The 72,089-nt window shown below is 37.1% G+C and overlaps 1 annotated feature.

The window, feature by feature from the left end:
* Nucleotides 1-200: part of an enhancer, noted in NCBI's record as "H3K27ac hESC enhancer chr8:122068285-122068786 (GRCh37/hg19 assembly coordinates)", that runs on past the window's edge. NCBI's record gives its function as "activates a minimal SCP1, AML or CMV promoter by ChIP-STARR-seq in primed H9 embryonic stem cells {active_cell/tissue: H9 hESC(primed)}" and the evidence as "EXISTENCE:reporter gene assay evidence [ECO:0000049][PMID:30033119]".

Below are 72,089 nucleotides of genomic sequence, written 5' to 3'. Positions count from 1 at the left end.
TCTGTAGACTTAAATGTCCCTGTCTGACAGCTTTGAAGAGAGCAGTGGTTCTCCCAGCACACAGCTGGAGATCTGAGAACTGGCAGACTGCCTCCTCAAGTGGGTCCCTGACCCCTGACCCCCAAGCAGCCTAACTGGGAGGCACCCCCCAGCGGGAGCAGACTGACACCTCACAGGGCTGGGTACTCCTCTGAGACAAAACTTCCAGAGGAACGATCAGACAGCAGCATTCACGGTTCATGAAAATCCACTGTTCTGCAGCCACCGCTGCAGGCAAACAGGGTCTGGAGTGGACCGCTAGGAAACTCCAACAGACGTGCAGCTGAGGGTCCTCTCTGTTAGAAGGAAAACTAACAAACAGAAAGGACATCCACACCAAAAACCCATCTGGACATCACTATCATCAAAGACCGAAAGTAGATAAAACCACAAAGATGGGGAAAAAACAGAACAGAAAAACTGGAAACTCTAAAAAGCAGAGCGCCTCTCCTCCTCCAAAGGAACGCAGCTCCTCACCAGCAATGGAACAAAGCTGGACGGAGAATGACTTTGATGAGTTGAGAGAAGAAGGCTTCAGATGATCAAACTACTCCGAGCTACAGGAGGAAATTCAAACCAAAGGCAAAGAAGTTGAAAACTTTGAAAAAAATTTAGACGAATATATAACAGGAATAACCAATACAGAGAAGTGCTTAAAGGAGCTGACGGAGCTGAAAGACAAGGCTTGAGAACTACGTGAAGAATGCAGAAGCCTCAGGAGCCGATGCGATCAACTGGAAGAAAGGATATCAGCGATGGAAGATGAAATGAATGAAATGAAGCAAGAAGGGAAGTTTAGAGAAAAAAGAATAAAAAGAAATGAACAAAGCCTCCAAGAAATATCGGACTATGTGAAAAGACCAAATCTACGTCTGATTGGTGTACCTGAAAGTGATGGGGAGAATGGAACCAAGTTGGAAAACACTCTGCAGGATATTATCCAGGAGAACTTCCCCAATCTAGCAAGGCAGGCCAACATTCAGATTCAGAAAATACAGAGAATGCCACAAAGATACTCCTCGAGAAGAGCAACTCCAAGACACGTAATTGTCAGATTCACCAAAGTTGAAATGAAGGAAAAAATGTTAAGGGCAGCCAGAGAGAAAGGTCGGGTTACCCACAAAGGGAAGCCCAACAGACTAACAGCGGATCTCTCGGCAGAAACCCTACAAGCCAGAAGAAAGTGGGGGCCAATATTCAACTTCTTAAAGAAAAGAATTTTCAACCCAGAATTTCATATCCAGCCAAACTAAGCTTCATAAGTGAAGGAGAAATAAAACACTTTACAGACAAGCAAACGCTGAGAGATTTTGTCACCACCAGGCCTGCCCTACAAGAGCTCCTGAAGGAAACATTAAACATGGAAAGGAACAACCAGTATCAGCCACTGCAAAATCATGCCAAATTGTAAAGACCATTGAGCCTAGGAAGAAACTGCATCAACTAATGAGCAAAATAACCAGCTAACATCATAATGACAGGATCAAATTCACACATAACAATAGTAACTTTAAATGTAAATGGACTAAATGCTCCAATTAAAAGACACAGACTGGAAACTGGATAAAGAGTCAAGACCCATCAGTGTGCTGTATTCAGGAAACCCATCTCACATGCAGAGACACACATAGGCTCAAAATAAAAGGATGGAGGAAGATCTACCAAGCAAATGGAAAACAAAAAAAGGCAGGGGTTGCAATCCTAGTCTCTGATAAAACAGACTTTAAACCAGCAAAGATCAAAAGAGACAAAGAAGGCCATTACATAATGGTAAAGGGATCAATTCAACAAGAAGAGCTAACTACCCTAAATATATATGCACCCAACATAGGAGCACCCAGATTCATAAAGCAAGTCCTGAATGACCTACAAAGAGACTTAGACTCCCACACAATAATAATGGGAGACTTTAACACCCCACTGTCAACAATAGACAGATCAACAAGACAGAAAGTTCACAAGGAAACCCAGGAATTGAACTCAGCTCTACACCAAGTGGACCTAATAGACATCTACAGAACTCTCTACCCCAAATCAACAGAATATACATTTTTTTCAGCACCACACCATACCTATTCCAAAACTGACCACATAGTTGGAAGTGAAGCTCTCCTCAGCAAATGTAAAAGACCAGAAATTATAACAGTCTCTCAGACCACAGTGCAATCAAACTAGAATTCAGGATTAAGAATGTCACTCAAAACCGCTCAACCACATGGAAACTGAACAACCTGCTCCTGAAAGACTACTGGGTACAGAACGAAATGAAGGCAGAAATAAAGATGTTCTTTGAAACCAACGAGAACAAAGACACAAAATACCAGAATCTCTGGGACACATTCAAAGCAGTGTGTAGAGGGAAATTTATAGCACTAAATGCCCACAAGAGAAAGCAGGAAAGATCCAAAATTGACACCCTAACATCACAATTAAAAGAACTAGAAAAGCAAGAGCAAACACATTCAAAAGCTAGCAGAAGGTAAGAAATAACTAAAATCAGAGCAGAACTGAAGGAAATAGAGACACAAAAAAACCCTTCAAAAAATTAATGAATCCAGGAGCTGGTTTTTGGAAAGGATCAACAAAATTGATAGACCACTAACAAGGCTAATAAAGAAGAAAAGAGAGAAGAATCAAATAGACGCAATAAAAAAATGATAAAGGGGATATCACCACTGATCGCACAGAAATACAAACTACCGTCAAAGAATACTACATACACCTCTATGCAAATAAACTAGAAAATCTAGAAGAAATGGATAAATTCCTCGACACATACACCCTCCCAAGACTAAACCAGGAAGAAGTTGAATCTCTGAATAGACCAATAACAGGATCTGAAATTGTGGCAATAATCAATAGCTTACCAACAAGAAAGAGTCCAGAACCAGATGGATTCACAGCCGAATTCTACCAGAGTACAAGGAGGAACTGGTATCATTCCTTCTGAAACTATTCCAATCAATAGAAAAAGAGGGAATCCTCCCTAACTCATTTTATGGGGCCAGCATCATCCTGATACCAAAGCCTGGCAGAGACACAAGAAAAAAAAGAGAACTTTAGACCAATATCCTTGATGAACATTGACGCAAAAAACCTCAATTAAATACTGGCAAACCGAATCCAGCAGCACATCAAAAAGCTTATCCACCATGATCAAGTGGGCTTCATCCCTGGGGTGCAAGGCTGGTTCAATATACGCAAATCAATAAATATAATCCAGCATATAAACAGAACCAAAGACAAAAACCACATGATTATCTCAATAGATGCAGAAAAGGCCTTTGACAAAATTCAACAACCTTCATGCTAAAAACTCTCAATAAATTAGGTATTGATGGGACGTATCTCAAAATAATAAGAGCTATCTATGACAAACCCACAGCCAATATCATACTGAATGGGCAAAAACTGGCAGCATTCCCTTTGAAAACAGGCATAAGACAGGGATGCCCTGTCTCACCACTCCTATTCAACATAGTGTTGGAAGTTCTGGCCAGGGCAATTAAGCAGGAGAAGGAAATAAGGGTATTCAATTAGGAAAAGAGGAAGTCAAATTGTCCCTGTTTGCAGATGACATGATTGCATATCTAGAAAACCCCATCATCTCAGCCCAAAATCTCCTTAAGCTGATAAGCAACTTCAGCAAAGTCTGAGGATACAAAATCAATGTACAAAAATCACAAGCATTCCTATACACCAACAACAGACAAACAGAGAGCCAAATCATGAGTGAACTCCCATTCACAATTGCTTCAAAGAGAATAAAATACCTAGGAATCCAACTTACAAGGGACGTGAAGGACCTCTTCAAGGAGAACTACAAACGACTGCTGAATGAAATGAAAGACGATACAAAGAAATGGAAGAACATTCCATGCTCATGGGTAGGAAGAATCAATATCATGAAAATGGCCATACTGCCCAAGGTAATTTATAGATACAATGCCATCCCCATCAAGCTACCAATGACTTTCTTCACAGAATTGGGAAAAACTACTTTAAAGTTCATATGGAACCAAAAAAGAGCCTGCATTGCCAAGTCAATCCTAAGCCAAAAGAACAAAGCCGGAGGCATCACACTACCTGACTTCAAACTATACTACAAGGCTATAGTAACCAAAACAGCATGGTACTGGTACCAAAACAGAGATATAGATCAATGGAACAGAACAGAGCCCTCAGAAATAATGCCGCATATCTACAACTATCTGATCTTTGACAAACCTGAGAAAAACAAGCAATGGGGAAAGGATTCCCTATTTAATAAATGGTGCTGGGAAAACTGGCTAGCCATATGTAGAAAGCTGAAACTGGATCCCTTCCTTACACCTTATACAAAAATTAATTCAAGATGGATTAAAGACTTCAATGTCAGACCTAAAACCATAAAAACCCTAGAAGAAAACCTAGGCATTACCATTCATGACATAGGCATGGGCAAGGACTTCATGTCTAAAACACCAAAAGCAATGGCAACAAAAGCCAAAATTGACAAATGGGATCTAATTAAACTAAAGAGCTTCTGCACAGCAAAAGAAACTACTGTCAGAGTGAACAGGTAACCTACAAAATGGGAGAAAATTTTCGCAACTTACTCATCTGAGAAAGGGCTAAGATCCAGAATCTACAATGAACTCAAACAAATTTCCAAGAAAAAAACAAACAACCCCATCAAAAAGTGGGTGAAGGACATGAACAGACACTTCTCAAAAGAAGACATTTATGCAGCCAAAAAACACATGAAAAAATGCTCATCATCACTGGCCATCAGAGAAATGCAAATCAAAACCACAATGAGATACCATCTCACACCAGTTAGAATGGAGATCATTAAAAAGTCAGGAAACAACAGGTGCTGGAGAGGATGTGGAGAAATAGGAACACTTTTACACTGTTGGTGGGACTGTAAACTAGTTCAACCATTGTGGAAGTCAGTGTGGCGATTCCTCAGGGATCTAGAACTAGTAATACCATTTGACCCAGCCATCCCATTACTGGGTATATACCCAAAGGATTATAAATCATGCTGCTATAAAGACACATGCACACGTATGTTTATTGTGGCACTATTCACAATAGCAAAGACTTGGAACCAACCCAAATGTCCAACAATGATAGACTGGATTAAGAAAATGTGGCACATATACACCATGGAATACTATGAAGCCATAAAAAACGATGAGTTCATGTACTTTGTAGGGACATGGATGAAATTGGAAATCATCATTCTCAGTAAACTATCGCAAGAACAAAAAACCAAACACCGCATATTCTCACTCATAGGTGGGAATTGAACAATGAGAACACATGCACACAGGAAGGGGAACATCACACTCTGGGGTCTGTTGTGGGGTGGGGGGCGGGGGGAGGGATAGCTTTAGGAGATATACCTAATGCTAAATGATAAGTTAATGGATGCGGCACACCAGCATGGCACATGTATACATATGTAAGTAACCTGCACATTGTCCACATGTACCCTAAAACTTAAAGTATAATAATAATAAAAGAAAAAAAAAAGAGAGATTAACTCTCAGAATTCAAATGCCTTGTTCAGGGTCATACAAGAAGGCAACATTTGGAATGTCTACTATATTAATAGGCACTCCACATATGTTTATTTGATAAATTAATGAATCAATAAATAAGTTAAATATTAAGAAAACAGAGATTTCTGCTCTTAAAATGAGTCTTCTATGCCACCATTTTATTTTTCTATTTTCATTGAGTCACAATTCCATAAAGTAATTAAAAGGAGCAAACATGGTAGCTTATATAATAAGATTATTTGCTGATGGCTTATGTTCCTGCCATATTAAATGCATAGTTTCCAAATTATTTTATAATTTTTGCTGTCTGCCTCAGAATGACCACTTAGACCACTACAAGTTGTCCTCCAATAGAACTCCGCCTGCTTCAACTGCCAATATTCATATCACATTTAACCCACAGGCACCTCATAGGATCCAAAACAGGATGTTCAAAGTAAGCAAAATGTATGATGTGAAAGCTTTTATATGAATTACTTAAAAAGCATTCATGACTATAAATGTTTCTACTCTTTGATCTGTGACTTTTTATTCATAGATCTCCACTTTAAAGATATCTAAGATTTCTTCCAATGAGGAGGCATAAGTCTATGGTCATGAATAATGTGGGGAGCTGTTTTTGATTCAGAGTCCTCCCTGCCACAGAGCTTTCAGATCATGTACACAGAACCCAGCAGCCAACAAGATTTACTTCTTTAAGAAAAGAGGTAATGTGTGGATATAGTTCAGCACCAGTTCCATGTTCTCTATCTCAGCTCACCTTGTTATGCAGTTCCAGAGATGGTTGCTATGTCCACTTGGCAGGATTGAAATCATAAGAATGACATGGAGGATTACATAAGAATAGCAGTGAATTCCTTTGAAATTTGAATGACTTTTGGTGCTCTTTACATTTTATTTCTGGATCTTATTATGTGTGTGAACCTTATTAGATTTCTACTGTGCACCACTCAGTTGATTCTCAAAGTAATCATAAGTTTCAATTCAAATGTTCCTATTACTTGCTCTATCATGCCTAGAGTTTGGTCTCTCTTCACTTCTAGGTAGCATGAGGGTATACATGGAGTTCAACAATCCCCTTGAAGTATCTGAATTTGGAGCTGATTGAATGCTCAAATTGATTTTCATATTAGGCAGTCATACGGACCCACTCCACTACCACCTTTCCAATAAATATTCATTTGACAAAGAATTCAACCTTCTTTCTGAATGTCAAGTAACTAGAGAAACTCAATTTTGATAGAAAAATCTATCATTAAAATAATGTCAAAAACATAGCACCAAGAGAAGAGGTAAAATTAAGTCACATGACAATAAAGCTGCTGTCTCATTTACTGTTTCCTATAGCAGAAATCCTGTTCAATCCATTACAATCAAAAAAAGCAGCTGTTAGTGTGATGGATTTTTGTTTTGTTTTGTTCTTGAGATGAAGTCTTGCTCTCTCGCCCAGGCTGGAGTGCAGTGGCACAATCTTGGCTCATAGCAACCTCCACATCCTGGGTTCAAGAGATTCTCCTGTCTCAGCCTCCTGAGTAGCTGGGATTATAGGTACACACCACCACTCCCAGCTAATTTTTATATTTTTAGTAGAGGCGGGATTTCACCATATTGGTCAGGCTGGTCTTGAACTCCTGACCTCAGGTGATTCACCTGCCTCAGCCTCCCAAAGTGCTGGGATTACAGACGTGAGCCACTGCACCTGACCATGTGATGGATCTTTGGAACAGAATTGGGCAAATGGGCAATGGCACAGTATGTGCACTAAGACAGAGTGTGAGCACTGTGCTATTTTTTTCAAATTACAGACACAAAATTAGTCACAAAGCCAATAGTCACCCCATCCTATTTGAATCACACAGAAAGAAAGATGGTCAGCAATTTTATCCTAGGAAGTCTAAGTGGCAAGTTAGCAACAGATTGTTTGCCAATTGGCATATGCTTTCCTGGGAGACAGTACAACGTAATGCTCAAAAATTCTAAGCTCTTGCCTTAGACTGTCAGGATTTCATTCTTGCTTTTACCTAATTATGTCAGACTCTAAGTCAGTTGACTCCTGTTGGAAATGGGGATGGTAAAAGTTCCCATCTCAGATAGTGGTTGTGAGGATTAAACGAAATAAGGAACATAAAGTGCATGATATATAGAGGACACTCTTATTTGCAATTCTTGGAAATACTAAAGGCCTTCTTTACAAACTTGAGTTTTTCTTCCACATTATAAAACAACGCCGTAGTTCATCTACAGGTGCTAAAATTATGTCTGCTGGTCAAGCTTTCCATATTTGACTCATCATTAAAAATGTACAAGTCTTTCTTATGTTTCTGTCCCACCGAATGCATTTATTTCCAACTTACTCATCAACCATTCTTAAAATAAAAATGTATTTAAATACAATCAATCTCTTATGTTCCAGCCCTTTCATGTGTTCTATACATAACTGCAGGAAAGTTTTAATTCATTGTGGACAACTTTCTAACCTCTTCTACACAGTTTGTGCTTATCTAAAACCCTGGCAGGTGCCATTACCTCACGCTCAGATGTTGCATAGGCATTAGAGGAAAAAAGGTATAAAAGGAAATTATACACCAATATCCCCCAGCTCCACCCCCAGGGAGTTGAGTTCAGTTGGAAGGATATGAGGGTAATAATCTGTGGAATAACTGAACCACAGAGACCCTGAACTTGGAAACACAATGCAGAGAGGAGAGCAAGGGTAAGTCCTCAAATTAAAAACGAGGGGGTAAATAACATACTTCCTCCTGAACAGTAAGACAGCCAACCCTCACCCAAGCACAGGACACAGGCAGTCAAACTTGATATCACTCGATACCCCTAGCTCCTGGCAGAAAATTGGAAGAAGTATCTAGAAACATTGACCTACTCTCAAGCGAACGTCTAGAGATACTGATGTTTTCTGGAGGTGGTGGGGGCAATTCTACAAGTAAATAGCCAAATTTCTAACTGATACCCCTACCAGTCAACTAAGGCAGGGGGTGTGGGGAAGGAAGGAAGGAAGGAAAGGGAGGGCGGGTGGGCGGGTGGACGGACAAACAGAAGCAATCCCCCCAAAAATGTAAATATATTCATAGCACAATACCCTATTTAATTCTATATCATATTTACATAATCATGATAATGAAAACTAAATATGGATTTTTTTAAATTGTGAAATAAGTATAATGATAGAATAGAAAAAACGCAATGAGTTGTAAGAGCTAAAATCATTATCTAGCATTATTGGAATTCCATAGGTTATGTCTAAATTAATGAATCAAGTTTGAGGAAAATGGTTATTATTTAGAGATACAGAGAAGAACAGGATTTGTCAGTCTTTCAGCATGTTTTTAAAACCAGTTAAACCTATTACTTTGTTATGATTTAAAATAATTTGTAAAAGTTAATGTTACATTATGAAAAGCTCTATAGGGAACATCAAAGAAAAGGGATATTTATTTATATATTGAGATGGAATCTTGCTCTGTTTCCCAGGCTGGAGTGTTGGAGTGTAGTGGCGCTATCTCGGCTCACTGCAACCTCTATCTCCTGGGTTCAAGCAATTCTCCTGCCTCAGCCTCCCGAGTAGCTGGGATTATAGGCTTGGGCCACCATGTCTCGCCAGGTTTTTGTATTTTTAGGTATGCACCACTACACCCAGCCAATTTTATATTTTAAGTAGAGACAGGGTTTCAACATGTTGACCAGGCTGGTCTCGAACGCCTTACCTCAAGTGATCTGCCCGCCTCAGCCTCCCCAAGTGCTGGGATTGCAGGCGTGAGCCACCGCCCCCAGCTGAAAAGGGATATTTAAATCACACTTCAAGGGGAGGTGGTCAGGGATGACTATTCCAAGGGCGCAAAAATGTGTCCTGAATTTTGAAGGACGAGTCAAATTCCCAAAAGATAATAAAAGCTAACTTTGCTTTAGTATTATATTTTAGGCACTACACAAAGAATTGTGGTGTTTTTTCTTCCTTAATCTTTCCAATGACCCCAAGAGGTTAAGCACTGTTATTACTATATTCAGATGAGAAAACTAAAGCTCAGAGCAGTTAATGCACTTGCCCAAATTTTCTCAAATGGTATGTAACAGCTGAGAAGTGAAACAGTCTACTGTGAGGACGAAAAATGACAAAAACACATGCTCTTAGCTATGCTGTCTCCTTTAATAAAAACAAGTCATATAAGAGATTCTGGGTAGAAGAAACACAATGAGACAAGCACTGAGGTATGATACGGCACATGAGTTCACTTGGAGAAGCTGCAGAGGCGGGTGGATCATGAGGTCAGGAGATCGAGACCATCCTGGCTAACATGGTGAAACCCTGTCTTCACTAAAAATACAAAAAAAAATTAGCCCAGTGTGGGTGCCTGTAGTCCCAACTACTCGCGAGGCTGAGGTGGAATAATCGCTTGAACCCGGGAAGCGGAGGTAGCTGTTAGCTGAGATCGTGCCACTGCACTCCAGCCTGGGCCACAGCGCAAGACTCTGTCTCAAAACAAACAAACAAACAAAAACAAAACAAAAAACAACAACAACAAAAAAACGAGAGAAAGAAAAGAAAGAAAAAAAGAGGCTGGGCGGGGTGGCTCATGCCTGTAATCCCGGCACTTTGTGAGGCCGAGGCGGGCGGATCACAACGTCAGGAGATCGAGACCATCCTGGCTAACACGGTGAAACCCCATCTCCACTAAAAATACAAAAAAAATTAGCCGGGCGTGTTGGCGGGCGCCTGTAGTCCCAGCTACTCGGGAGGCTGAGACTCCAGCCTGGGCGACAGAGCAAGACTCCGCCAAAAAAGAAAAAGAAAAAGAAAGAAAGCTGGAAAACCTGAACAGAATCCCAGTGAGAAGAAATGGGGAAGTCCTAACTTAAAGTGCTTGAGTATAGGGAAAGCCTTTACATGTATGAATGCAAACTCTAGGTGCTATTGGAGGATTAATGAAAAAAGAAATTACTTGGTAAGTTTGTTTTTAGGAAGAATCATTCTGACTACCATGTAGAAAATGGGCTGGAAAGTGAATAGATTGGAGCACAAAGATCATTTAAGAAGCAACTGCAAGAGTAGTGCAGAGAAAGCCTGATTGAAAGCAGGGGCTTCCAAGTGAAGAGGGGACACATTTTTGAGAGTTTGAGATATGAATGAGGTTGAATAGGCAAGACTTGTTGTTCAAGTGAATATGGTTAATGAGTCAGAGAGAATATTTAACAACCTACTGTCTGGGGAAAAAAAGATTACTACTCTGGTTTGTAGGCTTTGCTAATTTCCATGGTGTAAATGTTGAATATAGAAAATTGCCCTCATACAGATACCAGAGAAATAAATAACCTTAAGAGCATAGATAATAGCAAAATGTGGTGAAATAATTAGGAAGTGAAGAGTTTTGAGTATTTATTACTTTTGTTTTTAATAAAATTCATTCAGTTTTAAGTTTCAAAAAGATTGATTTAAAAAAAATACTGGCTGTGTTTAAAGATTGTTTCACAAAATTCCTGAAAAATTAACCATTGACTCTCCTAAACAAGTATGAACCACCCCAGCACACCATTGGAAGGCATGTAAGATTTCAGGCGAAGCGTCACATCCTCCAGGAAGCCTCTTTTAATCCTACCAGAGTAAGTAGAGAAGGCCTTCTCTGTGCTCTCACGGCACCTTGTGAAGGGTTGTACCATATCATTGATTGGACCAATCAACATTTTATGTGCTGATTTTCACATCAAATTTAACAACGTATTGGTTTCTCATCCTCTCAGTGGTGGCATTCCAGTGTTTAGGAAATCATAGCCAACTTTTTCCAAACTATTTCTGTGCTAGACAGTTTGGCCCTGAGGTGCAAAGATAAATAATAATCTTTATATTAAAGAATCTCACAGTCGGGAAAAGAGATAGACAATAAATCTCACGGTAACCTCTTGCGTTAAGAACTATGATAGAGGTGAGCTGGAGGTGGAAACGAGGCATAGACAGTGCCGCCTGACCCAAACCAAGACAATTATCAGAGAAAGGATCCTGGGGATGTTGACATCCAATGTTCATGATTCTTCCTACATATTGTTTTGAACTTTAACCAAGAAAGCAAACAAACAAAAACTTCGACATTAATAGCAGACCAAAAAAAATCATTAGAGTCAAAGTATTCAAGCCAATTTTAGAACTGATAGAGGGCCTTCCCAATAATTTCTCCCTTTTCCCTTAAGATTCTACTTAAAACAGTCTAGATTTCCAAGAATAGTTTTTCAGCCCCTTCAGTTTTCCAAAATTTCTTTTTGCTTGAATCAGGAAAAGATTTCTCAACTCCCTAAATGTAGGAGTAGAGTGAGAAGTCAATCCTCTTCCCGGCTTCAGTAAGACAACATCAGGCCCTAACTGAAAACAAATTTGTGGGAAATGCTCTTTCACAGCAAATATGTTTTCCTGCCCTCTTCCCACATTCTGGGACATGAAGCAGCTGGACTTCCATCCTTTGCAGGGACACTTTGGGGTAACTGAGTCATCCCTACCACTGCTCCAGATAGTCTGATTCAATTGTTAATGGCCTTAGCAGGATTCTCGTTCCAGTAGCTGGTCTGCAGAAACAGCTCCAAGGTGAAACCTGGCTGGTCCCTGAGATGCAAAGCTCTTTGGGAAAGTAAGCAATGATCCACTCTCACAACAAAATTGCTAAGTATAAGTCATAATTTTTAAGATGCACAAAAAATTGTTTACTGTCACTGACATTTTGCAGGTGTGTATTTTATCAGTATGAACAGGAACTTGAACGGCTATGAAGTCCAAAGCACAGGGAAGGCAGGACATCAGTGTTACCAATAAGTCATTTTTCCTGGCTTTTGTAATGACAGAGTCTGCTTTAAATTTCTCAACTAGATTTAAAGTCCAGAACTACCATTTAACTAACTATCTAAGCTTAAATATTTTAAATCTATTTCCTTACCTGTTAAATGGCAATCATATTTTCTGCCTTCACAAGGCTTTTGTGAAGATTAAATGATATTTTGAAAAGATTAAATGAGATAATATTGAATGGATAAATAAGTTTTTCTAAGAATCTGAGATTAGCACTTGCTAAACTATAAAACACGATGTAAATTATTATAATATTGTTAATAAGTGTTATTATTTACATAACATTAAGATGCCGATTTAAAGGCCACAAAGTATAAAGAAAAAGATTATCTCATACTTGTGATCCCGGCACTTTGGGAGGCTAAGGTGGGATGATAGTTTGAGGCCAGGAGTTTGAGACTAGCCTAGGCAACACAGTGAGACCACATCTCTATAAAATAAAATAAAAAAAAAGAAAAAGATTACCTTGACTTCGTAAAAATTTAACGTAAAAATTTTTAATTATATATAAATATAATTATATATAAAGCTAAGATATAAATAACACAGTATGCAGTATATATCAAAATTTATATTTCTGTATATATAATAGCAAATATGGTTCACTATATAGTAACATATAGAAATAAAATTATTAACAAAAATATTCCAGTTTTTTATAGTCATAGAAATGAGATAGTAAAATACAGAGTTTTTAATCACTATGGCAAAAGTTCAAAAATTGATAACACACTAAGCAGCAACTGGCTGGAAGAAACATATTCTCAAATCCTACTCATAGGAACAAATTAGTACAGCTTTTCACAATGGCAATTTGGTAAAATATATATCAGAATTTAAATGTGCATACCTTAGGACATATCAAGTCAATTTCTAGAAATTATCTTAAAACAATTAGACAAACAAAATGTACACAAGATGTTTATTACAGCATTACTTAAAATATAGAAAAATGAGAAGCAATCAATACTAGTGAGTGTATCAAAGCACTAGTTATGTAAATTCTCATATAATCATGTAATGAAACATGCAGTTATTATATCTTTGTGCTTCCATATTTGTTGACATTTATGATATATTAAGATATTTCTTGTATTACGTGGTATATTTTTGGCATATTAACAAAATAGTTTAAAATTGTATGTGAAGTTCAATTGATTAAGTTAATGAAAGTATTTTAATATAGCATGATAGACAGCAAGATGTTAAAAATAATGATAATTACTGATATCATTAAATTAGGTTTCAATAAGTCTATATTACTTTTATTATAATAATAACAACTTTTTTATTTTGAAGGGATAATTTTTTTTCCTATCTCTGCTGTTTACCCAACTGAAATAGACATTTTATCTTTATGGTAAATTACCTTTTCCTCCCCTGATCCTATCCTTTCTCTGGCTGCTTGTTGCATTTGTTGCTCAGTGATACTATGATTCAATATCATCAAAACTACTCTTCATCATAGCGCTTGTGACCAATGGAACAGAATAGAGCCCTCGGAAATAATACCACACATCTACAACCGTCTGATCTTTGACAAACCTGAGAAAAACAAGCAATGGGGAAAGGATTCCCTATTTAATAAATGGTGCTGGGAAAACTGGCTAGCCATATGTAGAAAGCTGAAACTGGATCCCTTCCTTACACCTTATACAAAAATTAATTCAAGATGGATTAAAGACTTAAATCTTAGACCTAAAACCATAAAAACCCTAGAAGAAAACCTAGGCAGTACCATTCAGGACATAGGCATGGGCAAGGACTTCATGTCTAAAACACCAAAAGCAATGGCAAAAAAAGCCAAAATTGACAAAAGGGATCTAATTAAACTAAAGAGCTTCTGCACAGCAAAAGAAACTACCATCAGCAGCAAAAGAAACTACCATCAGCGTGAACGGGTAACCTACAGAATGGGAGAAAATTTTTGCAACCTACTCATCTGACAAAGGGCTAATATCCAGAATCTACAATGAACTCAAACAAATTTACAAGAAAAAAAACAAACAAACCCATCAACAAGTGGGCGAAGGATATGAACAGACACTTCTCAAAAGAAGACATTTATGCAGCCAAAAGACACATGAAAAAATGCTCATCATCACTGGCCATCAGAGAAATGCAAATCAAAACAACAGTGAGATACCGTCTCACACCAGTTAGAATGGTGATCATTAAAAAAGTCAGGAAACAACAGGTGCTGGAGAGGATGTGGAGAAATAGGAACACTTTTACACTGTTGGTGGGACTGTAAACTAGTTCAACCATTGTGGAAGTCAGTGTGGCGATTCCTCAAGGATCTAGAACTAGAAATACCATTTGACCCAGCCATCCTATTACTGGGTATATACCCAAAGGATTATAAATCATGCTGCTATAAACACAGATGAACATATGTTCATTGCGGCACTATTCACAATAGCAAAGACTGGGAACCAACCCAAATGTCCATCAAAGATAGACTGGCTTAAGAAAATGTGTCACATATACACCATGGAATACTATGCAGCCATAAAAAAGGATGAGTTCATGTCCTTTGTAGGGACATGGATGAAGCTGGAAACCATCATTCTCAGCAAACTATTACAAGGACAAAAAACCAAACACTGCACGTTCTCACTCATAGGTGGGAATTGAACAATGAGAATGCTTGGACACAGGAAGGGGAACATCACACACCAGGGCCTGTCGTAGGGTGGGGGGAGGGGGGAAGGATAGCATGAGGAGATATACCTAATGTAAATGACAAGTTAATGGGTGCAGCACACCAACATGGCACATGTATACATATGTAACAAACCTGCATGTTGTGTACATGTACCCTAGAACTTAAAGTATAATTTAAAAAAAAAAGAAAAAAGAAAAGTCAGTTGTGGCCAGGTGCAGTGGCTCGCACCTGTAATCCCAGCACTTTGGGAGGCCGAGATGGGCGAATCAGGAGGTCAGGAGTTCATGACCAGCCTGGCCAACATGGTGAAACCCCATCTCTACCAAAAATACAAAAAATTAGCTGGGCGTAGTGGCTGGCGCCTGTAATCACAGCTACTTGGGAGGCTGAGGCAGGAGAATCGCTTGGACACAGGAGGCAGAGGTTGCAGTGAGGCAAGATCGCGCCACTGCACTCCAGCCAGGGTGACAGTGAGACTCAATCTAGTAAAAAAAAGCCAGTTGTATTTCTATACCATAAAATGAATTATCTCAAAAGGATTTTTTTAATGTCATTTACAATAACAACAAAAAGAAGAAAATATTTGGGAATAAATTCAGCCATGGAGATGAAACATCTGCATACTGAAAACTATAAAACTTTGATGAAAGAAATGGAAAAGTTCATGACAAATAAATAGAAAGATATCTCCTGTTCATAAATTGGAAGAATGACTATTATTAAAATGTCCATACTACCCAAAATGACCTACAGATTCAATGCAAACTCTGTGAAAATTCTACTGACATTTTTCACAGAAATAGAAAAAAAAATCCTAAAATTCATGTGGAACCACAAAAGACTCCTTAATCAGTTTGCAGAAGAAAAACTTGGAGGAAAAGAAGAAAGATAATTAAAAGAAGAAAACATATAAAGATGTTTATATGAGAACTGATGACATATTACTTTATTTTATTAATAAAAATGCCAGTAGCATGGGTGGATGAGGAGAGTGCATGCGGGTGACCACACGTAGCATGTATTTGCATCTGAAAGAAAAGCACATCTGGAAAATAAGACTTAATTTTCCAGAAGTGGGACTGTCTTACTGAGTCACCAGTTTGGGCCTCACCTGTAGAAATACTTTGCTTTAAGAACACAGGCAAGATTATATATAACAATTAGCTCAAGTAAGTTCCTTGAGATATAGAAAAGAAAGGTGAATATTTGTTTATACAGTAAACAGAAAAAAATAGAGCGAAAGGGAAGGAGGTGTGCTGATTATACAGGTTTTTATCGATGTATTCTAGAAATCCATTTTCAGCTTTCTTCTTTTCTTATCTGCATACTCTCAAGTATCTCACTTACTCTTGCTGCTTCAATACTTAGCTAAGAAATAGGTTTGCATACAATAACGATAACAAAATGAACCTACTTCAACACATGCAGTAGAAAAAAAGGAATTCATAGAAGAAAGGGATTGTGGCTCCCATTAAGGGGCACTGTTGCTGAGCACTTGTAAATGAGAAGTATTTCCTAGTCCTGGTCAGGAATGTGGAAGGTATTACAAATACATAGAGAAATACAAATATATAGAAAGATAAGAGAAGAAAAAAGAAAAAGTTTAGAGAAACCAATACATTCATTTAACTAAAATAAGAAATATATGCTATATTTCTATATAGGAGATGACACCAGAAAGATAAACTAGGGTAGATTTATAGGATTCTTGAATGACAAATTAAGAATCTGAGACAAGAAAAATATAAACCATTATAATCATAATATTGAGATTTTTTTGCCTCTTCTCTAGTTGTATTTCTCCTTGATTTTATCATACTATTGTTTCTGCAAAACACAGTGGTGATTATATTTTTTGAAAAGTGAAAATGTAAAAACCCATCATTAATTCAACAAGAAAAATGCTGTCACTTTTAATCTCCTTAATTACACTGAATGAGAAGCATTACTGGAAGATTTGGCAACATATAGAAAAACGTCCATTCAGTTAGAGAAATAAATCCAAATAATATACAATTTACAGGGAAATGTTCCAAATCTTTCCAGTAAGAATGGGCATGACCCATTCTTTGCCCAGGCGTGTTGACCATTACCGTCAAAATCCATTTGCAATGGGAGTAGACTTTCAGAGACAGAACAGATTGCCAGTGAAGGCTTAATGGCCAGAGGTCTCAGAAAACTTGGCAACAAAATGCTGAGTACTCTGAGTCTGGAGAAGAAAAGCTGTAATTAGTGGTCATCAAAGCTCTAAGCAAAGGTCAGCTTACCTACACTCAGCCAGTGTTTCTTTGAAGAACTATTATTGGGCTGCTGATTCCCCGAAAAGCCCTGCAAGCAGGTGGCTATGCTTCTCATGCTAATTTGCACTGCTTTTCCCCCTTGTGTGATGAATAGTCCACCACATAGAAGGAAACCTGCCAAGACACTGAGCTTGTGCATGGACCTATACTCCTTAAAACTAACATGGTTTAAGTATCCACTAAAACAGTCTCCTAATCCTAAACCAACTGGACTCCATGCTGAAATGGGCCAAAATGGTTCCTATGTTTTGCTTTTAAATTGCTCCCATTGTTTTGTGGCTCAAATAATTTTATTTCACTTAATCTGACTTGTGGCTAGAGGAGATTTGGCTATTTTTCCTACAGATAAGCAATTCCTTGTCAGATAGACAAGCCTATAGGATCAATGGAATGAGTATAGGAACAAAAGTATTTTTAGGAGGACTGGATTGGCTACACACTATGCTAGGAAGGTTTGCATAATTCTCTTTGTTCCAAATCTTTCTTCATCAGCTTGACATTCCATCCTTAGAAATTAATTTACATAAGTCAAAGTTTTCCTTTTTTTTGAGACAGCATCTCACTCTGTTGCCCAGGCTGGAGTGCAGTGACATGATCACAGCTCACTGCAACCTCTGCCTCCCAAGTTCAAGCAATTCTTGTGCCTCAGCCTCCGTAGTAGCTGGGATTACAGGTACCTACCACCATGCCTGGCTGTTTTTTGTGTTTTTAGTAGAAATGGGGTTTTACCATGTTGGCCAGGCTAGTCTTGACCTCCTGAGCTCAAGTGATCTGACCTCGGCCTCCCAAAGTCCTGGAATTATAGCCATGAGCCACCATGCCTGGCCAAAAGTTTTCCATTCTTTAGGATACCCCTACTAAAATGGAAATATGTCTGAAAGCACCTCTTAAGGGGAATGGGATACAGGTTGGATGACTGGTTTGGAGCAGGGAGATAATAGCAGAAAAATGGTAAAAAAGATATTTAAAAGAGTATTAGAACAATGAAAGCACATTTTTTTTCTTCTCAAAATTTTGTTACAGAGTAGGATGAATGTTCTGTTTCTAATATTCTCCCCCTCAATAATTTAGGCTCCTGACATCCCTTTAATTTTTATAATCCAGCCTCACCTAAAGAGAACCCTATCAAAAGTAATAAGAATATCATAATGATGTGAAGAAAATCAGTACGTGATATTTGAAGCCCATGTAGGTTAGGGTCAAATAATTGAAAACTTTAATGTGACTTTCTTGAAGTCAAGTTAGGGCTGGGAAAACAGGAATGCAAGAGATGCCATGTGTGATCATTTGGTGTATTATCTCTTCCTGCATAACAAGTTACCACACACTTAGCTTAAAATAGCCAATTATTAGCTCACAGTGATATAGCTTGGAAATCAAGGTATGCTTGGCTGAGTTCCCTACTTAGGGCCTCATTTCCAGGATGAAATCAGAAATCAAGGTGTTGGCCATGGTTTTCATCTAGAAGGTCTGGGGAAGAAGCTACTTCCAAGCATGTTCAGATTGTCAGAATTAAATTCCTTGTGGTTGTCCCCATTTTCTCACTGACTGTCAGCCAGCTGCTACTCTCATCTTTCAGATGTGGCCTGCATTCCTCTTCAGATGGCCTCTTCCCCATCTTCAAGCCATCAATGGCATTTCAAATCCTTTTCATGCTTCTACTTTCTCCAAATTGTACCTTTTGCTACTGTCCAGAGAAAACTCTGCTTTTACAGTGCATAGATTGGGCCTATGTTACCTATGGGCCATGTTCCATAAAACACAATCACAGCAGTGATGTCTCATCGTATTCCCAGGCTGCACCCACACTCAAAGACAAAGGTATTAGACAAGACTGAGGATCTTCAGGAGTCATTCTTAGAGTTCTGCATAGCACACTATGTATCTTACTTGTTAAGATTTAACAGGCTGGAGCTTCACTATTCACTAGACAGAATTCACGCTACTAGAAATGCTATGATGGATCCCAAACAAGGGAAGTTTAAGTACTGTTTTACCAAAACTCGAAGTCAGATTCGTTGATGCCTTCCACTTGCAGGTTTATTTCTTCCCAGGTTCTGAGGTAATTCTGACTACAGCAAGACAATAATGGGCATCTTACTTTTACTATCTGTTTGGGTCAACACTAGTTTTGCTGCGTAGCAGTGACATATTTGGTGTGAGTCCTAATAACCTAGTTAACAGCCCAGCAACAGCCCTTTCCTATCTCCATGCAAGTTAGTGTGGTTCATACGGCAGGGCTTTACTTCCAGCTTTTATTTCAGACCTCCATTCTCCCCAAGGAAGAGAGGACACTTATAGATCACAGACCACTAGACTGCCTCTCAGACACACTGTAGCTCTTTCTGGAGGCTTGATTCTGCTCCCTGCTCCCTTCATTAAGCAATGAAAGGCAATCTGTAAATGAGTGACAGATTAAAATTTTAACTTTAATGGTAGGTATACCACCTGGCATTAAATATAATCTACTGCCTGGACTCTGATTTTCTAGCCCAATCAACTAGATTGAGTATTTTACTTCTTTTTCACTTGATTTAGGTATACTTAACAAATGAAATGGAATATATTTAAGGTGAGCAATATGATGTTTTATATATATCTATACATTGATTACCAAATTCAAACTAATTAACATATCTATCACTTCACAAAGTTACCATTTTTTGTGTGTGTGGTGACAACACTTAAGATTTACTCTCTTAGCAAATTTCAAGTACACAATACAGTATTATTAATTGTAGTCACCATGCTGTACATTAGATCTCCAGAACTTATTTATCCTGCATAACTGAACTTTGTACCCATTAACCAACATCTCCCCATTTTCCCCACCACACAGCCCCTGGGAATTCTACTCAGCTTCTATGAGTTCAACTTTTTTAGATTTCACATTTTATATTGTTGATGTCACACTTCATGTCTTTTTATATTGTGTACCCATTAACAAATTATAGTGGCTGCAGTTATTTTTAATACTTTTTATCTTTTATGCTAGGTTTAAAAGATACACACCATCATTGCTGTATTAGAATATTCTTAATTTGATTTATACCTACCTTTACTGACATGTTTTATGCTTTTATGTTTTCATGTTACTATTTAGTATCCTTTCATTTCAACTTAAAGAACTTCCTGTGGCATTTCTTGTAAGGCAGGTATAGTGGTGATAAACTCACATAAATTTCATTTGTCTGGAAATGTCTTGACCTTTCTTTCATTTCTAAAGGGCAGCTTTTCTGGGTATAGTATTTTTATTGTATTTTTTTTCTTTCAGCACTTTGAATATATTATCCCGCTCTCTCCTGGCCTGCAAAGTTTCATCTAATAAAGTGGCTGATAGTCTTATAAAAGTTTCTTTGTATGTGATGAGTCACTTTTCCCTTGTTGCTATCTAAATTCTCCTTGACTTTTTAATGGGTCTCAGTGTAATCTTCTTTAGGTTTATCCTCTTTGGGAATTTTTAAGATTCATAAACCAGAATGTCCATACTCCTTCCAAGATTTGGGGAGTTTTCAGTCATTACTTGTTTAAATAGCTTCCTTTTCTTTTCTCTCTTTTTCTTCGTTGACTTCCATAATTGGTTCATTTGATGGTGTCCCATAAATCCTGTAGGCTTTCTTTACTTTTTAAATTATTTTTACTTTTTTTCTGCACCGACAGGGTAATTTTAAATGACCTGTTTTCGAGATCACATATTCTTCCTTTTGTTTCATTGAGGTTACTGTTGAAACTCTCTATTACGTTTTCAAAACTTCATTCATTGTATTTTCAGCTCCAAAATTTCTGTTAGGTTTTTTTTCATAATTTTTATTTTTTGTTGGACTTCTAGTCTTGTTTTCCTGGTTTCATTGAGTTATCTATGTTCTCTTGTAGCTTGCTGAGTTTCCTCAAAACAATTATTTTGGCTTCTTTGTCAGATAATTCATAGATCTCCACTTCTTTTGAATCAGCTACTGGAAATTATCTTGTTCTTTTGCAGTGTCATATTTTCGAGATTTTCCATGCTCCTTCAAGTATTGCATTGCTATCTTCACATATGAAGGAGGAGTCACACTCTCGTTGTATGACTGGCTTCAGAAAAGAAAGATCTTCATCAGTCATCCTGGTTTGGGATTCTTAGAGTCTCTCAGACCTTTTCTATGGATGCACTCATTCCACTCCTTTTCTTCCCTCTTTAGAGAAAGTCTTGTTTGTCTTATCATGGTCTTATAAATCTAGGTTAAGTGCTGAGAGTGTTCTGTTTATTTTCCCAAGGGGAGTGCCCAGAAGTGTTCAAAGTGTTTTCTTCCAAAGCACAGAAGACCAGGATGTTCATACCCTTCCCAAGATTTAGACAGTTTTCAGCTATTATATGTTTAAATCAGCATTCTGCCCTTTTTCCTCTCTCTTCTCTTGCCTGAGACTTCTATAATGGGTATTGTGTTTCACTTCATGGTGACTCTGGCAGAGTTGAACAGGCTGTGTGTGCTTGTGCATGACCTGGAGTGGCATATGTACACCATCCGTGGGGGAATGCTGGGTGATGGCTACGGGGTTGGGCATACAGAATGCTAGGGGTTTGCATGGGCTACCTGGGGGGATCCACAGGTAATGTGCCCTACAATGTTTATGGGCAGGCTTTTTGGTGGAGTCTGTGAAGCAATTAGTAGAAATCGCTGCCCTTGAATTTCTCACTTGGGTTGCTGGGATTCACCCATGTCTTTTCACTGCTCCTAGCTGCCCCTAGCCATGCCAAGCCCCTCAGTATTATGGGTGGGATAGAAAGAAATGGACCTCTTGGGAAGCATCCTGAACAAATGGAGGAGCTGGGTCCTCACTGCACCCTCACTATTCCCCATGGGAAAAATCACAGGCTGAGGGAGTCTCTCTTGGCAATGAGCTGTGCCACTTTGAAGGAGAGGTAAGATGGGTAAGTGAAATTATTTTTGCACTCTTTAATGCATCTATTCTCTGAATTTTTTGCTCCAATGGGATGCTGGGTCCTTTCTTCTGACTCCTGATCTCCTATAAAAGTACTGTTGTCTGTGGGTAGTTATTAAAATCAGTGTTTCTATGGAAGGCGTGAGGGCTAAAAAAATTCCTATTTTACCATCTTGCTGACATCCTACCTATGAACCTTTTGAGTATAAATACTCATTGGAATTGAGGAAAAATGCATCATGCATACTGGACACTCCAATTTGAACTATCCATTTTCCCTCACAAGGATCAGATGTCTGATTCATGGTTAACCCTCAAGATTCCATCAAGCTTCCTCCCCTTCCCCATTGATTGATCTATACTGGAAAGTCAAGCCTGCCAAGAGTAGAATTGAGTTTCAGTTCTGAGAATCAGATCTTGGATAATATCCATAGTGAAGAGGCAAGAAGAGAGGACAAAGAAATAAATAAAAAGGGAACCGGGGAGACAAAGGTTAAGAATGAGGTCAGTGTCTTCTCATGAAAAACTAAAGGAGAAGAGGATCAGTATTGTAGAATGTGATGATAGAAGAAGCCATTTGGTTTGAAGATTATTGGATTCAATAACTACATTAACTGTTCTTGGAGAGAATGAGCGAATAATATTTTTCTAATATTGGAGAGAACAAATAATTGTTACTGACAGGCTCTCTAGGAGAAGAAAAATATAGGATAGGATTGAACTTCTGTATCTACCACTCCAGAGAGTAAAGGGCTGACTAGTGGAATTAGCACAAAGCATTCATTCCCCACTCTCCTCACTTGCAGGAGAACAATAGGTGAAGTAAGTGGAGTGGGAGATTGCCTAGACCAGCTTATTCTTCCCCTCTATTTGCCAACTCAACTGACATATATTTTTTAATATTGATAGATAACAAAATAAATATGCTTGCTGCGTAGTATGTGTTCAATATAATAATGAGCTCGTTTTCTTCATCAGACACCACAATCATCTGCAAACCCCTTCCTACACTTCCCAATTAAAACCACTATCATTGGTCACCCATGATCTCCCAGAGAATTTCAGAATCTTTTCCTTAGATTTATTTTTAATTTATCTCGATATTTGACAGTTAACTATCTCATATTTACTTTACTTTCTTTTGCCTTCCAGAACAACACATGATGCATCTACATATATACTTCTCCAGCTCCTTGTCTGTCCTCTCCCTTGCACTGCCTTCAGTTCCTGCCCTAACATGATAGACATCCCCATAAACTTTCATCTCTAGTCCTCTGCACTGGAAGAAGAGTTCTATTCAATTCCTAAATACCACTTGTATATTAATGATTTTAAGTTTGTATCTCTAAGTGTGCTCTGTGTCATGACTTTTAAAAAATCCACATTTTTTGTTTAGTTTACTGTCATGGCAAACAAATCCCAGCTTTTTAGTTAACCTACGAGTTAATTTCTTATTCTGCTTATTCAATGCAGGTGTCCCTGCCTGGTGGGCAGATTTTCTCCAAGTAGTAATTGTGAGACCCAGGGTTCTTTCATCTTGTGGCTTTTCTACTCACATGGGTGGCCCTTTTGGAGTCCTCCACATCTGGATGAATGGGAAAAAGAAAGAATGGAGAAGGTACATCCACTTCTTAACCCTGGCCCTAAGAAGTGATACGGCCTCTGCCATGCATTCTATGGCTGAGAAATGATTATATTAACTCACATGCAAGAAGACAGGCTGAAAAATATAAAAACTGGCTGGGAAGCTGTCTCCCTGTAACAACTCTGTACAATGAAAGAGGAGGCAAGCATTTTTAGTGAACCGTTAGCCATCTGTACTTTGACACTTTTTTTCAAGAAAAATTTCTTGTATCCCATCATCCAAAAATTGTCTTTATCTGATCAAGGACAAAATTAATATTGAAGAATTTCACAGTCAATTAAGCTTTGACAATGCTGCATAACATACCTCCCCTTTGAAGAATAGATGAGATCACCCAGGAAATACATCACAATGAATAGAGGAGAAAATTAATGATAGGACATAAGAAACACCAAAAGGAAGCTGAGAAAGAGGGGTAGAAAAGCAAACAGAAAATTAGGAAGGTTCATGAATTTATAATACAGTGAGACCAAGTCAAAGATTCCAAGTGGTTAATAGGATAAAGTGCTGTAGAGCAGTGGTGTTTGTGTAACCACCACCACAATCAAATTACACAACAACTTCATCATCACAAAAATCTCTCTTGCCATCCCTTTTAGTCACACCCATGCCCCTTTCCCTCACCAGTCTCAGTCCCTGGTAACCACTAGCCTATTTTTCACTTTAATAGTGTGTTATTAGAAAATATTATATAAATTGAATCATCCAGTATGTGACCTTTTAGGGTTGGCTTTTTTTTTTGTTCATTTAGCATGAAGCCCTTGACAACCATACAAGTTTTTACTGTATCAATAGTTTGTTCCTTTTGTTGTTGAGTCCTGTTTTATCAGCGTTTCTGGATTACTGGTTTCTCCAGTATCCAGTCTGGGATATACAAGGCAAAAAGAAAACCAAGGGACTCTCATGATGTTGTTCCTTGGGTCTTGAGATCTCCAGCTTGTCAACCTTCTTCTCTTCAACTTTTAGTCTCCTTATGTATGTTTTCAATAATGTTATGTATAATGGCCAGAGTTTTTAGTTGTACTTAGTGGGAAGAATAAGAAAATGTACATCTACTCCATCTTTACAGAAGTATAAATGTAATTGCCATTTTTAAATGTATGAATAACATTTTTCTTGGGTTTTTTTCCAACTTTTATTTTAGGTTCATTGAGTACATGTGCAAATTTGTTATATGGGTAAATTGTATGTCAAAGGGGTTTGGCGTGTAGATTCTTTCATCACTCAGGTAATAAGCACTGTACCCAAAAGGTAGTTTCCCAATCATTACCCTTCTGCCACTGTCCACTCTCAAGTAGGCCCTGGTATCTATCGTTCCCTTCTTTGTGTCCATGTGTACTCAATGTTTAGCTCAAATTTATAAGTGAGGACATACAGTAGTCGGTTTTCTCTTTCTGCATTAATCTGCTTAGGATAATGGCCTCCAGCTTCATTCATGTTGCTGCAAAGAACATGACTTCATTCTTTTTTATGGCAACGTAGTATTCCATGATGTATATATACCACATTTTCTTTATGTAGTCCACTATTGATGGGCATTTAGGTTGATTCCGTGTCTTTGCTATTGTGAATACTGCTGCAATGAACGTATCTGTGCATGTGTTTTTATGGTAGAATGATTTATATTCCTTTGGACATATGCCCAGTAATGGGATTGTTTGGTCAAATGGTAGTTCTGCCTCCTGGGTTCAAGCAATTCTCCTGCCTCAGTCACCCGAGTAGCTGGGATTACAGGCATGCACCACCATGTCTGGCTAAATTTTGTATTTTTAGTAGAAACAGCGTTTCACCATGTTGGCCAGGCTGGTCTTAAACTCCTCACCTCAAGCATCCCAAAGTGCTGGGATTACAAGTTTGAGCCACCTTGTCCGGCTTGTCTGTTTCTTCTGACAAACTTCAAAACCTACCACCTCCTCAAAGCCTCTGCAGCTGAAAGAAATCCAATATCTTGGATTTGTTATAAATAAAGCCCACATTTGCAGAGTTTTCCTTTCAATATTATACTCAAATAGGAACATCTTTATCAGCCAAATAGAGATGACAGCATGTGATCTGGTGGGTGAGACATAAATGTATGAAAAATATGAATATACCATACATGTTATTAAAGAGAGAAGGAGCATTCTGTACGAGTACAATAAAATCCTCAAATCATCTGACTGCTTCCCTACAAAATCCAAGGTAGTTGAAATGATAAACTGTTGAAGTAACATACAGAAATTAATAAAGATGACAACTTTAAAACATGGAAAAAAGAGATACTACCTATCCTATCGACTAAAACTTGAAATATGTATCTTAAGAAAACATGCAGAGCCCATAATAGAGACTTCTCTAAAATTTTACTGAGGCCATGAAAGAACAAAAGAAATTGAGACACATTCCATGTTTCTTGATAAGAAAATGGATATAAAAATGCCACCTCTTCTAAAACTAGTTGGTGGTCTTAACCCAATTCTGAACAAATTTTAAAAGGAGGGAAATAATTTGGTGAAATACGTCTAAAGGTAGCTGGAAGAATAAATTGATATGACTAAGAAAAATTTCAAAAAGAATAATTAACATAATATTTAACATTAAAGATATAGTAGTTCTATTTCTAAAGCACTGAGGTAATAATAATAATAATAATAATAATAATAATAATAATAAATGATTATGAAGCAACTACTATTTCCACAGGCTTTGGAATAAGCACTTTACAACATTGTTTAACTCCCATGCAATCCTATGGCGAAGGGAATATTATGCCTGTTTTATAAATGAGGAGGTTAGGTCATTGGCCAGAATTCACATATGGAGATAGAGCAGCCTATTGGATAAGTATATAGGCTCTGGAGTCAAGGAGGTCTGTAGTCAAATCTCTAATACATCCCTTGCTAGCTGTGGAATTTTGAGCTTGTAACTTAACTTAATTGAAGCTTCATTACCTAATCTGCAATTTGAGGTTAAGAGCTCTTATAAAATCAACATATGAATGAAACAATATAAATATACATAGCAGAGTCCTATCACATAGTTGGTGCCCAATAAATGCAAGCTTAAAAACACTAAAAACTATACAGTAAAGCAGGTTTGAAACCCAATAATAATGGCTAATGTATAGTGAACCCTTCATTCTGGGCATCATTTCAAATACTTTCTATGTGTAAACTTCTCTTGATTATCCTAACCTCAGAGATAGTTAAGATTATTACTACCCCCATTTTGCAGAAACAGAGGCACAAACAAATTAAATACTTTGCCAAGGAGATACAGCTGAGGCAGAGCTGTGATTAAACACAAGTGATGCTCTTAGCCACCACATCTACAGCATTTCTTCACACACAATCATTGACATGAGACAGACAAGGAGATAGATGGAGTAGGAAGGCCTGAATGTGGGCTGTGGCTAGGACACTATGAAACAGCCCAGGCTTGAGTGGATGAGGATTTAGACAAAAATAAAAACTAAGGAGTTAAAAGAGAGGAAACTAGTATGGCAACTATATTTAGAAAAAAATAAGAAGACGACTAAGAAAGTATCAGATGTAGCTGAGAGAAGAGTCCAATCTCCAAGTTCAGAAAATGGGATCAAAATGATGTTCTTCATCAAGATATGGCAGGAAAAAAAAAAGGAGCTTTAAGAGCATTGGCCCAAATTAAGCAAACTGTATACTTTACAAAAAGTCAATATTTTATTTAACACTGACTATATGTCATGGATAACAGCAATTAAAATCCCCTAATTAACAGTAGATACATAAAGGAAAATTTTACTCTAAGATAACCAGATTAATATGGACAATGAAACAACATATTATGAGGATTTCTCAGTTTAGCTATGCAAGCCAAAGTCTTGTTTTGTTGTAACTTGCATGCAATCAAGTTTTGCAAGTCTTTGGGAAAATTAGGGGAAAACCAAATATAATTGCTTAAAACTCTCAAAGAACCAATTTGTAACAAATAACAGATTTTGTTAAAATTCAGTTAAGAGGCTCTCAAATTTTACAAAGTCTAAGGTTCTTTTATTAACATACCACCAAAAATATCTGGAGATATGGTGAGAGAGTCGTCTCAGGTATACTACCATATTAATTAGAAAGTTTCCTATACAGGTATCATTATCAAAACCATCCTGAAAAGATCAAATCACCTTTCTCAAGCCCTCTCACATTTTCTCCTATTCTTATGAGAAGACGTCAGCACACATGGACTTATTCTGCAAAAAATAGAGAAAGAAGTTTTCTATTATTTTGAGATACGTCCCATCAATACCTAATTTATTGAGAGTTTTTAGCATGAAGGGTTGTTGAATTTTGTCAAAGGCCTTTTCTGCATCTATTGAGATGATCATGTGGTTTTTGTCTTTGGTTCTGTTTATATGCTGGATTATATTTATTGATTTGCGTATGTTGAACCAGACTTGCATCCCAGGGATGAAGCCCACTTGATCATGGTGGATAAGCTTTTTGATGTGCTGCTGGATTCGGTTTGCCAGTATTTAATTGAGGATTTTTGCGTCAATGTTCATCAAGGATATTGGTCTAAAATTCTCTCTTTTGGTTGTGTCTCTGCCCGGCTTTGGTATCAGGATGATGCTGGCCTCATAAAATGAGTTAGGGAGGATTCCCTCTTTTTCTATTGATTGGAATAGTTTCAGAAGGAATGATACCAGTTCCTCCTTGTACCTCTGGTAGAATTCGGCTGTGAATCCATCTGGTCCTGGACTCTTTTTGGTTGGTAAACTATTGATTATTGCCACAATTTCAGAGCCTGTTATTGGTCCATTCAGAGATTCAACTTCTTCCTGGTTTAGTCTTGGGAGGGTGTATGTGTCGAGGAATTTATCCATTTCTTCTAGATTTTCTAGTTTATTTGCGTAGAGGTGTTTGTAGTATTCTCTGATGGTAGTTTGTATTTCTGTGGGATCGGTGGTGATATCCCCTTTATCATTTTTTATTGCATCTATTTGATTCTTCTCTCTTTTCTTCTTTATTAGTCTTGCCAGAGGTCTACCAATTTTGTTGATCCTTTCAAAAATCCAGCTCCTGGATTCATTAATTTTTTGAAGGGTTTTTTGTGTCTCTATTTCCTTCAGTTCTGCTCTGATTTTAGTTATTTCTTGCCTTCTGCTAGCTTTTGAATGTGTTTGCTCTTGCTTTTCTAGTTCTTTTAATTGTGATGTTAGGGTGTCAATTTTGGATCTTTCCTGCTTTCTCTTGTGGGCATTTAGTGCTATAAATTTCCCTCTACACACTGCTTTGAATGCATCCCAGAGATTCTGGTATGTTTTGTCTTTGTTCTCGTTGCTTTCAAAGAACATCTTTATTTCTGCCTTCATTTTGTTATGTACCCAGTAGTCATTCAGGAGCAGGTTGTTCAGTTTCCATGTAGTTGAGTGGTTTTGAGTGAGTTTCTTAATCCTGAGTTCTAGTTTGATTGCACTCTGGTCTGAGAGACAGTTTGTTATAATTTCTGTTCTTTTACATTTGCTGAGGAGAGCTTTACTTCCAACTATGTGGTCAATTTTGGAATAGATGTGGTATGCCGCTGGAAAAAATGTATATTCTGTTGTTTTGGGGTGGAGAGTTCTGTAGATGTCTATTAGGTCCGCTTGGTGCAGAGCTGAGTTCAATTCCTGGGTATCCTTGTTAACTTTCTATCTCGTTGATCTGTCTATTGTTGACAGTGGGGTGTTAAAGTCTCCCATATTATTGTGTGGGAGTCTAAGTCTCTTTGTAGGTCACTCAGGACTCGCTTTATGAATCTGGGTGCTCCTGTATTGGGTGCATACATATTTAGGATAGTTAGCCCATCAAGCTACCAATGACTTTCTTCACAGAATTGGAAAAAACTACTTTAAAGTTCATATGGAACCAAAAAAGAGCCCACATTGCCAAGTCAATCCTAAGCCAAAAGAACAAAGCTGGAGGCATCACGCTACCTGACTTCAAACTATACTACAAGGTTATAGTAACCAAAACAGCATGGTACTGGTACCAAAACAGAGATATAGATCAATGGAACAGAACAGAGCCCTCAGGAATAATGCCGCATATCTACAACTATCTGATCTTTGACAAACCTGAGAAAAACAAGCAATGGGGAAAGGATTCCCTATTTAATAAATGGTGCTGGGAAAACTGGCTAGCCATATGTAGAAAGTTGAAACTGGATCCCTTCCTTACACCTTACACAAAAATTAACTCAAGATGGATTACAGACTTACATGTTAGACCGAAAACCATAAAAACCCTAGAAGAAAACCTAGGCATTACCATTCAGGATATAGGCATGGGCAAGGACTTCATGTCTAAAACACCAAAAGCAATGGCAACAAAAGCCAAAATTGACAAAAGGGAACTAATTAAACTAAAGAGCTTCTGCACAGCAAAAGAAACTACCATCAGAGTGAACAGGCAACCTACAAAATGGGAGAAAATTTTTGCAATCTACTCATCTGACAAAGGGCTAATATCCAGAATCTACAATGAACTCAAACAAATTTACAAGAAAAAAACAAACAAGCCCATCAAAAAGTGGGTGAAGGATATGTACAGACACTTCTCAAAAGAAGACATTTATGCAGCCAAAAAACACATGAAAAAATGCTCATCATCACTGGCCATCAGAGAAATGCAAATCAAAACCACAATGAGATACCATCTCACACCAGTTAGAATGGCAATCATTAAAAAGTCAGGAAACAGCAGGTGCTGGAAAGGATGTGGAGAAATAGGAACAATTTTACACTGTTGATGGGACTGTAAACTAGTTCAACCATTGTGGAAGTCAGTGTGGCGATTCCTCAGGGATCTAGAACTAGAAATACCATTTGACCCAGCCATCCCATTACTGGGTATATACCCAAAGGACTATAAATCATGCTGCTATAAAGACACATGCACATGTATGTTTATTGTGGCACTATTCACAATAGCAAAGACTTGGAACCAACCCCAATGTCCAACAATGATAGACTGGATTAAGAAAATGTGGCACATATACACCATGGAATACTATGCAGCCATAAAAAATGATGAGTTCATGTACTTTGTAGGGACATGGATGAAACTGGAAATCATCATTCTCAGTGAACTATTACAAGGACAAAAAACCAAACACCGCATGTTCTCACTCATAGGTGGGAATTGAACGAGGAGAAGAACACATGGACACAGGAAGGGGAACATCACACTCCGGGGACTGTTGTGGGGTGGGGGGAGCGGGGAGGGATAGCTTTAGGTGATATACCTAATGCTAAATGACAAGTTAATGGGTGCAGTACACCAACATGGCACATGTATACATACGTAACAAACCTGAACATTGTGCACATGTACCCTAAAACTTAAAGTATAACAGTAATAATAATAATAAAAGAAGTTATCTAAAGTGTGTTTTTGGCATGAACTGATTTATTCTAACATTAAAAAAGATTTCTTCTTCTTTCTCACAAATATTTCTCTTTGCCACCCCAAAATTAGAATGGTGTCACCAGCTTCTTTGCTTTAGAGCTTCAACTCTAACCTCTCCAAGGAAAAAAGACCATGATTTATAAAGGCATTCCAGTGTTCTAGGCTGGAGAGAAAAGGCAGTGTTGGATACCAACTGCACACTGGCACTTAAAAAAAATGAATCACATCACAACAGAGCACAAAATCCCATCAATACCACCATCATCATCAAGCCCGTGTCCCCACATAGCCCTCAGATCACCTTGAGAAGGCTTAGATTCTTTTCCTCTACAAACTTGTTTTTAGAAGATGACAGAGACATTGTGGAAAAATCTCAGTGTGGGAACAGATTATATATTGTGCTTCAGTTCTGGGCCCTGGTCTATCGGACAAAGTCACTTAAATTCTCTGAACTTCAATGACCTTATCTATAAAATAGAGGACTAGATGAAGAGGCTCTAAGAATTAAGAACAATGGTAATATTGTTGTTTCACTGCTATTTCATGCAATGTGATTTAATACATTTTTGATCGGAGAAGGGGGACCCAGAAGGAAAGCACTGACTGTCCCTACTTTCTAAAGTTGACCATGGACTTTGTGTCCTTCTCTCTTAGAATGATTTTACCCAGAGCCGAAATTATAATGAAACACTACAGCTCACCACTACTGTTGTTGCTGCTGATATTTTTCTGGAAGACTTTAACATTCTAAAGTTTTTTCTTCTTTTAAAAAAAATTATTGAGCATCCTCTATGAGCAAGCACAAATATTAGGCACTAGGAACAGAGTGGTTCATGAAATAATTGTAGAACCAGCCCACATGGAACCTAGAGTCTAAAACTAGTTGGTTTCTCCGAATATAGCAAAAAGTCGTCATATTGTTCCAGAGATAATATTCAAGGATGCAAATTTGAAGGGAATTCTCACCAAAATTTATAGACTTGTAGAAGCATAAAGACTGGAAGGAATTTTTTTACCCTTCAATTATTCTAACTTCATATAAATGTATTGGAATCCATGATAAATGGTTAGTCAGCCTCTCTTTTAATACTTCCTATGGTGAAGCACTTATAGAACAGTCCATTGCACATCTTTGGCACCACATGATATATGACACATGACGTCCTTTTTTTCTAAGAGATACTGGAATATCCCTTTGAAAGGGCCAACACGTGCCTGCTAGGACATTTTACAGTGCCTCCCCACAAGTGATTATTTGGAGAAGTCACCTAATAATCCTGATAATACAAAGTTTAAAATGATTAATAACTTATATTGGCATAATAAATATTAAAGTATAACAAGTATTTAAGGAGAGGATTTATTTTGTGATTATGTAGCAATTCAGATTTGAAGTTTGTTATTTGAAGAGAAAGCAAGTAGGCAGGATTTAAATGTTTTAACTGTATTACTTGAAAAAGAGTGCATTTAAAATATGTAAATATAGTGGGTATCTAGGAAAGGATGAAAAGCTGAATATACTTGTCTAATTTTGCTCTCTTCTAAAATTCCATTAAAATGACAGTAAAGAATTTTTTCAGGCATAAATCCACAAAGATGAGAAGTAGGAGAAGAGAAAATGATGATAAAATATTAGAAGGTGGGAGACAGATTAGTTGTAAATGACTTACTGAGTTCAAGAAAACTAAATCTTAATATAAAACTGTCAACAGCCATGATACAACTTGATTTTCCCTGAATTTTCTAAAGGCTAAGAACTAGTAAAAGTTTCTGAAAATAGGAGCAAAGAGGGTAGCGTAAGGAGGTTGATAGAAAGTTGATTTAAGGAGTAAATATCCAGAACCGGTCCCTAATTGTACGCAGCTGGGGAGTATCGGGATCTTGGAGTTTAATTCTCAAGAAAGAATAGTATCCAGGGTAAGAAACAACAAGTACATTTGTGAGCAGAGGTACTATTCTCAAAAGAGGAGGATTTAGTGAATATGTCTTTACCTCATCGAACAAGTCTTAGAGAGATTCAGAGATCTACACAATAAACAAGTAGGCTTCTCTAATTTTGGAGCCCAAACTCAGAATCGATTCAACACAACCTTGCATTCAGCTGCCCCTGGAAGAGCCCCTGTTTACCAAGATGGAACCAAACAACCAGCATCTGGGTCCAATCTATGTTTCAATCCATGTTTCACCTCCTTCCCTACTGGCTATGCCAAATATCTGGAGGGTGAAGGTGCATTGTGCTGTGGGTTCAACTTGACTGCCCTTTTTATCCCCATCATGTGTAGACAGAAACCAGGATTTAGTAAAAAGGAGAACTATGTCTCAATATTTTGCTTTGGAACACCCTAAAATACTACAGAGCCTGTAGTTATGTTAAGAGTCAAGCTAAATGGAATCAAATTAATGCTACTCATGCCCAACCAAATTATCTAAGTAGCCCCGGAGATTAGCTGTCAATCTGACTGTATTCAAAACCTCACGGAATTCACCAAAATGACAAGTGTCATTTGTTCAGAAAGCCCATTTTCAAATGGAAAGTTGTGTCATGGCCAAGGGACAGTCTGTAGTTAACAACTCAAGCAAATAAAAAACAAACAAAAAAAACCTCAACTGTGTCTCTTTTTGCACTACTGTGAAGGCTGTTTATTTGTTTCCATACTGTAGACCTTAGACATCATTCTAAGAGTACAACCTTAGATAGTGTTCTAAGAGTTCAACCTGTTTTAAGTACAAAGCTATACAACAATCCTTTAAAACAAGTTTACCAAAGGAATAGGACTCATTTCATTATAAAGATACATGTATACATATGTTCATTGCAGCACTATTCACAATAGCAAAGATAGGGAATCAACTCAAATACCCATCAATGATAGACTGGATGAAGAAAATGTGGTACATATATACACCATGGAATCCTATGAAGCCATAAAAAGGAACATGGATGGAGCTAGAAGCCATTATCCTCAGCAAACTAACACAGGAACAGAAGACCAACACCACATGTTCTCACTCATAAGTGGGAGCTGAATGATGAAAACACACAGACACATGATGTGGGACAACACACGTTGGGGCCTGTTGTGGGGGCTGGGGAGGGAGAGCATCAAGAAGAATAGGTAGGTAATGGATGCTGGGCTTAATACCTAGAGGATGAGTTGATCTGTACAGCAAACCACCACAGCACACATTTACCTATGTAACAAATGTGCATATCCTGCACATGTACTCAGGAACTTAAAAGTTTAAAAAAAGGGGGTGCTTAAACAACAGTTCTTGTACATAAACTTTGTGGGGAAGTAAATGTGTAGAAGATGATTTTCGGTTATCCAAGTAAGATTTTTCTGACGTTCCCTAGCTCATTGCTGTTTCTGAAAACCTACTGAGAGGTTTAAGACCTAATGGTAGGCTCTTCTGATCACTCTAATTGCTGCCTCAATGGTTATTGCTTCCATGACATCCTCAAAAGATTTTGCAACAAATTTTCATGTCTTTATTCAAGAAAATAGTTAAGTCAAATTTCAGACAATTTTTCTGTCACTTTCCAGTCCTTTAGCATAATGTAGCCCAATATGATTTGTGATCTATTTTTTTATTTTCTGATCTAGATCACTGCTTAGCTTTGGACTGTGGACTTCTGAGTTAACGCTGAAATGAGTTGAGACTTTGGGGGACTGTTGGGAAGGCATGATTGGTTTTGAAATGTGAAGATATGAGATTTTGGAGGGGCCAGGGAGGAATGATATGGTTTGGCTCTGTGTCCCCATGCAAATCTCATCTTGTAGCTCCCATAATTCCCATGTGATGTGGGAAGGACCCAGTGGGAGATGACTGAATTATGGGGGTGGGTCTTTCCCATGCTCTTGTGATAGGGAATGGGTTCTCATGATAGTGAATGGTTCATGTTCTCATGATAGAGAATAGGTCTCACAAGATCTGATGGTTTTAATAATGGGAGTTGCCATGCACAAGCTCTTTTTGCCTACCGCCATCCACATAAGATGTGACTTGCTCCTCCTTGCCTTCCACCATGATCGTGAGGCCTCCCCAGGCATGTGAAACTGTAAACCTCTTTCTTTTGTAAATTGCCCGGTCTCATTTGTCTTTATCAGCAGTGTGAAAATGGACAATACACGAAGTGACCTTTGAAATGAACCACACCATTAAGTGGTTTGCCCACAGCATGTCTGCACTTATTCTAGGTGTCTGCATTTTAAGTCTTGCGTTCTTCTCTCATCCCTCACTGCCTCTCTGTCAAAATGAACAAAGAAGATTGTAAATTTTCTTCTCAAAAGTTATTTTAAAGCAAGGTGATTTTTAACTAGGTGGGAGATATTAAAATTCTAATCATAGTAGCTTTGAACCACATAATATTTCAAATTCTCTTTTTACCCAGTTCTAGAATCTTTATCAACACATTGTATCTTCCATTTCTGACAAACAATGCAATTTTTTTCCTTTAGAGTTTTTTGTTTTCATTATGCTTCATTCCTGAATCTTACTGACAGGACAGAAAGCCACCTATTAGTTTCGATAGAAAGAAACAATGGGAGATTTCAAGTTTTTCAGGAAAGAATTTTCTAGATACTGTTTTGGATCCACCCTCATTATACCCATCCTTAAAGTATTTTACCCATATTTTGTGAATCTGTTTGCCAGTGCCCCTCTTCTCAAATAATTCCAAGTCTGTCCTACTGGCATTATATTAACACAAATTTTCCAGAAATAACTTCTTTAGTTTCTCCATTGAAAGTTGGTGGCAAATTCAAAATGGTAAAAAAAAAAAAATTATCTAAACAAGAATTATAAGTTTCAAAGCATGTGCTTTTATGAAGATTCTCAATAAGGAATGTTTCCACAATTACTTACTTTGAGGTTTTATGAATGTGTTCTCTTCATAAAATTAACCTCACCTATCAACTTTCTTCCGGTTTTCTCCTCCAATATCATATGCAGAGATGTTTAAGAAAATGAAGGTATTGAGGTTTCACAAAGCAAAGCTTCACTTTCTTAGACATCTCTGAATATAATGCTGTCATTCCTTCTTTCAATTTTTGTGTTTTAATCTCAGGACTGATTTTGAAAGTAGTGTTGCTTTAGTTCATTGTGCATATGGATTTGTGCATAATTACACCCCACTAAAGAAATTAAGTTTAGCCTTAAGAATGTTTTTGTAGAGAAAAAAACTTTTTCTCCATGCATTTATGTTCAGTAGCTGAGGGTCTGTAAATTAAACTGGCAAAAGTCAGACTAACAGGAGAAAAAAAGTTTATTTGCATGTGTACTATAGCTTACAAAATAAGTAGCTTGATAAATGGTTAGAGGTTTATATATCTTTCTTAGTAAAGAAAGGAAGAAAGACAAAAGAGGTCCCCATGAGAAGAACAAATGGGTTTTTATAAGAACAAATAGAAATAATAAAGTTTATGGTACTGCTTGTTCATGCAAGTCTGAAAATTCTTTCTGTCTTCTTCATGGAGACACATCTTCCCCAACAGGGGATTTGTGGTTGGTTTAATCTCGGTCACCTTCCTGGGAATAAAATCGAACCAGAAAAGAGAATTTATGGCAGCTATGTTCCCAGAAGCTTCTGTTTTTAGTCACGTAAGGGAAATGCCAAGAAGGCTTCTTTCTGCATCTGTCGAATCACTGATGTCTCCAACTTAAAATAATCTATATACTAACTCTAGGATTTTGAGTGGTTACCCACAAACCTAAAGGTTATCAACCCCAAGAGGCACATGAACTTTTTCTGAACCAGAAAAAAAAATCCCCTAATAGAATATCATACTTCTGCATTATGCAAATTTGAGGCATATTTAAAAAACTTTGTAATTTTAAAAGAAAGAAAACTGCTCTCTCAGATAAATGAGTGACTCCAAAGTGTTCATGACCTAGGACCTTGAGGAAGATCAAATTATTTGCCCAAGTTATTGACCTATCCCTGTATCTATATCTTTTAATATAAAATATGGTTTCTTATACCTAAAGTAAATAAGTATTCTCCAATACTTGACTTTGGGCTCATCTACTTGACTTACTTTGGCCAATGGATGTTTATGTGCTCATGCCATCAATATGAAAAGAACATAATGTGGCTATCCCACTGGCCCAAAAAGGATGACAGATACGTAAGAGCCACTGATTGACCTTTATATCTAGAGTGTGAAGCAATCATCCCAGCCACCCTGCAAATTCATGAGTAAATATCTGTATATACACACACACACATGCGTGCACACACATACACACACACATACATATATATGATACACACACACATATACTTCCCCCCCCCACATACATACATACATATATATATATATATAAAATTTTTGGATGATAATGAGATTCTGTGGTTGTTTTTAAGCAGCAAGAGATAACTCATCCAAACTCTGATTCATACATTAAACACCTTAGGTACTACATTTTTTTCAGTGCGTTGAAAGGTAATTTGTGGTGTAAATAATTGAAAACTTCTCCAAAACATTTATGTTATATAACTGAAGCAATTCTACCAACATACTACTATAACAATATACAAGCATTATACAGTAGTATACAAGCACTACTGATAAACTAGATGCAAGCACAACAATTACAAATTATCGTCAGATTGCTCTTCTATGTAACTGCCATATTACCAGAACTCCAAGCCAATCAGTCATTTTGATGAGCTTGGAAGAACATTTTGATAATATACAAGACACAGTTTTTACACAGTTGTATCCACTGTACATGAAATATTCTACTTTTTTATATGTTATTATTTTCCAAGTTTCTAAAGAGCTACATACATACTGCTTTATAGTATAACAATATATTCTAATTTTCTTGCCTTTTCAGTTTTCGGATGTTAAGTTTAAATTTCTTTCTGTCATGATTATAAATTACAGATAGGTATATACCTTTATAGTACTAACTTCTTTTCTATTGTTTGGAATTATTTTAAATGCAGGTTTTATTCTTTTTAAAAAAAATCTCTGTATTTTACCAGTGATTTTCTCTGTTCTTGTGCTTAAATTTAAACAAGCTACCTTCATTTTATTGAATTTCAAAAAGTACAGTTCAAGTATGATTTCTTATTTTTATCCATGACAATGAAATATAAAGTAAAATTTACATTTTCCTCAATTTTATTTGCATAATCTCTCTCTCTCTCTTCACTTTCTCTCTCCCTCCCCCTCTCTAAACAAACATACACACACACACACAGCTGAGATTGACTCCAGACTTCATTTTAATATAATTTAGTTGGCTCTCGTCTCATCCCACTGACTCCACGATGACTACCCAAAAGGAATCTCTACCAATTCTCCCCTTCTCAGGCTTAGAAAGAGTTCCAGGTTGACATGCTTGGAATGCCAGGCAAATGATAAATCATAACTGGGTTTATAAGAAAATTTCAACTGACTTCAGCAAAGCAGCCAACTAAGGAGTAATAAAGAGGGCCAAAAAGCTTGTTCATAGGCCTTTTTAGAATTGTTTCTTCTATCTTGAAATCTGCTATTTTGGGTCTTAGGATCAGGTGAACATAGAGGATGCTATGCCTTTCCTGGAGGCTTTTCTACCTGGTTGAGAGCAGATGTTAAATAAAGTCTCCAGTATTCCATTTTTCTATTAAATCACCAGAAACCTGAGTGTTATAGATGTAAATCATTGTGCAATAGCATCTGTCTGCAAAGTGATTCACTTATCTTCTGCCAACACTGGCTCTCTAGGGTTCAGCTTGAACAAGGCAGGAGTCCCAGACCCCAGACCACTGCCAGATGCTCCATGTGTGCTTCTCCAGAGCAATATGAGATGCAACCATAAGAGTGTAGCAATGGCTGTGAGACCATCATATCTTTTTCCTTTTGTGCCTCCCAGGCCTGGGCAGAATTTTCATATACAATTCTTTGTATAGATGATAGTTTTAAAGTAAGGTCTAAAGACATTTTCATGTGTGCTTCTAAGTTTCTTGCTCACCTAGAGGGGAGGAATTTCTGTTGTCAGCATGGATTCAAAACTCTCCCACCAGATGAATTATACCCTAACCAAGCACAACCCACTGTTGATCACTCCATTTTATACCGCTTCAACATATAGATCTAAAATTTACATAAAATAAGGACATATCTATACAACTTGTGTATTCAAAATTAATGACCAAGAACTGGTCTCAAGTCAGAGAGAACTGACTTGTATATTCCTGTTCTTGCCTCCTAGCTACAGGTCCTTGGTCAAACTTCAGTATCCTTATTTTAAAATAAAACTGAGTTAAAATTAAAGACCGTATCTGGAATTGGAAGTGCTCAAGAGAAACTGGCTACTATAATTGCCTTTTTATTATTAATAGTTCAAAATAGTTACTTTTGGATGTAATACACTTTTTTCAAATAACACTGTTTCTGAAAAAAAATTACATCACTTGATCAATTCCTCCTGAATAATTTTATAAGACTTGTGAAAATCAGATTAATAGTTTTCTTACATATACATTGAGATAGGCCATGGGCATTATGTTCAGATCCTGTTATGCATTTGCTCAAATAAACTAACCTTCCTATGTCAATTAATATTTTACCAAGAACAAATTAACATGGCAAAACGAATAGAGAAATAAAAAGTGGGTACCAGAAATTTAATGTATGTGGCAAATTATATTATTTTTTAATTATTTACTGCCTTCCCTATAAAAAGATTTTATGCTTCTCCCTCATGACTACCAGCCTGGGTCATCTTACTTACTTTGGCAGTAGAAATATGTAAGTGACATAAGCCACATCTAAGCAGACACCTGAAGAACCATCAGGTAATTTCATCATTGCTTTTTTCCTATCTCTTCAAAAATGTTGTGAAATTTCCCTTTCAATTCTGGAATTCTGAATGCAGACTTGTGAAGTATAACTCTAGTCAATTTATAATTGGCAATTGTAGAGATACAGGCAACTAAACAGATTTATGCACAGGAATTAAATCTTTATTATATGAAGCCACTGATATTTAAGAATTGTTTGTTATACAGCATAATCTTAAAAAGCTGACTAGTACAGAAACAATTGTCCAGGGTAATGTACTGCATGACAGGAATGCTAAATGGGGGAAATTTATTTAAAGCCCCCTTAAACCTCTAAATGAGAAAGAAACTTACTGGAAACTGGGAAAATGATGGCTCCTATATGCAATAATAACTTGCTATCTGTAAATAACTTGGGAACATTCTGTTTGACTTAGCTGCTATTATTTGCATTTGAAAAAGTACTATTAAACGTGTGTGTAAATAGATAGATAGACAGATAGAGAAATCAGATAAGATAGACAGATGGCCCAATTGAAGGGTGACAAAATAATGCCCATATCTGTAACCTCTCAATTAAGGTTATGCCTATTAAAATGTTTCAGGTGGATAAAAGTGCTCATAAAAAAGACTTGAAAGCTGTGAGTCTCCCATATACACATAATAAGCTCAAGCTACTTGTAAGTAAATCTAGAGCGGTATAGAGATGTGTTTCAAAAAGGATTTTGTATATGGCTTCCTAGAATAATATTTTTTAAATATTTGTAATTCTAAAAGAGCCAAAAATCTGGATTAAAAGAGACTGACCATTTGAGGCTTAAAATGATCTTTGCTACCTCCTGATATTGTCATCAAAAAGTAGGATGAGAAATCTGTTAAGCCACTAAGGAAGGCACAATAATGCCTTGCTTAGATGTGGCTAAGAAAGACAACAGAAAAGGAAGAACATTCTAATAAATGGGGTCAGAGCCAAGCAGTAAAAGGGACTAAGAAACTACTTTTAAGGATCAAAATCTAGATTTTTAAAAATTGATTTTGCTTTTAAAAAATCACCTTCTTACAGGAGGTATTCTCATTATCTACCCAGTAAGATTTCAAAATTGCTACGGATCAGTGAATTCTGTATACTTCCAATTTGCTACCTTCTTAACTTGATGTTGCCTTGTTTATTTTATATGTAGCCCACAATCCTACAATAGTAGGTTCGCACAAAGATATTTTTGTTCATGGGTCTCAAAGAAAGTTTCATCAGAATATGAGATACAGATTATTACAATACTCTCTGTTTAGGCCAGTTGCTTTGATTGAAAACAACTTTTGATGGATATTTTTTGTAGACAGTGATTTTTAAGTAAGATCAGAAAATATATTTTTGAAATTATTAAGGAAGATTGGGATAGTTTGTTATTATTGCCATTTGTTCACTGCCCTGTCTGTAAGAATATATTTTTCTACTAAAATGATATAAAGCTTCACCATTTCACTTATTTTTCACCAGTGAAATCAGCAGTAATGCAAGCCACATCCAAGCAGAAGCCTTTAGAGTCATTATATGGTTGTTTTTTGTTTTTTGTTTTTCTTTTTTTTTCTCTTCCATGGGAACATCATGTCCAAGATACTGACAGCTCCTTAGACTGAGTCAAACAATGGGAAAACTTGTGAAACAGAATTTCAGCCATCCAGAAGCCAACAGTACGAGAATTACAGATGACCACAAAGATGATGATGTAACTTAAGGAAAAAAGAAAACTTGGGTGTGTGAAGCCACTAATGTGCTAGGATCATTTTTATCACAACCCAACCTAACAAAAATTGATTAATAATATTTATGAGAGGCATTGCATTTAATAAAATATCCATAGAAGAGCCATTTCAATTTTTCCAAAAGTGAAAAAGAATATTGCCTAATAATGGTGAATTCTAATGAGTGTAATAGATATCTTTTACTTGTGAATTACTAATAGATAATAGTATTTATGGATTACTAACATATAATAGCATTATGTATTTTGAACAGCCTGCTTATATTTTAATCATTTTCCATGTTAGAATCCTGCTTCTCTGGGATAGAATTCAGAACGTATCCTTTCAGTGCAGATGCAGACATGTGACCTATGTCCTGCAAATCAGACACAACCATATAAGACTTGAATTTGAAATGGAGCAATGATCTACAGAAGCTTCATTCAGGGTACCTGATCTGTATCAGGCTTGGAACAGAAACACCTGGTGCTTCAGAAATGGTAGTTAGTTGGATGCTCTGCATTCTGTTCTGAGTGTAAGGAGCTAGGCAGCCGTGTCCCTGAGGAGATCCTCCCATGTGGTCCTACACTGTGCCTGGTTTCAAAGCTTCAGAGTCCATCTCTCTGTACCTTCCAAATGGACTTTAATGAATTCGTTTTAAAAAAAACAAATTAAACAAGCCAGAGAGAACTCTGTTGTTTAAAAGTAGGTATCAAAACAAACATATATGTGAAGAGAAAAATACTGTATTTGGCTACAATTTGTACACAAGTGGAGAATGATTCATATTTCTAATGTAAATCAAAGTCTCCTGGAACATAACACTCTCCACCACCATCAAAGGTACAAATTCAAGGAGAGGAACTTCATCACAAAATTGGATAGCCTTAAATTTCTTGACTATTTCTAGAAAGGGTTGCTACACATACTTATAGTTTCTTGGTTCCCACATCTCTTTTCTTAACTTGCATTCAATCTCTCCAATCTTAAGCCCTAATCACCACTTCCAAGCACTAATGCAATGATTTTCCCTGCCTCTAATTTTTTAACAATTGGATCCAATATTCACATTGCTGCCAGGACAGATCCTTTTCCTACACAACTCAAGAACTACCCATGGACTATAGGAAAAATCTACCACAATATATTCCCAATGTACTTCTCTAGCCCCCTCAACAAAATCATCTCATGCTTCCTGAACTTCAGCCACAGGAGACTTGACCTCTGAAAAATGTCCTCAATGGCAACTTATACCAAAAATGTTTGTTCAGCCCACTCACAGAAATGTCTCCCACCTGGTCAGTGCTTCTCGCACCTGCACATATGAAAAATTGGAGAATTAAAAAGAAACTGTTATCCTTCAAAGGAAACTCAAATACTACTCAGTAGGAAGGTTTCTCTGATCACTCTGAGGAAATTCATCACTCCTAAAGCATTGTGTACCTCTCTAAGAGTGTCTATTTCTCTTTGCTTGTATTGTTGTATGTGTTTGCAGGTCTCCACATCCACATTACATTGTAATTGTAAACTCCTGTCAAGCAGGAGTCATGACTGAACATCTGTAAATCCAGTGTAGCAGTAATATCTTTGTCTCTATTATACTCCAAGAGTGAGCACAATAAAATAAAATGGCTCTGAATAGAGTAGAACAGATTATACAAAACAGGATAAGCATTTCCTTAAATGCTTTTCTCTGACTAAGCCACAACAGCAGCAACAAATTTTGTTTTCAGTATGAGAGAGAAGTTTATAAAAAATGAATTAAAAATGTGCTTGGGAAAGATTAGATTATTGTGATGCGTTCACAGGGGAAAGGACTCCTTTTCTGGCATGTTTAGACTTAGACCATTAAATGGCCTTGAATGTTTGGAAACAGGAAGGGAGCAGAGTCCAGCTTTCTCCTTAGGTGTGGTTCCACCAATGTTTGATTATGGATTTAACTATTTGCATCATCCTAAAATAATAAACTCTCCTACACAATGTCACCTGATATAGGCTGTCCAGCAAAAATAGGCTCACATCAGCACTTGTTTCAACTGGGAGGAAATAATGACATAATGGATTCTAGTTGCTCAGTGAATTTGAACCATGCAAGGACAGACATATAAGTCTGGGTGGAATAAAGTGGATAATAGTGTGATTACATACTTGACATCTTTGCTCCGTGTAACAACTTCCCTTGACCTCTTCAAACAAAATTAATTTGTTTGAAACAAAAATTCAGCTGTACTTTATTTGATGTAAACATTACTCAACTCTAGTGATTAGCAAAGGAATTAGAACACAATAGGTAAGCAATAAAAGGTATTCAATATGGGTATTTGGTAAAATATAGATATTCAATATGAGTATTCAATAAAAATTTGTTAAACTTTACTGAATTAAAAATTAATTAATGCCTCATCAATTTCCCCCTACACCTGCAAGAAAAGAAAATAATAATCGGCTACTTTGGCTATTCTATAAGTGTAATGATCTTCAACTGCCTCCTCACATTCCCAAGCCAAACTTTATGTTTTTCTGATGTCAAACATACCTAATTTGTTTTAGGCAGCCAATCATCTGGCTTCACTCAACGCGTTAACTAATTGGCTAACCATTTGACTGATACATAGGCATTGTCATTGTTCCCTTTTATTAACCCTTTTTTTAAAAAAAGTCTTCAACTTTGGGTTTACCAGTCATGTGAGGATATATATATCCTCAGTACATTTTGAACTCTATCCTTTCCAAATCAATCAGCTTACAAGTCCTTGACTTCTGTAGTGCTGAAATATTAAACCACCCTTACATTAAACAGAGAAACTAAATGTCCAGAACCAAGAACAAGTTGGAGAAGCCTTCACAGTGTTATAATGCAAGCCATTGTTCTTTATACTAAAATCAAATGCAATGGAGAAGAAGCGGTAAGGTCTCAGGAACTTCTTTTTCCATAGGAGGAAAAAGAAGATATTAATAGTGTATCTCAGTCTGAAAGAAATTAATATCCCTTAAGAGCAATAGACTTTTTCATGAACTTCATTTGTAATTCATCTGCTTGGCCAAATCAAAATGTAACACAGGGGAACATTCAAATAAAAAGATTATAAGCATTTGGAGAATAAAAAGAGATATTGAAAGAGTGAGGATTAATATAGGAAAGGATGAAGAAGATGGTAATTTAATAAAACAGCTGTTCCATCTTTTTTTTCCTATTCTTGAACATGAGAGTGCATACTTCTGCAAAACAGAATAATTACTGCTTTCCCTACAGTAAAACAGAATCTTTCTATGCTTATAATTACACAAAAATAACAAGTAGCAATTCATGTGCTTCATTCATTGTTAGATCCTAAAAGAGATTAATTTTCATAAGTATATTCATCCTTTACTAGTTACTATAAAAATAGACCCAGATATAATAGAAATGGGGAAAAACTTCCAACTAGTCTTCATAATTATGCATGAATATTAATTTTTCTGGTCTGCATAAAATAGGATTCTGATATAACTGACCACAAAGGGATAAAGTTGTGCCTATTCATATAACAAAACAGAACAGTGATTCAGTAGAAATCACAAGCAACAGGTTTGTTGTGCTCAAATCTTCATGTCTTTGCTGGAGTTTTTGTTGCATTTTGCTGATAATTACTAAGGAACACGGCATTTCTAGTAATTTTTTTCAATTACAAAAGAAAAAAACAAAAAAGGTAATCTCTGTACTTAAAGATCAGGTGAGTATCTAAGGCATCTTTGCTGTTTACAACTTCTCTGCCTCAGAATTTCTTACATTATATCATTCAAAAAGGGTCACATTTTAAAATCATTATATTATCTGAAAAGAAGCGCTAACTAGGTAGTAAATCCAGATATAATTATCAATTCATGAATGCAGAAACCTGACACTTAGAAAAGTTACATGGGGTAAATAGCCCTAATCTTGTCACCATATTCTCAGTTATCTACAAAGATATCAGGTAATTTCGGTATTTGGGATACAGGTAAAAGAGGTTTCTTGTTTCTTTACATTTACTATTGAAGAATAAAGTTAAAGAACCACAAAATGTATTGTTAAAAGGGATTTTAAAGATCATCTCATCCAACTTCTTCAGTTTACACATGAAGAAATCAAGGCCCAGAAAAGAGAACTGGTCTACACAACATTGCAGGGTTGTCCATCTACATATCAAGGATTCATATCCAGTTATTTAAGTCTGCAACCACTGGACTAGACTGCCTTTCACTCACTCAAATCAGCAATCATGATGACAAGAGCATTAAGGTCATGTTTCCATGTGTCAATTCCCTGTAATCACACCGGACTTTTTAATCAAAAACCTTCTTTCCCCCAAATTCCTTTTTTGAACAATGTACAAAGCAAACAGTGAAATTAAAAGAGAAGACTGATAATCAGTTACCTGCAATCATCTATTCAGGATTCACCAAGTGACAACCAAGAGCTATGCTGACCTCATCTTTTGTCTCCATCCTCAAACACTCTGGGAAGTCTCTCTGGCCTACTAGGTGAGCCAGCAGCCTGTTAGCATTCTACAGTGGAGGATATATTAGGTTGGTGCAAAAGTAATTGTGGTTTTGGCCATTACTTTTAATGAACGTTGGCTGGGAATATGGATTGTTTGTGCTCACCTGTTCAACCTCCTCAGAGTTGTCCTCTGTCTAAATCTGAGGTTTTCACAGGCCCTGCATTTTATTCAGATCTGTTGTATCACTAAGACAAAAAGCTTCAGAAACACATGAGCATGAACACTCTCATCAGCCATCCTGCTGTCTCTCCTCCTAGACAGGAGTTCTACCTGCTCCAAGAATGGGGTTTGCCTTGGTCATTTTTTTTCCCCATCACCTACAACTATGGCTGACCCTATAGCTACACAATAAATATTTGTCTAAAAAATGAATCTGTTGGAAAGATGTCATGAATTATGAGTCAAAGACCAATCTTAACTCTTTTTGTAAAATGACTCTGGACCCAGATCTCTCTTCAGTATAACAAAACACAATGCCTTTTTATTTAAGTGAGGGAGGGTAGAGGAATGGAAGAAAGGAAATTAACTTTTATGAAATTCCTCCTATGTGCTGGATGTTGTGCATGGTGCTCCACATATATTATGTATCTATTCCTCACAAGGCAACTATTATTATCCCCAAATTATAGGTGAGAAAACAGAAGAGATTGTTAACATATCTGCAGTATTTAACAGAATAAAATCAGTGAAGTTTCAATGGAGAGAGCAAGATAAACAGATACAACATTCAAAGGGCCAGAGCAAAATGCAAACTTCCAACGTAAGTGTTCTAGGCTGGCTTCTCAAACTTCGGCCCCTGAACCAGTGATGCCTGGCACAATTTGAGTACATAAAAGGTCAAGAGAGTGAAGAGAGAGAGAGTTTGAATAGAGTAGCTACCAGCTCTGAATTATGTGGGTGCCACCGTTTCACCTTTGGCCAAACCTGAGAACCCTTGCTAGGTCTCCCTGTAGAGCTTCAGATAAGTCTATGAGTGTTTGGTAGGGATGGGAGGCTGAGATCTGACCCTTGCCTGGAAGCTTGGAGGGAAGGATAGCGGGTGGGCAAGCTGCATTGCCAGCTAAGCTTTGGTCAGGTGCATTTAGCATTATGAAATATACCTAATGTTAAATGACGAGTTAATGGGTGCAGCACACCAACATGACACATGTATACATATGTAACAAACCTGCATGTTGTGTGCACATGTACCCTAAAACTTAAAGTACAATAAAAAAAAAAGAAAGAAATTACACTTCCCTCTAAAGAAGTGCTATACAGATGATGCATGCTTTCCAGGGATCAGTTTTGTGGGCCTTAAGAGAGAGAAAGCTGACCTGGAGCCTTTTTAAAAAAAAAAAAAAAGTTCTGCACAGGAGAGTCTCCTAGGAGTATTGCATTTGCAAAAGTGAAAGTAACTGTGGCAGGATCTTCTGAAGAATCAGGGAATGAAAGGAAGCAACCCTCCAAGGAACACAGCCTTCAGGATGGAGAAGCTGCAGCCAGAGGCCTTCAGAAGTGATACAGAAAAGTTTACAAAAGCACAGAGAGAGAGAGAGAGCAAGAAAGAGAGGGGGAGAGAGTGCCACCCACCCGTTCACAAGGCCAGAGAAGACAAGGTCATGTTCTTGAAAACACCTTTGCAAAAATTATAACAGGAAATTGTGACAGTGAAAGAGATCTGACCTGACTCCATCTTCCTTCTAACTTCTAAGCTGTTGTTCCTGGGTGTAGGCTGAAATGTCTTCCTAATCTTGGGAAGAAATTTAGTTTGTAGTTTAACTTTGAAAAAAAAAATGACAATAACCCTTTCCCAAAATAAACCCCTTCTTCCCTGGGACCAGTCTGCCTTTGTAGGACTAACAAATTAGCTACAAGTTTAGAAATTATGTTTAGGAGCCATGCAGCCTCCGGCTGAAAGACTCTGAACAAATTGCTCCTGGGAATAACAGTGCTGTTGTAAAACCTAAAATCAGTGCTTGAGATATTTTGCAGACCCTGCATCCCAATGCATCAGCTGGCCCCACCCAGACAAGTAATCTGGCTCAATTAGTTCTGCAATCCCACCCAGGAACAAAAGACACTAAGAAAAACTCACTTCGACCCTCTGTGATTTCATCCCCAACCCACTTCCCATGCCCACTTCCCACTTCTCATGCCCCTACCCGCCAAATTATCACTTCCCAATTCCCATGCCCCTACCCGCCAAATTATCACTTCCCACTTCCCATGCCCCTTCCCGCCAAATTATCATTAAAAACCCCAATCCCTCAGTTTTCTGGGACACTGATTTGAGTAATAATAAAACTCCACCTGGCTCTGCGTGAATTACTGTTTCTCTATTGCAATTCCCCTGTCTTGATAAATCAGCCCTGTCTAGGCAGCGGGCAAGGTGAACCTATTGGGCGGTTACATTCTGACAGCATGGATTCAAGATTTAATTCTCTTTCCTTTTCTCCTCCTCCTTTCCCCATTGTTCTTATTTAGATGGACTTGTCAGTGGAGTGCAGGTAGAAAAGATAGAGCAGCTGCACACTGATGGCAAGTTGCCAGACACAAGTGGGCTCTAGCTTGAAGGAGGGATATTTTTTATTATTTTCTGGGCTTAAAAATATATATCTTGAAATTGAACTCTGTTTACACTTTTTTCAAATTTTATTTTTCCGTAAGTTATTGGGGTACAGGTGGTATTTGGTTACATAAGTTCTTTAGCGGTGATTTGTGAGATCCTGGTGCACCCATCACCTGAACAGTATATTCCACACCATATATGTTGTCTTTTATCCCTCACCCCCCTCCCATAAGAATGATACAATGTTCATACTTTGAAGTGATATTAGAACATTCCAGATGACTTGCAAGTTGTGAATTTTGTCTTCTTCCCTTTTGGTTTCAGGAGCAAAGTCATAACATCCTTCTCTGTCATAATGCTGGTGCCATGTGGATTGTTAATGCCACAATTCAACCTTAAATACCAAGATTCTCCAGGGACCCCTGGGACCGTCTAAACACACTGGAGCCCAGCCTGGCTCCTACCACCTGCCAATTATTTCCTATAATGTGGGAAGATTTAGAAGCCAGTACCTAAGGGAAGAGGGTAGATAAGGCAAGATAAAGTGGTATGATAAGGAGGGAAACTGCTCCCTCCAAATAAATAAGGGAAATAAAATTGCATGGCATCAAGAGCCAAGGAAGTGCCCCAACACAAAAATGCAGCACCCTGGAGTCAGGCTTCAGGCGCCTCTCAGCTGAGAGGGAAAAAAGAAATAGCAAGATGTCTAAGTGTACAGAAAACATTTTGGTAGCTAAATTACTTAGGTACCGACGTATTTGAAAAAGAAACACTATGACCTTATTCTAAGGTCCATGACATTGGTAATTCTCCAAACCAACAGGCTAGAAGTATACCAAGGGTCACTTGAGACCCCACATGTGTGTTCTATGTGCCTGATACATGTTAGATATTTGATATTTGTTGAATAGATAGATGAATGGGTCTAAATCTGTCAATTACCGTAATAATATTACTTTCCACTGCAATATAAGTATAACGTCTAGTTGTTTTATTTATTTATTTATTTATTTATTTATTTTGAGATGGGGTTTCGCTCCTGTTGCCCAGGCTGGAGTGCAATGGCACAATCTCGGCTCACTGCAACCTCCATCTCCTGGGTTCAAGTGATTCTCCTGCCTCAGCCTCCCAAGTAGCTGGGATTATAGGCATGTGCCACCACGCCCAGTTAATTTTGTATTTTTAGTAGAGATGGGGTTTCTCCATGTTTGTCAAGCTGGTCTCGAACTCCTGACCTCAGGTGATCTGCCCACCTCAGTTTCCCAAAGTGCTGGGATTACAGTCATGAGCCACCGTGCCTGGTCTAGTTTTCTTTTTTGCTTTATTGTTCCTGTTCTTATTTTTCATAGCTTAAAAGACAAAAGACCATGCTTAAAGTGCCCTTAAAATCCTCGGCCTTGAAACAAAAGAAGAAAATGCCATACCAGCAATAGCCTGAGAAATAAGGAAATAGTTGGGCATGAGAAAATTAAACTTCCAGAATGCTGATCAAACTTTCCTTGCAAATAATAAGTAGAGGAAAGACTGGAAGAAATGAAAGCATGGACACTATGAGAACTTCCCCTCAGATCCCCAATGGAGAGGAGCTAGTGAGTTAGCCGCCCCAGCAGCAAAGCTCTGAAGCCCTTCAGAGACCTTGCACAGGCTGCTTCCAGCCTCAGCTGAGCAGCAGGAAAATGAAGGAAGGCCCATTCTTGGCGGCTGTGGAACTCTAGGGCAAACCACTCTCTCTAGGACTTCCCTTTAGCCTTGCTGAGCTTTCTTAGAATTACATCACTGCCTTAGATTCCTCCTCATAGTTGCCCCCAGTTCCCCCTCTCCTTCCTTTAAGGGCATTTGTCCTAATAAGGCTCTTTCAAGTCTGATCCTGAATCAGCAACTGCCTCTCTGAGGAGCCAGGGTATGTAAGGGTGTGTGTACTCAGTCTACCCATTCACTAAGCAACAACCCATGGTATCCCTGCAAGAATGAGACCCAGGGCCGGGCACGGTGGCTCACGCCTGTAACCCCAGCACCCCAGCACCCCCGCACTTTGGGAGACCGAAGTGAGTGGATCACCTGAGGTCAGGAGTTCAAGACCAGCCTAACCAATATGATGAAACCCCGTCTCTACTAAAACTACAAAAATTAGACAGGAGTGGTGGCGTGCGCTTGTAGTCTCAGCTACTCGGGGGGCTGAGACAGGAGAATTGTTTGAACCCGGGAGGTAGAGGTTGAAGTGAGATGAGATGAAATCACGCCATTGCACTCCAGCCTGGGTGACGGAGTGAGACTCCATCTCAAAAAATAAATAAATAAATAAAAAACAATGAGACCCAGTGTGACACAATATTTTTAGAAAAGCAAATCCATGTTTTTCATGTCAAATTCAGGATTTTTAAATATTGGCTCAAATTTTTCTTAAATACGATATTCAAGCCAAGCAATATTCCTGCAATCTAGAGTCTCCCACAGGCTGCAAGCTTGCAGCCTCCACTCCATAGTGTAATTATCCATGCAGAGTTTTTAACCAACTCTACTAGGATTTGCCTTATTCTCCTTTTCACTGTTCTCCTAGGCAGGAACTCTCACAAAACCTCAAACTGAGGATGGGTGAGGAGACCTCTCAGTATTTAGAGAATACCCGAGACATAGATATGGCCCAAAGATGGATGTAGCAAGTTCTCAGAATAGATACTTGGAGAGCCCAGTTGCCTTTAAACCAAAAGAAACAAAGTGAATACCCATTTTTTCTCCCTGAGTTCAAAGACACAGTTTAGACAGTCTTGCCTCTATCAGGTGCTATATCTGACCAGTGTTTAAATGTACTTTCAGTTGGCCTTTGAAATTTGAGAAGGTCGTATAGTACATTTGCCATAAAGTCTTTGCTTAACGTGGAAAACAAGTCTTTAGTGGAAGCCCAATATCCTTGGGACAGCTGCTGTAAGCTTTTTTAGTAAATCACTGCTGCTTATGAGTTTAAATTTTATTACGGTCCAGTTAGTCCTCATCAGTATGAAAAAGTCTGATTTATTTGGTCAAATTTACAGTTTCTGTCTTACTAGAAGACAAAATCATTATTTTATTTGCCCTCCACACAAGGTCAGTAATTGGAACTCCCCAAATACACATTCATTTTAGTTGTTCAGAGAAAGTTACAAAACATAATTAAAATGGATTCCTTAGACCACATTTGTGGTGAGATTGCAATGACGGACCTGAATAAAATTCCCTCTCACTCTCCAAGCTCTGAAACATCCTCTGGTTTCTGCAGTGTATACTTCAGGACAACTGAACCCTGAGGAATATCAGCATAGGCCATGTCATTTTAATCAGTAATAAGAGTCTCACATTGTCTAGTTCTTTCCTGCTTTACGCAACACTGTTGAACTTCATTTGGATTTTCATTTCTAAATTTCAGAGTGTGATGCCAAGATTGCTAAAACATTTCAGCTGGTAAGAATTGGTAGAACCCTAAAGGGGATTCCTCTTTTTCCAGCTACTTTGCAAACATACACTTATTTTTCTCAACAAAATCCACACACAACTGCTTAAATTTTTTTTCCATAATCTCCCTATCTATAGTAGGCTTTGAGACTTAGAGTTCAGCATCACACTTCTATTTTTCAGCTAAAAAACTAGGTGTAGAATCACATACACAGAAAACTTAAATCATTCTATGCATAGATTAATGGAAAGAGGCTTGATTCACTGTCCAGGGACCTGGATTGTTGCTGCAATCCTGCCTTTAACATATGATTCCAAGAAGTAAGAACTTACCTCTCAGCTTTTTTCTCATCTACATAATAACAGGGTTGCATCATGGGTAAAGCTAGGTTTTATGAGACCTGAAGTATATACATTTTGGGAGCCCTTTATAAGGAAAATGAATTCAAAATTGTGAGCCCAAATTGGATATTTAAAAAAAATTTACAGTAAGAAAGTAATTATATCAAATTACTAATTTCAAAAGGTTGACAAATACCACAGACCTGAATATAGGGAAAATTAAAATAGTATTTATGTTAATTAGCTGCCTGGCACATCTCTATATTTATTTGCATATATATATATATATATATATATATATATATATATATATTTTTTTTTTTTTTTTTTTTTTGTGAGACGGAGTCTTACTCTGTCACCCAGGCTGGAGGGCAATGGCGTGGTCTCAGCTCACTGCAACCTCCACCTCCTGGGTTCAAACGATTCTCCTGCCTCAGCCTCCCAAGTAACTGGGATTTCAGATGCCCACCAACACACTCGGCTAATTTTTGTATTTTTAGTAGAAACAGGGTTTTGTCATGTTGGCCAGGCTGGTCTCAAACTCCTGACCTCAGGTGATCCACCCACCTTGGCCTCCCAAAGTGCTGGGATTACAGCTGTGAGCCATGGGGCCCTGTCTGCCTGTATGTTTTGGCTGCACACTCTTGATTGCTTCTTCACTTGACAATAATTTCATAACTTTGTCTACAAAGAGGAAAAAAAATTGGCCTTTCCTTTAGTATGGTTGGTCAAAATTTGTCTTGTATTGTTTATGGATTAGAAATGTTCCTTTCAGTTTCACAACCTATTACTGGTAATTTCATGTAAACATTTAATCTCTTGCCAAATTTATGGAAAACCTCTATCCTTTCTATACAAGCTGTAAGATTCGGTAGAATTCTCTATAGACAAACTCCTGGCTCCATATATTTGCAATTTTGTTTCTTTTCCACTACAATTTGCAAAAATCTCATACTTCTAATGCCAAATGCCATAGACCCCCTTCATGATGCAGCAGGATTTCTGGCACCTCCGTGACATGACCTTGGTTTAGTCAGAAAGATGGTTGGTAGAAATATTCCTGAAAACCATTTTTAAAGATATGGCTAGCAATAATTTAACAGTACATGGAAGAAACTAGAAACCACATAAATATAGCTCATTAAATCCAAACTTTAAATATATCTTACTTTTTCAAGTTTTTTAAACACACATAACCATGTGAACATGACCCTCCCAGGATTTTGGAAAGACCCCTTGTTAAGTGAGGAGTCCTAAAGCTTAAACTTCAGTATCATCATGGTAAATCCATTTCCATCTCAAACCTTCCTAATCCCAAAGACGGTTCTGAAAAATTAAAATCGCTAAAATTTAACCCAGTATGTTTGCTTTATCAAAAGAAAAGGAGGAGGCAGAAAAAGCAGTGAAGAGGAAGAGTAAAAGCACAGACATATGGTTTAAATTATATTGAGTTTATTCATTGATTTCAGTCACTTGTATACCATTTTTACATACCACAAACAAAAGTTGATTTTAAAGCCCTCTTATTTATTAAATTAGGTAAAGGTAGAAGCTGCTGTCTTTTACTATTTAAGGATTGAGTTGACCCAGTTCTGAATTTAATGTGGATATGGCTTACATTTGGTAATTTAATATTAGTCACTAACGTTCCAAACTGCCATTCTGATACAGATTGAGTTTAAGAATAGGTATCAGTCTGGCACAGAAAATTTTGGACATTTTTGTTAAGATTTGTCTCATTATTGAAATTTATAATATTGTAGTAATCTCAAAATTGATCCTAGATCATAACACAATAATAAGTTGAACTACTTTAAGGAAACTTTATTAATGAATGAGGAAAGCCATGTGATCTTTATTTATTCATTCGACTTCTATTAATACCTATTATGTGGCTGGCACTGTGCCAGGCAGAAGCATGCTTACAATTTGTGATCTGACAGTCTTTCCCCAGTTCTCTGGGCATGTTGATTCTATCCTTGCCTGTCTTCAAGTTCTGAATTGGTTGGTGAAGAAAAATAACTGAAACTAAGATGCATCCTGCTGCCATGTGATTTTCCCTCCAGGGAACTGTAATGGATACCAAGTGCTGAAACCTGGAATCAAAACACCTGGCTTCAAATGCCTCCTTTGCTTTCTACTGCCTTTGTGAATTAGGTTGGTGGTCTTCAAAATGTTTTACCTACATTCTCCCTAAAACACATGTATTTAGGTTGATGTCTCCATTTTTTTAAATCGAAAGTTTAAATAGGTACATTGTATGTGACTTTAGGTGTATTATAAATTTTGATATTTTAAAATATATGATTACTCACTCTTTTAAATATGTCCAGTAAATCTAAATGCCATAGAGATACATACTTGCCATCAATTATTTTTTAAATATATAAACAAGATCTTCCTTAACAGGAATTTTATCTCATTTCTTTTTCTCCTTGAACTTATTTTCCATCCCCACCCCCACCAACACACACACACACACACACACACACAGAGTATGCTAGTATAACATATTTCTATATTTAAAAGATCATCTTACCATATTTTTCTATAGCAAAAATATTTATAAAAGTATAAAATGATAATTTCAGGTTTTAAGTATTAAGAAATTTCTTCTGGAATGTATCATAAAGGCACTAGTTCACAATTAAAAAAACAAATACATTAAAAATTTTGAAACTCATCAAACAAAAAATTTGTGGAAGTATGTCTGTTAATGAGATGAGTTTTTGTTTGTTTTTGCAATTAGCTCATAAGGGCTGAGTATGACCTAATACTAGAATAAGATTATTTTGAGTCTCACGTCTATTCCTGTTTTTCATTTTTATAGATGTAAATTCTGAGAAAACACAATAAATAGAATGAGATGGGAGAAATTTTCTATAGCAATATCATCTCCTTTTCTTTGAATTTCCTCCAAGTTAAATGACAAAATTCATATAGTGATTTATCATTTACCATTTAAAATTATTTTCAATAGTTTCTCAACTGACAACTTAGTTATTTCTTCCTTTGATTTTGTTGAAAGCCAAAAACTGGAAAGAATCTGACCTGCAAGGTGATTTGTTATCCAGCCATGAAAGTTATTCATTTTCTGGGAAATACACCAGAAAGGTTTTACCAAGTCTTATTAAATGACTCTTGGTCTTTCACACAGCAGAACCCCATTTAACCCAATGTCCTCAGAAAGGTTTAAGGAACTCAAAATATTGCTATTTTCAGTACACTTCTGGCAATATTAATTTTTAATAAAATGCCTTTATCTCATCATGTGGCTTAAATATACTTTCCTCAAAACCTGGGTGCTACCATTGAACTCACTCAGCTTATGAAAAATATCCACTAATAACATAACTGGCAAAGGCAGCCCTCATTGTCTAACCAATTTATTGATTCCAGACTCACTTTCTACAAGGAAATGCCTCACTTTAGTTATCAACTCAAATAAATGTATTAATTTGTGTCCCTATGACAATCAGCTGACATCTAAATTATATTTCTAAGACAAATAGACAAACTATGGCACTTTGCCACGCTTTTTCTTTTCAGTGGCTTTTTGCTTTATAGTCATGAAACTCCCTCTCAAGAACAATGAATTTTTGACAATAGCCAGACACATAGTAGACTAACAAAATGAGAAAGCCAGTTAATGCCAACGGATTGTAAGTGTCCTTGAGCCCTGACAACGTATGTTGAAGACTAGTACAGTCATCCTGGATGAAATCTGGCATAATTTAGTCATATTACATAGACATTCAATCCGTGACTCAGAATTTCCACTCTTGGATCTATATCCCAAAGATATTGTCACCTATAATGGAAACATTGGAGAATGTATATCCAGATTACCTGGCACTAAGAAGGTGAATAGATATGTGGTAAAAGGTCACCATCCAATGAATAGATATTAAAATCATTGTACTTGTGAAAAACAATAAGCAGAACCCACGTATTTCACAACATATTTATATAAACTAAAAATACCTTCACATTAGGCAATACATATTTTGCAGAATGCACACACAATGTGATAGACATTAAATGCATCAGAATTATTGTTGGATTGTAATGTACTAACGTTGATAATGTATTAAATGCTAATAAATATTTTAAATAATTCATAAATATATGCAATATGGTCATAATTCTGCCTTCAGATACAACTCCACCTTAAAAAGGACAAATGCAGTTGATACTTAAAGGTATTCTATCCTCCTTCCTTTAGTCGTTCCAGGCAGGTTGATTAGGGAAGACTGTATTGGTCTGGTTTTGCATTGCTATATAGAAACACCTGAGGCTGGGTAATTTATAGAGAAAAGAGGTTTCATTTGGCTCATGATTCTGCAGGCTGTACAGGAAGCATGGTGTTGCATCTGCTCCTGGTGAAGCCTCAGGAAGTCTCCAATCATGGTGGAAGGTGAAGGGGGAGTAGCCATGTTACATGGTAAAAGAAGGGGACAGAGAAAGACATAGTAGGTGTCACAGTCTTTCAAACATCCGGATCTCCTGTGAACTCAGAATGAGTAGTCACTCATCACCAAGGGGATGGCGCTAAGCCATTCATGAAGGATCCACCCCCATGATCTAACATTTCCCACCAGGTCCTACCACCAGCATTGGGAATCACATTTCAACATAAGAGTTGGAGGGTACAAACATGCAAACTATATCAAAGATGTTTTAATGTAAAATAAATTATCCCAGGGGAAAAAGAATCTGCTCCTTTTAAAATAATGGAGTTGGTCTTGGAAGAAAAACAAAAGGGAGTTTAGTGGAGAAAATCTAGCTTTCAATTAGTGAAAACAATGAGGCTCTATGGGAAGGACTAAGAATTTGGCCAAGGACTGTCTCTCCCCTTCTATCTTCCTCTAATCCTGCTATCACCTCCTCTTCTTATTTCCTTTTATATATTTCCACTCCATGATCACTTCATCAGAGACCTTTGAGAAAAACACAAGTGGCTAATCAACAAAAGAAAAGATGTTAAACCTCCAGGGGATTTATGGAAATGGTAATTAAAACCTAAATAATATTTCCTGAAAAGATTTAAATGGAGTGTGCTTTAGAAAGAAGGATAGATAGATATAGATTTGATCAGAATTTTAATTCATTATATAACTTTCCAGTTGCATCTCAAGATACAAATGATTAAGCATATAGATGTTAAAATATAAAACAAATGGTGTAACAACAACAAAACAGTATTTAGTTGTATTGAAATAGACTGTTATACTAATAGACTGAAAATACTATAGAAACAGCATTGCAATAGTATAACACCTAGTGATTTTAAAACAGGATACATAGCTTCCAAATCATGGATAATAGAAACTGGGGGAGAAACAAATAAAAACTCATCAATTCATTAGAGTCCAGTAAAAAAAAAATAAGTTTCCGTGTTAAAATTAGAGGTATAAATGAACAAAATATTTGAACAGATAAATTACAAAAGAAGATGTACAAATGGCCAATAAGCACATGAGAAACTATTCAACATTATTCGTCATCAGAGAAATAAAATTTAACAAATAATTAAAAACTGCTATACACCATCCAGAATGGCCCCAAGTGAAAAGACTAACACTAATGCTGGCAAGGAAGTAGACAATCTGAACTCTCAAACATTGTTGGTGGGAGTGTCAAATTATACAGCCAATTTGGAAAAAATATCTGGCAGTTTTTCTGAAAACTTAACATGTACTTCCTCTATGACTTTAGGTATTAACTCCTAAATTTTTACCCAAGAGAAATGAAAGCATATGTCTACCAAAATTGTAACATATTTATCGATAACTTCCAAGAAATGGAAATAGCCTGTGTCCATTAATAAGAAAATAGGTAAATAAATTGTAGTACATTCAAACAATGAAGTGCTACTCTGCAACAATAAGAAATGAAGTATCAGCTAAATGTAATAAATTGGCTAAATCTTAGAAATGTTATGCATTTATGCAGCCAAAAGACACATGAAAAAATGCTCATCATCACTGGCCATCAGAGAAATGCAAATCAAAACCACAATGAGATACCATCTCACACCAGTTAGAATGGAGATCATTAAAAAGTCAGGAAACAACAGGTGCTGGAGAAGATGTGGAGAAATAGGAACACTTTTACACTGTTGGTGGGACTGTAAACTAGTTCAACCATTGTGGAAGTCAGTGTGGCAATTCCTCAGGGATCTAGAACTAGAAATACCATTTGACCCAGCCATCTCATTACTGGGTATATACCCAAAGGATTATAAATCATGCTGCTATAAACACACATGCACACGTGTGTTTATTGTGGCATTACTCACAATAGCAAATACTTGGAACCAAGCCAAATGTCCAATAATGATAGACTGGATTAAGAAAATGTGGCACATATACACCATGGAATACTATGCAGCCATAAAAAATGATGAGTTCATGTACTTTGTAGGGACATGGATGAAGCTGGAAACCATCATTCTCAGCAAACTGTCACAAGGACAAAAAACCAAACACCGCATGTTCTCACTCATAGGTGGGAATTGAACAATGAGAACACATGGACACAGGAAGGGGAACATCACATACTGGAGATATACCTAATGTTATCTCCTAACATTAGGAGATATACCTAATGTTAAATAACGAGTTAATGGGTGCAGCACACCAACATGGCACATGTATACGTACGTAACTAACCTGCACGTTGTGCACATGAACCCTAAAACTTAAAGTATTAAAAAAAAAAAAAAGAAATGTTATGCTGAGTGAAAGGAGCCTTAGGCAGGATTAAATACTAAATTATTCCATTCATATGAAGTTCTAAAACAGCAAAATAAAAACCTGTAATGAAAAAATTCAGAAATGATTGCCTCTTGAGTGACTGAAGGTTGGGCTTGGCTGTGAAAGGGCACAAAGGAGCTTTCTGGAATGATGGTCATGACTTGGTAGGCTTTGGGGGACAGTTACATGTTATATGTTGATCTTAATTCACCAAATAGCATCCTTAAGATTTGTGCACTTCACTGTATTTAAATCTTATGTCAAAAGAATAAAGAATGAAAACCAAAATTGAATTTATTTCAGGATTTGTATGCCGAAGTGCTTAGTGCTAATGTGTTGATGTCTCAAACTTACACTGGGGTGTGTTTTTAAAAATGGTAAATTGATATATGGAAAGAGGCATGGAGAGGTGAATAGATACATGATAAATCAAATACAGAAATAGGTTAAGATACAGGAGCTCAGGAGATATCTAGATTAAATACGGCAAAGTGTTAATCTGGTAGTAAGCACCGGAGGACGTCTCATGTTATTTTTTGTGTACTTGTATTTTCCTATATTCTTGAGTTATTTTATTATTACAAATATATGTGCTAAACCATGTATTACTTAAGTGCTGTACAAAAAAACCTGTATAAATATGGAGTCAGAGACCCTCTACAACCACTCTGCAGTCCCCATCCCTGGACATCCCAAGGTGAATATAGAAACTACAAAAATTCTATGGTGTTTTGGCTGTTAACTTTGTAGGTGTGTTGATAGGTTTGTATGCTTAATTAAATTGCATAAGATGGAGTAGCAAAAGTATAAACAAATCTATTCTTGAGTAGAAGCCACTATTATTCCTCAAGTGAATTTCCTCCCTCCCCTCTCAGAGGATTATACAGCCCCATTCATTATCATGTGACTTGCTCTGACCAAAGCATTTGAGCAGGCATGACATCTGCCACCTCCAAGGGAGAGTGTTGTGGGCTGAATGTGTTTCCCAAAATTTATATGATAAAGCCTTAACCTCCAGTACATCAGAATGTGACTGTATTTTGAGATAGGGCAATTAAAGAAGTGACAAAATTAAATGGAGACCATTAGAGGGTACCCCCACCTAATCTGGTTAGTGTCCTTAGGAGAGGAGGAAATCTGGACACACAAAGAGACATCAGGGATGAGCCTGGATAGAGGAAAGACTATGTGAGGATAGGGAGAAGGTGGCCATCAGCAAGCCAAGGGGAAAGTCCTCAGGAGGGACAACCCTGCTGACAACTTGATTTTGAACTGCTAGCCTCCAGAACTGTGAAGACAAGAACAAGAACTTGCATGTTCCATAACTCCTGGAAGGAGTTAAGTAACTCCAGTTGTTCTTTCAACCCGGAAGTGAAAGCTAGGTCACATCAGTTGCAAACAAGTAACATGAGAATAAATGCTTGTTGTCAGAAACCACACACACACACACACAGCAGGATGTATGTGACTATTCTTTTTGGCAGAATTTAAGTGGGGCCAAATTTTACAGATTTGACATTATGGCGCAGGAACAGTGATTTTGCAGCCCTGTCAGCTGCCTTGGTCATTGGTGAATTGCACTTTGCAATACAAAATAAAGCTTATTTTTTGGTGCCTTCCATAGGAGAGCAATTTGACTGGCTCTGTGATACAAAATGCTGCAAATGATATGTTGCCAAAAAGTTAAAGTTATTAAGCTTTTCTTTCGTCTCATCACAACCAAAATAAAGGCATCCTAGACTCAAAACAATAAGGAATTTTCTTCTTCTGCTCAGGCTGGAGTACAATGGCACAATCATGGTTCACTGTAATCTTGAACTCCTGGGCTCAAGTTATAATCCCATCTCAGCCTCTCCAGTAGCTAGGACTATATCATGCCCCGCTATTGTGGTTTTTTTTTTTTTTTTTTTTTTTGGTAGAGACAAGGTCTACTATGTTGCTCAAGCTGGTCTTGAACTCCTGGCATCAAGGGATCCTCCTGCCTCGGCCTCACAAAATGCTGGCATTACAGGCATGAGCCACTGTGCCCAGCTACGAATTTTCTTTTAAAAGTATTCATGAAAAGCTTGTTCTTTTAAAGTTTGATTTGAATGAACAAAATGTATTTTGGTGTTATGTTTTCTTCTAATCCCTTTTCTCCAATACTTGCTGGTTGTATTTTATAATAATGAATGTACATTTATATTTCAATGGACTGTTATAATTTTAACAAATAAAAAACTTTTTTTCCCTGCCCTTGAAGTCTTGAAGCCTGGGCCCAAGATGTATATCTTGGATGCTTTAGGGATGAGTTTGAAAGCTTTCCAACTCTTAATAATTTGAGACAGCTAAATTGATATTCTATTTTCACATGTGAATAATTTCTAAATATTCTTTTTGTTTAAAATATTCATATATTAAATTAAATAATTAAAAATTAAGTGAAGTTCTCAGGGGTTAAGTGTTTATCATTAAGAACACTAATAATTTTACAAAGATTAAAATTAAGATATAATCTCTATTATTTGGTTTTTATAATTTAAATTTTATATACATTTTTGATTCAAAAATAATAAATTTCACCATTTTTTCTAGCCAAAATACTCTCAATGTTCATATTAAATGACAGCTTTTATATTTTAAAAATATTTTAAAGTTCTTAATTATATTTAACATAGAATCAACATACTTTTAAAATCATCTTTAAAATCACAAATTTTTCAATATTGAATATACATTTTATTTCAGTGAACTTTTAACATTTCAGCAAGTAGAGCTCTTAAGATTTTTTTGCAAGTTGCATCTAGCTTGTTTTTTGACACTAAAACATTAAATAATCAGCTATTAATATTTAGAATACTCAGATATTGACAACAAATTCAAATGTCACTGTTGGTATGTCACCCAAATGCCGTAAGCACTCATGCTCCAGGGAAGGCCAACATAAAGTTTTCTGATGGGAGCCCTTGGTCTCTTCCCTTGAAAGCTTTCTCCAAGCATAGGAGCCTATTCAACCTGTGCACAACGTAGGCCAGAAAGGTTGAAATGTTAAGATACCCTCCACACCCTCAGAAAGTCCTCCATCAATAATTGATGGGTTTTGATGGACAAATACCTCAGCTACTCACATTTCAGCTGGGGTTACTCTGAGGTGTGGTCTACTCTATCCACCAGAGTTCTGCACTACAATTGAGATCTAGTTACCATAATAACAGATTCAATAATATACCTTTATTGGCTTTCTTCCCTTTCCTGTATCATTTCCCAACCACCAACTAGTGTTTCATAGACTCACCTCACAAATAACTCATACTCACATCCTTTTCTCAGGGTCAGCTTTGCGGGGAACCCATCCTAAGACTTGCATAATCATGTGATTGCACATACTTCGGGAATGCCAGAAATGGTATCGAAGAGGCCATTTGGCTCTTCAGGCTTTCAAAACCCAAGGACAAAGATAAAGTCCAATATCAGATTTTTACTGAATCACCAAGAACAAAACTGAACGAGAAAACCATGTGGTTATATGCTGTTCACAAAAGACATTCCAAACAGTATGACATGGAAAGATGGAAAGCAAACAGATTGAAAAAAATGTTCTAATAAAAAGTGGTTAAAAAAAAGACATGATAATATTAATAGAAATGACAAAGCTTCAGGTTAATCAGAGAATTTTTTTAAAAATTCACTAATGCTTTAATCCCTGAAGATGATACTGTAAGTCAAGAACTGATATATACTTAGTCATGAAGCATCTAAATATTTAAAACAAATGTTAAAATGATGAGTTCATGTCCTTTGTAGGGACATGGATGAAATTGGAAATCATCATTCTCAGTAAACTATCACAAGAACAAAAAACCAAACACCGCATATTCTCACTCATAGGTGGGAATTGAACAATGAGATCACATGGACACAGGAAGGGAAATATCACACTCTGGGGACTGTTGTGGGGTTGGGGGAGGGGGGAGGTATAGCATCGGGAGATATACCTAATGCTAGATGACGAGTTAGTGGGTGCAGCACACCAGCATGGCACATGTATACATATGTAACTAACCTGCACAATGTGCACATGTACCCTAAAACTTAAAGTATAATTAAAAAAAAAAAGAAAAAAGAAAACTAAAAGAAGCAGAGAAGAGAACATAGAGAAAATCAGCCTAACAGTTGTTTGTGGCAGTTTAGCACAGAGCAAAGCCAGTACTTTCAATGTCACAGAAATATATATATTAAAAATATTACGGGCCGGGCACAGTGGCTCACGCCTGTAATCCCAGCACTTTGGGAGGCTGAGGCAGGCAGATCACCTGAAGTCAGGAGATTGAGACCAGCCTGGCCAACGTGCTGAGACCCCGTCTCTACTTAAAATACAAAAATTAGCCTGGCACGGTGACAGGCACCTGTAGTCCCAACTACTCAGGAGGCTGAGACAGGAGAATCTTTTGAACCCAGGAGGTAAAGGTTGCAGTGAGCTGAGATCACGTCACTGCCCTTCAGCCTGGGCAACAGAGTGAGACCCTGTCTCAAAAATATATATATATATGTATATATATATATGTGTGTGTGTATATATATATATATATATATAAAACCAGCAGCAATGGAGTTTAGATATAGTAAAAAGATGCATTGGGTTATAGATATGGGGAATTCTCACAGCCCCACAGACAATGGGAATAGAAAAAATATTATGTAGAAATGGGCACTGCAATGAAGAGAATTTTAATATTCAGCGAATTTAATGTATTTAGCTTTCAATACATTAATATAATAAAGCAAAATTATTTGGGTCAATAGAAGAGGTGAAAATGATATTATTAGAGCATTAGAGCTTGATTCCTTTGAATATGTTGACTGTAACAATAAGTGCCATGATGAATCCTATATTTATCTTTAGTTAAGTGAAAGTCTGTTTAAAATGCTTTTATCCTTAATGTATGAGCAGATGTCATTTTATTTCCAATAAATGGTTGGTGGTCTACAGGAAAATAAATAAATAAATAAAATAAATAAATAAATAAATAAAAATATAATTTTAAAATGTTTCATATCTATAGTCAGATAAAGAAACTTAAACATTAGTTTCACATAAATGAATAAATCATGAAGAAAATCATAATAATATTAATAAGCTGGATTTAAGATATATATATATATATATATATATATATATATATATATATAATTCAACTAAGCCTAGATCTGTTTTTACTCAGACATAGTCAGAAAAAAATCAAATGTGAATTAGGCCACAAAAAGGTTTTAACAATTTCAAAAAGGCAGAAATTATGCTAGCCACATCTTCTAATCACTATATAATAAAAGTTAACAAAAGTAAAATATATACACAGTCATAAATTTTAAAATATCTTTCTAAGTATTTTTCATTAAAGAGAAAATAAATTGAAATTAAAACCACTTAGGCATATTCCAAAAATGGGATAATTCAAATAAAAAGTGCTGTAACACATGAAATTAGCCCTTAATAGTCTTGTTAGAACAAAATTAATTTTGAAGTAAAATATTCCAATACATGGAGCTGTAAAAAGTGTTTTTAATATGGAAAAATTAATACATATAAAGGAAATAATGCTATTTGTTAAAAAGGAACATATTCCACTGTGACAAAGTTATAGAAGTTTCCAGAAGACATTTAACCAAAATGTCTCCCAGGCCAAAAAATGCTCTCTTCACTATTTAGGTTTTTATAACTCATATTTCCAAACCATAAACCAGAAGCAATTTGTGAGTTTGGTAAGCTGCTATTTGGAATTCTTTCTTTCCCTTGTTAACACCCCACCAGCACCATCACCACCACCACCACCACCATCCTCCTCTAGGATACTAGCTAATGCCACATGCCTACTAAGCCTTGCTCAGATTAGCGGTAGGGTTGAAAAAGCCCTGACAAACTCACCCCTTTGAAAGCTACCAGCTTCAGGTCTACAAAGGTTGACCCTCCCATTTTAGTCTTAAAGTTTTAAACTTGTATCAATTGTCCATTACTACATAAGAAATCCCAAATTCAGTGACTTAAACTAACAATTTATTATTTATCACAATTCTGTTCTTTGACTGTGCAATTCTCCTCACTTCACCTGGCCCACTCATGCAGCTGAGTTACCTTCAGGAGAAGGGTCAGTGGGCTAGAAGTTTCACTTGTTGGCTGGGGTGACTTGATTTTCCTCCATGTGGCCTCCCATCATCCAGGAGGCTAGAATTAGTTTCCTTAAATGGCAGCCTTCGGGCAGAATTCCAAGACGACAAAAACATATGCTGCATGGCCTCTTGAAAACTAGGCTCTGGAACTAGCAACTGCCACTTCAGTCACATTCTATCGGTGAAGGCAAAACACCAAGCTAGCCCAGGTGGAAGAAGTAGGGTTATAGTTGTTATCTCTTAAAGGAAAGAGCTGCAAAAATAGTGTGGCCATTTTTTTCAATCTACCATAAACTCAACTGTCTTTGGAGCTGAAACCAGCTACATGCTCATCAATCCTATATCCACTTCCTGGACATTAAACAGAAGTACATTTCTGAGTCTCTTTGTAGGCAAGTTGAGTCCAAGTGGATGGATTCATGGCACTTCCAGGTGCAGCATTAAACTCCCTGGGCAGTACTCTGTGCTCTGTCTTCCACTGTGTCAGCAACAGTGATGGTATGAGTTGAAGATGGCACCAACACAAAATAGGAGAAACATGGGTCCCTGAGGCATTGATTTTAAAGTAAATCCATCTGATTTTCATTAGCCTTTGACATGAATGAGAAATAAACTCATAGTGCATTAAACCACTGAGATTCAAACACCGCAATTGAACATACCCTAATATAGCCTTTGAGGACTCAAAGGATGAACTCAAATAATGTAATGTAGGACATGGCAAAAAGCTGGTAGTAGAGAGTTTCTTGCTACTGTTTTTGTTGGGAATTGGGGGAAAAATTCACCTCATTTTATGCCATGTTAGCAGTCTTCCTTCTACTCACTAGCACATCTTCCCTATGATATTCATTAGTCTTTTAGGCTCTGTTAGTTCCAAAGAAAACATAAATGAGGAGACTTCCTACCGTGGAAGAAATTTGCTTGCACAGTAGATACATGTCTTATGATTCAATCCACAGCTAGACTACGCTATTCACAGGGAAGAGGTTAAGGCTAGGAGCAAATACAAACATTTAGGGATGGGGTCGGGGGGTGAGTTCATGACTAGCTTAGAAAAACACTACCTTTAGGATAGTGTCCAAAATTCATTTTCTTTCACTCTAATTATTTCTCATTCCTTAGATAAGTGCTTCTCTATTGGCACACTTGTAGAATTTCACCCCTGAAAGAACTTGCCAGCTTCCTAAAATGCTAGTTTTTCCTTTGTTTCAACTCAGCCATATGAAAAAAGATTAAGTGGGTCACTGGGAGATTTTTATCCATATTCTAGAGTAAGAACTCCTCCAAGTGTTTTAAAGATGTAAACCTGTTCCTTTTCATGTCTGGCAACAAGGCTGATGATGAGAAAAACCTTCCCAGACCAGGATGATCCATCCAAGATTTATTTATTTTTCCATAATCCCTCTGTTTATGTGTTCTCAAATGACTAACGAGGCCAATCTGGAACTGGCAGATTTTGCCACAATTTAGACAGATGGTTTCAGTATATGTGCATAAAGAAAGCAATGTTGAAAATGTGAAAATAAAGATATGTTTTGTACCATCCTGAGTTTTTCTAAGGGAACAAAGATAAAATGACAAGGGGACATGGAAAGCTCTCAGTGTTACTAAACCCTACAATATTATCCTCTTATCTTACAAACCTCTGGAGTAACTACTGAGAATCATTATATTAACATATAGATGATTTCTTTAGCCCAAACACTTGGGGAATTTTAAACATTCACTCTAGTCATTGCTTTAGCAAGCTTATTTAGGCAATATTGAGTGAACTGTTGCTGATAAAAACGTGCCCTCACTCTAAACCTGAGCTCTTCCTAGAACTGAAGCAAAATGAAATATTTCTGGTCAATTTTAAATATAAACAGGGTTGACCATTTTTCACGTCTTTGCACAGGTGACACATTTCTGAGTCTTCTAATCCATCTATCCAAATGTTAGTGTGGTCTCCTTTAGAAGGGAACGGTTTGAAGCCTTGATACATTTTCAATTTACTACATAGAGTTGAAAGCTATAAAAATACAATTCATTTCTTCACTCAGTCATTCATGTATTCTCATGTATTCATGTATTCTCAACTAATACACACTAAATATGTACTTTGTGTAAGACAAGGCAATCGCTGCTGAAAAATTCAAGCGTGAATACACCCATTGGCCCTGTTTTTAGAAAACTCAGATTTTAAAGAAATGTAAACAAATTATTGTGATACAGTATGGAAAATGTATAGTTCCTTAGAGAATAATTGCATTTTGTGCTGCTTATGGCTATGGTGGTAATAACAAGGAAGAAATGAAATGAAGGAAAGACAAAGTGTAATAGGTTACCCTGATACATATTACCCATATGCCTGTATCCAGATACAAGTACCGTTAATGATAATTTGCTAAGCATGTCAGCTGTTTGTGACAGTGGATGAGCCCACCCATACGCAGGGGTTGTCTATGGATCTTGGAAGTGAGCATAAGGAGCAGAAACCTCTAAATGTCTTTCAAGACTCTTTGATGCAGGATAGAAATAAGACTGAGAAAAGAAGGGCAATGAGCTGTGAGCCACAAGGTAGCCACCCATGCACTGCTGCAGTGAAACTCCAATGAGTCTCTGAATTTTAAATTTTAACTTGGATATTAAGGTCATTGTAAAGGTATATGTGATGGTTAATTTTATGTGTTCACTCGACTGATCAAAGGGACTCTCAGACAGTTGGTAAAACATTGTTTCTGGCTTTGTCTATGAGGGTATTTCCAGAAGCAATCAGCACTTGCATTGGTAAACTGAGCAATGAAGATCTTCCTTCATCAATACAGGTGAGCATTATCCAACCCACTGAGGACTGAAATAGAATGAAAAGGCAGATTTGCTGTCTTTACTTGAGCTGGAACATTCATCTTCTCTTCCCCTCAAACATCAGTGCTCCTGGTTCTAAGGCTTTCTGATTCAGACTGCAACTTACATCATTGACTCCCCTGGTTCTTAGGCCTTTGTCTTTGGACTGGAACTACACCACAGACCTTCCTGGGCTTCCAGCTTATAGTTAGCAGATTATGGGAGTTCTCAGTGTCCATAATCACGTGAGCCAATTCCTCATAAAAAAAACTCTCTCTTTCTCTCTCTCTCTCTCTCTGTATATATACACATGTATCCTATTGTTTCTGTTTCTCTGGAGAATCCTGACAAATACAGTACGTTTCTCAGGGTAAGAAGATAGAAAATATATTATTTAGTATGTTGTTTAGTAGATTTATAATTTGTAAATTCCATGCATTATAAAGATTTCTATTTATGTGAACTCCAACCCCAAACACAGACTGTGTATGTTTGGGAGCTTAGTCAGCAAAAAGTCACAGGCTTTTGCAGGCCACGCTTGCAGTTTCATTGGTAGTAATATTCCCTCAAAATCTCTGTAGGTATTTGACCTATTTTCATTCAGCTTAGTTCCTGTGTAAGTAATCACAGCCAAAGGTTTTCTTCCTGTCTGTTTTTTTCTCTCAATTATATCTATCTTGCAATAATTTGAAACAATGGGCTTATGTGGGAAGAAAACACTGTTAATCTGATCTTTGGCACTGAGTTCTCTCCCATTTTCTGAACAATAATAACACATGATGAGAGAGGGAGGCAATACAGACTTGAGACCCCACCTTCATAAAGTGTTTCATCAGCACTACCTCTAATAGCTAGCCTGACTTCAACTCTCTGATAGGGTTTTGCTAAATGTAGAAAAAAAAGAAAAGAAGCTAGCTCACATCAACAGTGTAACTTTTTCCAAGCATGGCTAGATATGGTCTGCCTTTCTAAAGCATTTCAGATGAGAGTTTATCAAATGTCTTATTCAAGTATAACAGGGATCTCTGGCTTTCAAGCCTAAAATGTGTGTGTCTTACCCCTTACAAACAAATGCTAAGACAATGGCATGTGTTTTCCATACCTGTTAGGACAGTAGTGGTCCAACTCTAAGAGACAAACTCTGTATTAATTGTAGAAAACAAAATCAGTGCATAAGACCCAAAATACAATGCTTAAGCAAGAGACAAATTTATTTCTTACATAGCAGTTCAAGATTTTGAGAGCAGCTTTGACATTTTCAATGTGGAACTTTCAACTCTAGGTCTAAAGGTGACGGCTCCCCTTCTCATTTCCCAAGTGGTAGAAACAAGGGAAGGGGCAAGAGGAGCAATGATGCATTCATTTTTTTATGAAATACAGAAATAGCACACATATTTTCTATTTCCATCCAATAGGACAGAATTTATTCACATGGCAACACCAAGCTGCAAGAGTAGCTGGAAAATGAGTTCCTGTGTAGCCATGCATAGAGCTAAAGCTTGGGCATTTTAATACTTAAGAAGAAGGACTTGATATTGATAGACAATCAATAGTCTCTACTATAATTACTGATAAGGTCAGAATAGAATAAGTAGAGAGAGAAGGAGTGGAATAAGAAACTCACAGACAGATGCAGGATAAAAGATTAGGTAGGAACCTTATCCTGAGCTGATTTTAAGTTTGATACCCTGAAGATGTTAGTTCCTTAGAAAGAGCTCACTGTAGGCTGAGTCCACCTTTCGTCTTTTAAGAGGATACTTCTCAAAATTATACAGAAGCTCATCTGCTACTAACTGAAACTGCTAGGTCTCAGTTAGTCTCATTCTCCATTGTTTTGTTATACACACTCACCATAAACAAAGAGGATTTGCTGTATGTGCATTAGCAGCTCAGAAAAACTCAGAGGATGGGGGAAACCTCACATGCTCTGAAGCAGTTTTACAAGAGAAGCAGCAGCTTAGGTAAATGCAAAAGGAATAAAGAAGGACAGAGGAAGAGAGCCAGGCTTCTGTGAGGATTGATCAGAGAAGTTGTCTCTCTCTGCTACTCGGACTTCGCAGGTCTACACAACTTCAGAGAGAATGACTTGGAGCCAAGTAGATTAGAAGGATTAGTGTCCACAATACAAATCCCAGGTTGAACTTGAACTGTTTACTTAACAGCTCAGTTCCTCAGCGTCCTCATCTATAAAATGCGGATAACGCTTACCTCATGAGTTATTTTGAAGATTTCAGTGACAGGGTGTATATAAAATGCTAAGGCATTGTGCCTTATACATACATTTTAAAGATGTTTTCTAAAAACATGTATCTTGGTGCTCTTATTAAATCATAATGGGCAAAGGATGGGAAATATATTGTTATTCAAAGTAATATTCTTCACTGCCTCTAACATTGTTCCTGGGAACACAGCAGTTGTTCATTCAATAAATGAAGGAAAAAAGTGAATGAAAACACTGAGATCCATTAAACTAACCAAACTACCCCAGCTTTCACCAGCCTCTCAAATTTCTTAAGTAGTGGCTCAAAAATGAAGAATTTATGTTAGAAATGTGAGCCAAAGCACATAATTTTATCTGAACAAAAAAAGTCAAAACCTCTTATTAATTTACAGTGAGGCCATAACATCAGCCTGGGAAAGCCAAAAAGACAGCAGCCTAGAAATGTTCTAGAACATACACGCACACACAAAAATCTCTTAGCTTCTTATTAGCTAAGAAAATGGAGCCATCTACAGGCCAAATCTATCTACCATCAAACAAAACTCATTTCTTGAATTAGTCATCATAGAACAAGACTTTTACTTCTTATTGTTCTTATGCTTGTTTCTCGTTTAATCTTATTCTCCTACTTCCAAATCTGTGACCCTAATTCGGGAGTATGTCCAGAGTATGAACAGTGTTTGCTACTCCCACCACCACCTCGTGCCGCCATCTTTTCTCCCTAGACCAATGCAATAATTTGACTAGTTGCCTCCTTCTGCCTTTGACCCATTACAGTCTATGTTCAACAGCAGCAAAGAATTCTTTCAAATGTAAATCACCTAAATATCTGTCCATTCAATTTAAAAATTAATGAGCCATACACCTTTTAACTATTGATGCTAAAGTCATAACAAAGACATTGTGCCTCTTTATGAAGAAAACGGAAAAGCGTATGAAAAAAATTAATAACTGCTATATTAAAGGTAAGAGCAAAAGATGAGAAACAATGCAACTAGCTCCCTTAAAATGAGATAGCATTTAGGCTGAATTTTAAAAGATAAGTAGAATGACATCTTTGTTTTTTCAGTAAAATAAGAATACTAAGAAAAATGCAATCACTGGCGGACTACCTGCCTATCAGGCACAGTGCTAAGTGCTTTAATGCAGGACCTCACTTAATCCTTATAACCACCAAAATTGGCAGAAATTTTATCCTATTGTGCAGAGGCAGAAACTGAGACGTATAGAGGTTAGATAATTTGCTGAGCAATATATACCTAGTCGGCAGTGGATTTGAGAGCTGAACTCAGCTGGTCTGTTACGGGAAACTGACCTCTTAAGGACTAGGCAATATTTCTTCTATGAAAGGTAGAAACAGAAATCCAGAGACAGAGCTATTGCAATAGCAGGAGGATTCTTAATCATCTATTCA

This window comes from Homo sapiens, chromosome 8 (assembly GCF_000001405.40).
Source record: "Homo sapiens chromosome 8, GRCh38.p14 Primary Assembly".
NCBI lineage: Eukaryota > Metazoa > Chordata > Mammalia > Primates > Hominidae > Homo > Homo sapiens.
The sequence above is the reverse complement of the archived record's forward strand: the minus strand, read 5'-3'. Positions and strand labels throughout refer to the sequence as shown.